This window comes from Mytilus californianus, unplaced genomic scaffold, assembly GCF_021869535.1.
Source record: "Mytilus californianus isolate M0D057914Y unplaced genomic scaffold, xbMytCali1.0.p SCAF_3, whole genome shotgun sequence".
Classification (NCBI taxonomy): domain Eukaryota; kingdom Metazoa; phylum Mollusca; class Bivalvia; order Mytilida; family Mytilidae; genus Mytilus; species Mytilus californianus.
In genome coordinates this window covers 83,785,967-83,846,914 of record NW_026262679.1, presented here as the reverse complement: position 1 = coordinate 83,846,914, position 60,948 = coordinate 83,785,967, and the positions used below count along the sequence as shown (strand labels likewise).

General features: G+C 32.6%; 4 protein-coding genes and 1 long non-coding RNA gene across 7 annotated transcripts; 2 read left to right on the top strand and 3 right to left on the bottom strand.

The window, feature by feature from the left end:
* Positions 1-977: 977 nt before the first annotated feature.
* LOC127735234 (uncharacterized) lies at positions 978-12,615 on the bottom strand. Of its 3 annotated transcripts, none has more exons than XR_007998204.1 (5): positions 12,561-12,615; positions 10,426-10,602; positions 8,736-8,903; positions 2,681-6,607; positions 978-2,513 (listed from the first exon to the last, which is right to left on the bottom strand). XR_007998204.1 is itself a non-coding variant. In XM_052245351.1 (4 exons), exons 2-4 carry the CDS (start codon positions 10,589-10,591, stop codon positions 4,392-4,394), a joined length of 2,550 nt encoding a protein of 849 aa, XP_052101311.1. In that variant the 5' UTR covers positions 10,592-10,602; positions 12,561-12,615; the 3' UTR covers positions 978-4,391. The 3 variants fall into 3 exon arrangements, 1 of the variants encoding a protein (XP_052101311.1); XR_007998205.1 differs by having other exon boundaries at positions 978-2,680; positions 2,847-6,607; XM_052245351.1 differs by having other exon boundaries at positions 978-6,607.
* A 383-nt stretch (positions 12,616-12,998) lies between these two features.
* On the top strand, positions 12,999-21,529 carry LOC127735251 (frataxin, mitochondrial-like). The gene is made up of 5 exons (XM_052245369.1): positions 12,999-13,107; positions 17,913-18,043; positions 18,419-18,551; positions 19,710-19,807; positions 21,262-21,529. Exons 1-5 carry the CDS (start codon positions 13,039-13,041, stop codon positions 21,404-21,406), a joined length of 576 nt encoding a protein of 191 aa, XP_052101329.1. The 5' UTR covers positions 12,999-13,038; the 3' UTR covers positions 21,407-21,529.
* Positions 21,530-29,119: 7,590 nt separating this feature from the next.
* LOC127733666 (nucleotide triphosphate diphosphatase NUDT15-like) lies at positions 29,120-32,340 on the bottom strand. The gene is made up of 3 exons (XM_052242981.1): positions 32,300-32,340; positions 31,198-31,394; positions 29,120-29,685 (listed from the first exon to the last, which is right to left on the bottom strand). Exons 1-3 carry the CDS (start codon positions 32,338-32,340, stop codon positions 29,576-29,578), a joined length of 348 nt encoding a protein of 115 aa, XP_052098941.1. The 3' UTR covers positions 29,120-29,575.
* Positions 32,341-33,415: 1,075 nt separating this feature from the next.
* LOC127735262 (uncharacterized) lies at positions 33,416-34,850 on the bottom strand. The gene is made up of 2 exons (XR_007998208.1): positions 34,805-34,850; positions 33,416-33,793 (listed from the first exon to the last, which is right to left on the bottom strand). It is a non-coding gene; the product is annotated as an uncharacterized LOC127735262 (long non-coding RNA).
* A 2,159-nt stretch (positions 34,851-37,009) lies between these two features.
* On the top strand, positions 37,010-41,815 carry LOC127735245 (cholesterol 25-hydroxylase-like protein 1, member 2). The gene has a single exon (XM_052245362.1). It carries the CDS (start codon positions 37,363-37,365, stop codon positions 38,290-38,292), a length of 930 nt encoding a protein of 309 aa, XP_052101322.1. The 5' UTR covers positions 37,010-37,362; the 3' UTR covers positions 38,293-41,815.
* The last annotated feature ends 19,133 nt before the right edge of the window (positions 41,816-60,948 follow it).

Sequence of the window (60,948 nt, the reverse complement as noted above, 5' to 3'; positions counted from 1 at the left end):
TACTTAGTAAATCTGTTGTCAGACTATAAACAAATAAAGTATAATTAATTCTCAATGTCATATTAGAAATTTATGAAAATATAAAGGGATCTTACATCAATAGATATAAACAATTCACCAAAGTTTCATGAGAATTGGTGACAGCATTTTTGAGTTATTGTCAGAAAACTGGAAAATCACCCCTTTTTAATGAATAAAACCCCATAACTCAGAAATGTAAAATGTAAAATTTATAAAATTCTAAAGGGAGCTTACATCAATACATACAAACAATTCACCAAAGTTTCATAAGAATTGCTGAAAGCATTTGTGAGTTTTTGTCTGATAACTGGAAAGTCCCCCCTTTTTTTATGAATAAAACCCCGTAACTCGGAAACGTAAAATCTAAAATTTATAAAAATCAAAAGGGAGCTCATGTCAATAGATATAAACAATTCACCACAATTTCTTGCAAGTTGGTGAAAGCATTCTTGACTTATTGTCCGAAAACTGGAAAATCCCCCTTTTTTTAATGAATAAAACCCCATAACTCAGAAACGTAAAATCTAAATTTTATAAAAAACGAAAGGGAGCTCACGTCAATAGATATAAACAATTCACCAAAGTTTTATGCAAATTGGTTTAAGCAATTTTGAGTTAATGTCCGACATGTTGACGACGGACAGACGGACGGACAGACGGACAGACGGACGGACGGACAGACGGACAACGGTATACCATAATACGTCCCGTAAACGGGCGTATAAAAATCACATATGGGTTAAGCTCATTGTTGAAGGCCGTACAATGACTTATATTTGCTAACTTCTACATCATTTGGTCTCTGGTGGTAAGTTGTCTTATTGGCAATCATACCACATCACCTTATTTTTATACTTATCAGAAAAGTTTGAACATTAGGTGTTGACACTACAACGAATGTACCACATATTTAAAACCGTCCATGACATTCATTGCAGGAAAGACAGAAAAGGAAATACAAATAACAACATATTTAATCTTTATATATAACAATACTAAATATAATGTAAAAGTTCACAACATAAATATGAGAAATATACACAAAAAAAATGGAATGTTTACAAATATATAAATAACAAATGGAATCATTACACAAAAATCGACATGGAGAATCAAAGAATAACATGAAACATCTAAAATAATAATAAAAAAAAAAAAATGGATTCATAAAGATTTGTTGACCAAATGGAATCAAATAAAATAAATCTTCAGTAAATTTCATTTAATAAGTATGACATACAATATATGAATATATCGTTCATCAATCTGGCGCGATTAAGTGACACATGACACTCATGGGAGTTTTAAGTATCCTTCATCAATCATAAGTACAGGGAATATCAGATATACTGGTATGTTGAAATAAAAACTTCAATGTCCATTTATCATGCCCACATTTGGGCAAAATCTGAAGAGAGGCTTGAAATTTGGTACACCACATGACAATAAATGGCAAGTTTTTTGTTAAAGAAATGTTACTGACAAACTTTTTACTGTTACGATGACGGTAGCTCAAATATAGGAAATTTGGAATAGGAATCACTTGAACGGTCAAGGTGAAACTTATATAGCTGACACTCAGGTATTGTTCCAAATGATGATCAGATAAAGAGATTTTTTCTCATGAAGTTGAAAATTGGAATAAAAAAAAAAAAGACATCAGGAAAAACTAAGGTCATTTGTCACCCTCTAAACCAAAATCTTTGATTGACCCCTGAACAATGTAATGAACATATATATAAAGAAATGTTCAATAGAATCTGTATGCTGGTTTATACATATAAGAAAATGAATAAAAGAAATAATGGTTTCATTTCATCCCTTTACTAGTGCTTTCACTGCTATTACAGATCTTCAGGTACAGTGTGACTTGTATTCATAAGTGTTTTAGAACAATTGATCGACGCTTACATATGAATACATGTACATGTATCATGTAAATTTTTACTAAACATAAACTGTTATCACAGAGATATGTCTCGCCTATTTGTTATTTTGATAATGCAAATGTTGAAATTAAAATAGCAATACTTTAACATGTAAGTTATGCAAATATTCAAAGTCAATGAACCATGACTGAAGGTACAGGGCTAAACAATCTCCATGGAAATGAGATGTGTCCATGCTAATACCATTGCATACCAAATACCATTGACTTTTCATAAGTCGTTCCCTTTAAACAAACCTAAACACAAACATTAACTTGTAAGCTATGTAAAAGTTTCAAAGTCAATGAACCATAATTAGGGGGTGGGGTTATATAATCTCCATGGAAATGAAACTTGCAAATGCCAATACATTTGCATACAAAATATCATTGACTTAACATTAGTGGTTCATCTTAAACAGACCTAATCACAAACTAATACATATGTAAACTAAGCAAACGTTTCAAAGTCAATAGACCATGACTGAGGGGGGCGGGGCCAAATATTCTCCATGGAAATAAGATGTGCCAATGCTTATACAACTGCATACTAATTAACATTGGCCTACCACTAACAGTCCCCCTTAAACTGACCTAATCATAAACTAATACAAGTAAAATAAGCAAAAGTTTCAAAGTCAATAAACCATGACTGAGGGGGCGGGGCCAAATAATATCCATGGAAATGAGATATGCCAATGCTTATACAACTGCATACCAAATATCATTGACCTACCACTAGTGGTTCCCCATAAACTGACCTAATCACAAACTAATACATGTAAACTAAGTAAAGTTTAGAAGTCACTAGACCATGACTGAGGGCGCAGGGCCAAATAATCTGCATGGTAATGAGATTTGCCAATGCTAATACAACTGCATACCAAATTTCATTGACCTACCACTAGTGTTTCACCACTAAACTAGACCTAATCACAAACTAATACATTGTTGACCCTGACGCCGCCGCCTATACCTAAAGCATACCTATGTCTCGCTTTTTGACTTTGTCAAGGCGAGACAATATATATTAATGGCTTTGTTCAGCAATTTAAAAAAAAAATCAACATTTAACCTCTCTTTCCTCAAACTTCAAAGAAACATCACAACAGTTCACAATATTATTGTGCAAGTTTCAAAAAAACAAAATTAAACACAACCCACATAGATCTCCTTTTATTCATATACATGTATTACCTTAAAAGATTAGAAAAATGTCAACACTGCAGTGATTATATTTTTGTGTACTGTGTGCTGTGTTACTGTCTGTTAGCTAGGTCAAACAGTTAAACAAGTCACCCAAAACAGTGTCAAAATAACAACATAAAGATTAATAGTGTCTTATAAATTTCTTCCATGATTTTCATGGAACTTTCACATTAAAAACAAAGAAAAATTTAAACTTTCAGTTTTTATTCTAACTTTAATAATCTCACTGCTATCAATTGAACTACTCATGTGTTCAGTAAGCCAAAATAAAAAAATTGAAAATAAACTTGACATTTTTCAAAATTTGCAGTTTTAAAAGGTTATTTACATGTAGCATTATCAGTGTCTACCTGTCTTTTACCTCACGGGAGTATAATTTAAGTTGAATAAGACAATGTCAGATAACTTTCCTTCTCCTGAGTTTTGCCTGACAAAATTTCATTTTGACAGACGATTATTTTAAAGAAAGGTCATGCAAAAGCCAGAAAAGATTTTATTTTTTTCTAAAAATAACATGAGTTTTTCATGTTAAATGCTATATTTAATGAAAATATATTTATATTCAAGAAAATAAAGATAAATGGATTTATTGATGTTGAACACGTATAAGCCTCATAATGATTCTATACTTCATGTTCCAAGATAAACTGTCCATGTTGGATTTCATTTTACACACAAAAGTCATGTAATAACGTCAGAAATCAGGTTTGGGATCAAAACAACGTCTCTGCATGGAAACATCAACGTATGGGTGGTGTCGACTAAAGATAAGTTTTGAACAGAGTGAGGAGGTCAAAATAGAAGAGTGTGGTCAAATTTCAAAGTGGAAATCTATTTAAATCATTCCATTTGCTAAATTGGCCTGTGTGAAATACTAGTATTAGGAGGATGCATAGAAAAATGTAACACAACATTACTTTTCAACCTTCAAATTAAAACAACTATCCTGGACTTTTCTATCGTGTAATTATCAGTTTGTTTGTGAAAAACTTTGTGACTTATGAAGGTAGAACTAGGATAAGAAACATAAATCTTAAAAATCAAAGTATGTTTGTGTCAGAGCTATTTTCTTAATACCTTCTACACTTCAAAGTAGCACAGTTTATAATTAATTCTCAGTCATACAAATGCTACATTTGTTTTAATAAAGCACTGAATAGCCTTTCTTTTACAAACATATTTCTGATTCAGAGTTATCTCCTATGACCATGGTTTACTCCCTCAACATAAAAAACTAAGCTGTTTCATTAAGATTTCTTTGATCGGGATGTGTATTCTTTATATGTCTTGTAAGATTATCTTTTCTTGTGAACTTAGATTTACAATATTGACATGAAAACATGACACCAAAATGCAACTGGCAATGACGGTAAAGAGAATCATACCCACTGAGCTTTGTAAAACAGACGACACATGTAGCTGCATCTAACTGGCCAGGGTGTTGTTGTGTTCCATGTTGGACAACTTGTGCCCCTGAGTCAAGATACATACCACATAGTCGACATACAGTCAATTCACTATGTAGGGCAATCCTACGTTTCTTTGGTTTACTTTCTGTCTCTTTTTGTTTTGGCCTTTGAACAACATGATTGTGTTTGTTCTGACTAATCCCGGGTTCATATAAATGTTTTGCAAATAAAGCATCTGTTTCTGGTAAGGTTAAAGAACTTGGCTGTGACTGATTTTGGTATATCTGAGTACCACAAGTCCCTGTTTCTGGTTTAATTTCAATAAAATTTTCATTTTCTTCCTTCTCAGAACTATCATATAGGGACTGACACTTGATCCAGCTTTCTAAATCTATTTCAGATTCTTGTTTGATTTGTGATGGATTCAACAGTAGTTCAGTATTTGATGGCATCTGAACTTCAGATGTTCTTTTTGAAGTGTCACTATCATATTTCATACTTTCAATTCTTCCAATATCAAACACATTGGAATTAAAAAATTCATCCACTTGTTGTCCTTCAAATGTTTGATCTTCTTTAATTACAATTTCAGGGCACGCATCATAGTCACTTATACCTTGTTCTTTTTCATTCAAAGATCTACCCTGGAGATCTGTGTTTTCAAATTCATCAATCTGGTCTTTAGAATCATCTTCAGATGATATTTGGTCATTAGCTACATCTTCTCCATGTGTTCTTACTATATGCGCTTTCATCTCTGCAAGGGAATGGAAACCAATATTACATGCACTACACATGTAATTCACTCCAGCATTTTTCTCAAAATTACTCTCTTCTAAATCAATTTCCAAATTTTCAGTGCTTAAAGGATCAACATGTTTTAGTTGTTTAGATATTTGTGTTCCAATAGGTCCCTTATGGTTCATGGTCAATATGGATCTTAACACAGGCAGTTTCTTCTTGCAATGCAGATTATCAACAATGGAATTTAACTTAGAAGTTTTATCATTAAATGATGTTGCAGTGGTTACACTTGAACCTTTCGTAGGTTGTTCAAATGTTGGGAAAACAGGTGAAAAGCTAGATGGTTTATCACCTAAAAATACACCAGACATTTCATCTTGTTCAGTTAAATTTTTAGAACCACTTTGTACCGTTTCTTCCAAGTTCTGTGTATCTACTGGTTTCCAATCTGTATTCTTATGGGTAACGTTAAAGTGACGCTTTAAATTATCTTTCCGTGTAAAACAAGCATAACAACATGGACATGGAAAACTGCGCTTTTGCATATGAGCAATGCTGTGTCTGATAAAACTACCTCTTGTGGTGAAAAACCTATTACAAACAGGACAGACACTGGATTTACCGTGAACAGTGTTATGATTTATAAGTTCCTTGTATGTACCAAGCCGTACATTGCAAGTCAAGCACCTTGGAATATTTTTAGCATTTTGCTGACTTCTTTGTTGGTTTCTAACTTTTGACATAAAATCATGTACTTTGTGTGATGGTTCATGAATTTTCTCTGGAATTATCTGCTTTAAAGACTTATTGTTTTGTTTAATGGAATGTTCAGCCCCTAAATCTGACAACATGCCCTGTGCAGGCACACTCTCACTTGCTGACTTGTTGGAATCTTGAACATCATAAACACTAACAGTACTTGGTAGAGTTGAATCAAAACCATTATTTACAGGAGCTATCAAACTGTTCAACTGATTACTCCTGGAATCTAAATCTTTCTCATTTACAGATATATCTATTTTTGGTTCAAGTCTTATATACTTTTCAGTCTGATTTCGGTTTTCATGATGATTTTTTGGTGACATATTTGAAACATTTTTTGAGATATGATTTGTATGATGTTTATCTGATGATTCTGAAAATTTCTGGTAAGAGTAAGGGCTTGTTATTGCTTCATTTGCAGAGCCAAAACCTTCGAGAGTAGACCTTGACAAGCCAGATGAGAATTTAGGAACAGCTGCTGTCTCAGAATTTGTTCTGTGATGTTGTATACCAGATGATGATGTCTCTAGTATATCTGTATAGAAGAAAACAAAATAAGTTATTGCAACTAAAACCATGTATACATATGAGGGTAGAAATGGTCTTAATGGTCAAGTGTTAGCATCAAATGAGACTAAAATATTTATCACTATAACACATTTTTTTCGCTACCATTATCGTAGAATTGTATAAATATAGATTCTACCACTGCATCTAGTGTGATATGATATTTCTCCAACAGAGATAGTTAAATTTTCAAATTTAAAACATGAGGCTCGTCAAGCATTTTAAATATTTAAAATTTAACTGTCGAGAGTTGAGAAATATCGTATTGAACAAGATTTGGTGGTAGAATCTGTTTCTTTAATGACATTTAGACGATAAGCAGACAAACTTAATTCTTCTTTTCCAATGATCTGCAAAAAGATAAGTTCTTTCTATGTAACGTCATCAGACATGGTTGCCTTTTTTCATGAATTTTGATAGGAAATTAAGAGGATCACAAGAAAACTTGATGTTAAAATTGATTTTTTACCAATGAAGAACTGAGATCAAACAAACCACACAAGGTCAGGAAAAGGATAAATCTGCTTAGAAGTAGAGAAATACTTATTTTCAATATGTTTTAAGCAAAATCTTATCTTAAATCATCTTATAGGGTACCCCATGTACACTCTTATATATTATAATGTCACCCGTAGTGAAGATTGAGTTATTTTGGAATGATGGAAGGACAGACACAGGTTACACTATATGTACAGCAATTTGTTGACAGGGACTTAATTCTTTTAATGTCTGCTTTTTAAAATAGTAATCACTTTCTATTCAATTTCATCTGTACAATAAAATTTAAACAATGTATCTTGTCTGTCATATTTGTTTTTTTCGTAAATTGTTTTATTATATATCAAGCTGTTAGTTTTCTTGCTTGAATTGTCTCACATTTTTCATCATGGTGCCTTTTATAGTGGACTATACGGCATGGTTTTTTTGTCTCGCCTTGACAGAGTCAAAGAACGAGACATACATGTAGGTATGCTGTTTCCTGTGTTGGCGGCGTCAACAATGTATAAGTTTGTTATTAGGTCTAGTTTATAGTGAACCCCAAGTGGTAGGTCAATGATATTTGGTATGCAGTTGTATTAGCATTGGCACATCTCATTTCCATGGAGATTATTTAGCCCTGCCCCCTCAGTCATGGTCTATTGACTTTGAAACTTTTGCTTAGTTTACATGTATTAGTTTGTGATTAGGTCAGTTTAAGGGGGAACCACTAGTGGTAGGTCAATGATATTTGGTATACAGTTGTATAAGCATTGGCATATCTCATTTCCATGGAGATTATTTGGGTCCGCCCCCTTAGTCATGGTCTATTGACTTTAAAATTTATCTTAGTTCACATGTATTAGTTTGTGATTAGGTCAGTTCAAGGGGAACCTTAAGTGGTAGGCCAATGTTAATTGGTATTCAGTTGTAAAAGCATTAGCATATATCTCATTTCCATGGAGAATATTGGGCTCCGCCCCCTCAGTCATGGTCTAATGACTTTGAAACTTTTGCTTAGTTTACATGTATTGGTTTGTGATTAGATCAGTTTAAGATGAACTGCTAATGTTAAGTCAATGATATTTGGTATGCAAATTTATTGGCATTTGCATGTATAGTTTCCATGGAGATTATATAGCCCCACCCCCTCATCATGGTTCATTGACTTTGAAACTTTTACATAGTTTACAAGTTAATGTTAGTGTTTAAGTTTGTTTAAAGGGAACCCATTATAATAAGTCAATGGTATTAGGTATGCAGTTGTATTAGCATTGGCACATCTCATTTCCATGGAGATTGTTTAGCCATGTACCTTCAGTCATGGTTCATCCACTTTGAATATTTGCATAACTTACATGTTAAAGTACTGCTATTTTAATTTCAACATTTGCATTATCAAAATTACAAAAAGGCGAGACATATCTCTGTGATAACAGTTTATTTCATTATTGAAGGCTGTACGGTGGCTTATAATTGCTTACTACCACTACATTTTCACTCTGGTGGATTGTTGTTTCATTGGCTGGCAATTATACCATATCTCCTCAGTTTTATTTACATGTGTACTGCAAATTTTTTTCTTGTCCTATTCTAAACAATCACTATATATTACTTACCAGAAGGAATATTTGGCTTCAAATGTCCTCCAAATACAGATGGCATAGGAACAAACGATAGTGAAGCTGGTATTGTAAACTTTGGATTATGTGATGATCCTGTTTCATCTTCTACACCACTTAAATCAATAACAGAGCCACCAGATCTTGTAAACTGTGGTATTACACCTACAAAATCCAAACAAAATGTTTTCAGGTGAGTTAAGTTGCTAAGTGTTTATCATCTTGAGTTTTGTATGTTGTGTTTTGTGAACTGTTGTTTTTTCATTTATTTTTTGGCCATGATGTTGTTATTTGACTTATTATTTTTGATTCCCTCCCCCCCCCTGGTATCTTTTCACTCTTTATCAATCATAATTGCACTGATTGTTTTAAACCTTTATTATTGTATACTTTGAAATTGTCTTTATATCTACTGTACAGTTTAATTAAGATTTGTTTGGTGTTAGTCCATTAGAACTTATTTCCTTTGTTTACACTGTGATACCTCACTTTGTGAGAAATACTTTTGTAACCTATGAAACACTGTCAATTTCATTGAGATATATGCCTGTAATGATGTACTGGTATTCATGAGCAATACACATGAATTAAATGCTAGGGTTCCAAATGCAAGAAAGGTGTTTTTTTTAAAAATAAAAAATGTTTGAATTAAAAATTATAAGGATTTACCACTTTTTTTTCTAGCTGTTATTGATGTGGGAACTTAGACAATGCACTAAAAGCCTTTAAATAAGTGAGTGGATCAGCCAAGTTTTCACACCTATATTCTTTAAAAAAAATGTGACAATCCTATTATAAAATCCATATTGATTTTCAACAATGGAACATGTAACATTTATTATGTTTAGATAATCATTTCAAGTACAAATAAATAAAAGACAGTTTAGTTTTGATTAGTTATGTTTGTACATAATGGGATTTTCTAGCTGCCTTGAAGATCCATTTGTGGCATTGGGTTGTTTTCTGCTCTTTGGACAGGTTGTTGTCTCTTTGACACATTCCCCGTTTCCATTCTCAATTCTATCGTTTGACGCTTGAGATAAGACAAAACACAAAAGCTTCTAAGACTAATTCATCATAATAAGGAAAATTAATTAATAAGATCATATTAGTTACATTAGAACTAATAAAGGTTGGATCAATTAAGTTAACACTTTATTAATTGAAGTGTTGTTACAATAATTATATGATCTGGTAATCAAGTAAAGTATAATCCAACCGTATCATCATGATCATTGCTACTTTTTTTACTTATGTTAGTTAAAATCTTTCTTATGGTAGCTATATTTTAGTTTGTTTAATTTTGGTACTTTTATTTTAGGAACCAAATACTGGTTAAAACCAAAATACCCAGAAATATGGTATTCTCAATATATTAGTTCATAAAACGGCAATGTTCCAGTTTGATTTTTTTATCCTGTACAGAGATTAAAATTACTGGAAATTTATATGTAACAGGACAGTTTTAGAACAAAAATATATATACATTGTACCAGTATTTTTTTTTTATGATTATTTTTGTAAGGAATGGAGATTACTGGATTTTTTTTTTTATATCTTTCAGTTAACTACTTGTTTCTAAAACATATTCAAGGAAGAAAAGATTTAATATTGTCTTCAATTCGGAGGCATACATCACTGTATGTATAAGCATGTATGTGCATGTTTCCCAATGCAAATTAATAACCTGCTAAGGTTGGTTCTACTGTGTCTCCATCTTGGATCAACAATATAGACACAGCGCCAACAATCTTTGGAATCTTTTTATTTATTGTGAAAGGATGTCTGCTGTGTAATATCAGTTCTCCATCTTCTGTATTAAACACAGCTTCTGTAGAATTCCAAACCACCATTGTAATGATGTCTAAAATTGAAATTAGAACATTTGTCAATAAAACAGCAATAACAGGAAATGGAACCAAATAAAGTGTAAGAAGGTTTAAGTTAGGAATAAAATTTATTAAATCCCCCTTTTCAAAATGGCATGATCCGCATCTGATGCATGTCATGGTCATATAAGTTCGTAAAAAAGGTTTTTTTTGTTCATTTACAAACGGGACATAAATGTCATTTCATAATGAACGAAAAATAGGTTTATGTTGCTTTCTATCAATTTTTACAAAACACAGTGAATAATGAGCTTCATGCAGGAAAGCATGTGAACAAAATTTACAAACACGAAATACATGAAGTAGTTAACCACTCGGGAAGGAGACATATTGTCGTTTGTTGATGTGGTTCATAAGTGTTTCTCGTTTTTTATATAGATTAGACTGTTGGCTTTCCTGTTTTAATGGTTTTACACTAGTCATTTTTGGGGCCCTTTATAGCTTGCTGTTTGGTGTGAGCCAAGGCTCCGTGTTGAAGGCCTTACTTTGACCTATAATGGTTTACTTTTACAAATTGTGACTTGGATGGAGAGTTGTCTCATTGGCACTCATACCACATCTTCTTATATCTATATACCCATCCAACATGCCCAATGGGACAGATGGTTATTGGTTCTGTCCTTAGTTTTTGTCATTTAACCCTGCTTTTGATATCCAAGTGAGAGAAAAAGTTTTGTACAACCTATGAAACAAGAAAATTCCAAATTGTTTGTGTTCATCTTCTGTCACTTTTAACTTAAAATGTGTTTCCCATTTGAACGGGTCCATTAATTTCATAAACAAGGATGAAACAGCTTCAAAATAAAATCTTACCGAATTATGACATAAAAGGAAACAAACTTTGCATAAAGGGATATTAACATAGGATTTCATTTCCAGATCTGTTCGATTGCCTATTTTTAGGATTCACCAACAAAACGGATCATTACTGTTTATTACAATATATAATGCACATTATATTTGAGGTGAATGTTAGTATGTACTACGAAGAATAATTCTTATGTATATTTCAGGGATAACGAATTTGGCAGAGTCAGTGAGAATATTAAAAAAGCATGAAATTTCATTTTTCCATATACATTGTAAATCGTAAAAAAATGGGTCAGCGGATCCGTTAACCAACAACTTAAAAAACCCTCTCCTTATCAATCAAACTAACAATTACATGAGGATTGAGGAATTTTACTATTATTGAAATTTTATGGAATAAGAAATCTAAGTGTCAATGAGTGCCTGTAAAACAGATCTACATTATTTGGTCTCTGGTAGATACATTTGTGTAGTCTCATTGGCATTATACCACATCTCCTTATCTCATACTGTCGGACATGTACATTTGTACATGCAGTTTGTTAGCTAGTTAATGATGCTTTAATAGCTCTTAGGTCCTTCTGGTCTGCAAATTGTCAAAAAATATTAACCTAAGAGCTACGATTCCACAGCTACATTTGTACATGTAGTATTACACAGGTAACATCACAGCTGAGCAGGTGTTAATTGGCCACTGACAACTGTTGGACATCTTGTCAAATTAGGACATTTAAAGAAATATCCCTCTACGAATGTACCTATACTGTACAAGTAATCAGTCTTTCAGTTTCAAGTCAATTATTTCCTGTATAAATGACTTTGTTCTTTATCTGTTACCTTAAGGTAAGCTTTGTCAAAAGTATACATATACTCTTTTACTTAACATGAAAATAAGAAAATGCCATAAAGTGTCATTTTAAGAAAAATGCAGGTGAGAACCTGAGTTGAGATTTTTTTACAGAGACAACACTTGTGTCTGTGACTGTGTTTGACAAATGAAATGTACAAATGATATGCGACTTAAATCCTATATTACTTCCGACTATATAATAAAGAATATCTAAATGTGTCATTATGAATTGTCCTATTGACTAGAAATAATAATATTGCGAATAAACATTACCAGTATAAGGTTTTTTCTGTTTACTATGTCCTGTTTGGCAACATTGTCACCTGAACTGTTTACCGGAAGTGATAATTTATTTTGGGAGACTTAGTTGTATAGTTCCTGCAAATTCAACAATTTACTTAACAATGGCCAATCAAAAATTGCAACAAGCAAAAAGTAAAATCACAAAAATACTGAACTCCGAGGAAAATTCAAAAAGGAAAGTCCCCAATCAAATGGCAAAATCAAAAAAACAAACACACCAAACGAATGGATAACAACTGTCATATTCCTGACTTGGTACAGGCATTTTCTTATGTAGAATATACAATAGAGTGTGATATAAAATATAAATCTAATTACATGTAAATATATTTAGTTTACAGTTCAAGTTTATTTTTTTGGGCTGTTAAATAAAATCTATCCTTTGTTCTAAGAGCGAGCAGACTTCGACTTCCGGTTTAACAGGTGCTTGCAGCTCTGTACAGCAAATATGTCAAAGCTGTTAAAACTAGGGGTTTTAAAGTATTTTAAGCCTTCCAGTGTTTTTATAGAAAATTTAGTACGTCCATGAATTATTGACATTGAAGAAATACATCTCATTTCCTTTATAAAATACCAATAAAACATGAAAAAAATTATGTATATTGTAACTTAAGTTGCACTTGTTTATAAATAACTGGGACATGATATATTAGTATATAGTCCCAGGTGTATACTAATATAAGTCTTCAAGACAACAATATTGTGAAAACCCCATGATGCGCTGCAAATGAATGAAAACGCATGATAAAGGACTATGCAGTCTTTTCACTTATGAAATTGGCTAAAACTTAAAAGTTAGCTCAAAAGTCTGCAACAATAATGCCCAAAAGTTAACTTCACTCCCTTTCATGTTCACACTCTTTTTTAAGGTTTTGTGTTGAATAATTTTGAAATTGTGTTTTATTGTATCGCTATGAAATAAAAGACAAGTTTTTTTATTGTTTTTAAATAAAGTTTTTACTCGTATCAATCTAGCTAACTACATATATTTTACTTTACACCAAAGCTAGTTATAACAGAGACATATGTTACAATGTATTATACATGTATGTCTCTGGTTATAGCAACAATCATAATTGTTCGATGCCAAATTACCTTAAGTTGTAAATACTAATTAACAAGAATCATAAATTAACAATTGATAATTAATCAACTAAAAAATAGGGGTGTGAAGTGGTAAGGAAGTGAATGGACCTGATACCAACAATAAATGACATTTTACACACAAATTTATATGTATTTACATGTATATACAGGAACCATAACTGTTTCTTTTGTGTTGTAACAGGATGTTATTTTTATACGACCGCAAAAATTAAAAATTTTTTGGTCGTATATTGGTATGACGTTGGCGTCGTCGTCGTCGTCGTTGTCGTCGTCGTCGTCGTCCGGCGTCGTCCGGCGTCGTCCGGCGTCGTCCGAAGACACATTGGTTTTCGCACTCTAACTTTAGTTTAAGTGAATGGATCTCCATGAAATTTCACCATAAGGTTCAATACCACGAAAGGAAGGTTGGGATTGATTTTGGGGGTTATGGTACCAACAGTTAAGGAATTAGGGGCCAAAAAGGGGCCAAAAATAAGCATTTTTGTAACTTTCAGACAATAACTTGTGTGTAAGTGTATGGATCTCTCTGACATTGTACCACAAGGTTCCATATCACAAAGGGAAGGCTGTAATTGATTTTGGGGGTAATTGCCTCAAAATTTTAGGAATTAGGGGCCAAAAAAGGGGCAAAAAACAAGCATGTTTCTAGTTTCATGACAATAACTTGTGTGTAAGTGTTTGGATATTTCTGAAATTGTACTACAAGGTTCCATATCACAAAGGGAAAGCTGGAATTGAGTTTGGGGGTAATTGCCCGAAACGTTTAGGAATTGGGGGCCAAAAAGGGGCCAAAAATAAGCATTTTTCTAGTTTCATGACAATAACTTGTGTTCAAGTGTATGGATCTCTCTGAAATTGTACTGCAAGGTACCATACCACAAAGGGAAGGCTGGGATTGAGTTTGGGGGTGATGAATCATAAGGGGGTTCAAAAAATTTGGGGGGGGGATTTTTTTTTTTTTTTTTTTTCTTTTTTTCCTTTTTTTTTCTTTTAAAATTTTCCATTTTAAGTTGGTTATTTCTGATTTATATTTAAAATCAAATAATAATGATATGGTAGGAGATACACACCAAACAGGATGTGTAAATTATTATATAATAAGTATTGTGCAATAGCAAGAAATTTTCAATTGCACAGTATTGCACAATAGCAAGAAATCTTCAATTGCACAGTATTGCGCAATAGCAAGAAATCTTCAATTGCACAGTATTGCGCAATAGCAAGAAATATCCAATAGCACAATATTGCGCAATAGCAAGAAATTGTCAATTGTACAGTATTGCGCAATAGCAAGAAATATTCAATTGCACAGTATTGTGCAAAAGAAGATACTTCGTATAAATTGCTTATTTCTTAATCAATTTCAATGGGGTTTTATTCTTGAATTCTTGGGGTTCTTTAATATGCTGAAGCTAACCGTGTATAAAGTTTTTGGATTTTGGGCCCCGTTTTTAAATTGGTCCACATTGAGGTCCAAAGGGTCCAAAATTTAACTTTGTTTGATTTCATCAAAAATTGAATTATTGGGGTTCTTTGATATGCCGAATCTAACCGTGTATTTAGATTTTTAATTTTGGGTCCCGTTTTTTAAATTGGTCTACATTAAGGTCCAAAGGGTCCAAAATTAAACTTAGTTTGATTTTAACAAAAATTGAATTCTTGGGGTTCTTTGATATGCTGAATCTAAACATGTGTTTAGATTTTTGATTATGGGCCCAGTTTTCAAGTTGGTCCAAGTTGGGTCCAAAATTAAACTTTGTTTGATTTCAACAAAAATTGAATATATGGGGTTCTTTGATATGCTGAATCTAAACATGTATTTAGATTTTAGATTTTTGGCCCAGTTTTCAAGTTGGTCCAAATTGGGGTCCAAAATTAAACTTTGTTTGATTTCAACAAAAATTGAATATATGGGGTTCTTTGATATGCTGAATCTTACCATGTATTTAGATTTTTTATTTGTGGGCCCGCTATCAAATTGGTTCATATTGAGGTCAAAAGGGTCCAAAATTAAACTTTGTTTGATTTCATCAAAAATTGAATTATTGGGGTTCTTTGATATGCCAAATCTAACCGTGTATTTAGATTTTTAATTTTGGGTCCTGTTTTTTAAATTGGTCTACATTAAGGTCCAAAGGGTCCAAAATTAAACTTAGTTTGATTTTAACAAAAATTGAATTTTTGGGGTTCTTTGATATGCTGAATCTAAACATGTATTTAGATTTTTGATTATGGGACCAGTTTTCAAGTTGGTCCAAGTTGGGGTCCAAAATTAAACTTTGTTTGATTTCAACAAAAATTGAATATATGGGGTTCTTTGATATGCTGAATCTAAACATGTATTTAGATTTTAGATTTTTGGCCCAGTTTTCAAGTTGATCCAAATTGGGGTCCAAAATTAAACTTTGTTTGATTTCAACAAAAATTGAATATATGGGGTTCTTTGATATGCTGAATCTTACCATGTATTTAGATTTTTTATTTGTGGGCCCGCTATCAAATTGGTTTCATATTGAGGTCAAAAGGGTCCAAAATTAAACTTTGTTTGATTTCATCAAAAATTTAATTATTGGGGTTCTTTGATATGCCAAATCTAACCGTGTTTTTAGATTTTTAATTTTGGGTCCCGTTTTTCAAATTTGTCTACATTAAGGTCCAAAGGGTCCAAAATTAAACTTAGTTTGATTTTAACAAAAATTGAATTCTTCGGGTACTTTGATATGCTGAATCTAAACATGTGTTTAGATTTTTGATTATTGGACCAGTTTTCAAGTTTGTCCAAGTTGGGGTCCAAAATTAAACTTTGTTTGATTTCAACAAAAATTGAATATATGGGGTTCTTTGATATGCTGAATCTAACCATGTATTTTGATTTTGGACATTGGACCATAATAGGTAAATTAAAAAAATTGAAGTTCTTAGACCACATTCTTTCTGTGTCAGAAACCTATGCTGTGTCAAATATTTAATCACAATCCAAATTCAGAGCTGTATCAAGCTTGAATGTTGTGTCCATACTTGCCCCAACTGTTCAGGGTTCGACCTCTGCGGTCGTATCAAGCTGCGCCCAGCGAAGCATTTTATTCTGTTTTGAATTGTGTCACATTTTGTTACCCAGACCTTTATAGCTTACTACATGTACCTGTATACGGTATGGGTTTTTCTCATAGTTGAAGGTGGTATGGTGACCATGTAGCTGTTCACATCCTAATCCTTTGGTCTTTGGTGGATACTGTTGTCTCATTGGCAATCATACCTCTCTTTATTTTACATAAGTACAAGTACACTTGTAGCTACTGCCTTTTTTTATTTAGCATACATTTTTGTATTGTTTTTTTTTCAAAATACAGAATGAACATACATTATACACAGTACTTCATGCAGTTCATGTACTTGTTGTCATTTACAATATATCATAAAAATAAGGAGATGTGGTATGACTAGTTTATTTAGCTATGTGAACAAATGTATTTTCATTTCTAGTTTATTTTTTGTACAGCCAAAATGACAATTCACTTTGCAAAAAAATTAAATGGTAAGGTAAACACCAACTGATTCTGGGGAAGGTTTTATTTCCTTTGCAATAATTAATTTGGTTGTTCCATCTTCTGTTAACTTATTCTTTAAAATTGGGAGATACAAGTTCAGTCAGTCAATTAAAGGAAGAAAATATCCACTGTCAGTGTTCAGTATATTTAGGATTTGCCAAAATATATGGTGGTATTGGATGATGATGTGTATTGGCTGTTTATATTTATTATAGTCAAACGTCTGGTTTGTTCCATCAGGATATTTTTACCTGCCCTTAAAATTGTCATGGCCTGGCTCCATGGCCTCATTGGAAAGCATTGAATTACAGGAAAAGCTGAAGTCCACTATTTTAGTCATTTATTAAACTGTTACAATGCAGCTGCATGTACATGAATATTCCAAATCAAATCAAAACAAAAACAAAATTATAGAAGCCAGTTTGACTGGCCTTTAAAATTGACGAATTGGTACATAATTTTTACTGTTTATAGAAGCAGGAGAGCCATGAGAACATACAAAGCAATGGCAGTTTTAATACAACTATTAAAAAAATGTTTTATCTATAGGTATGTCTGTTCTGTGGTAGCAGTATCTGGTGTCATTAATGTACAATCATTCCAGTGATCAAGCATTATTTTAAAATCCTGTTATATGTTTTTGTTATAATTATGTTCTATTTAATAGGCCAGAACTTCATCCACAGCCACAAGAGTCTGTTCATGTGGTTCATATGTACAAAACATTAAAAGAAGACAGAAAGAACAACAGACATACAGACAAAACACTCAATTGTATAGTTCAACAACAACTGACAGGTTAGATTAGTCAATTATTTGTTAACCAGATGTCAACCTCTCAGGCTCTGATAAGTATAGTTATAAAGTTAACCAAAAAATTCATGACTTTTGGGAGTAGAAAAATGACTTAAAAATTAATTTTCATGACTATGTGAAACTTGGATCTTCTCTTATGTATAAAAAATAAATCAATGTGAAGTCAGCTACAAAAAAGACTAAACAGGAAAAAAGAATTCACAAAAGTATAAATAAGGTTTAAAGTGTTAAAAAAAACATATATCAATATGAAGAACATAGTTACACTTTTCTATAACTTATCCTCAAGTGTGGCAATGCCAGCTCTTAAACAGAATATGCATCATTTAGTAATAGAACAATTCATTTTCTTTTTAGTTTGAACAACTCTGAATTATCAGTAAATAAGTATGAAGAAATATCAGAAGAAACATTACAGTCCTTGTCTGACAAATTTGACCTATTAGCAGAAACTAAGGACTGTGATCCTGAATATGATGTAACATATGCGGTAAGTAACAAAAATTTTAGTCAAAGGAATGTAACATGTTTAGTGTTAACACTGTGATTGCAGATATCATACACTAACTCACAAACAGGGTATTATATAGTTCTAGATTGTTTTGACGTCAGTCCTTGTAAGTTCTAAAAAGCAGACACCAGAGCAATCTCAGTGTAAGTATCATAGTACAAATTGAGTACAATAACTGTTTGTTACTTTCTTGTTACTTACTAAGTTTTGTATGAAGATTGATTTAATATTTGTTCTAGGACTTTATAATGTTAAATTGTATATGATGTACCTTAAAGTTTTTACCGAATCCAATTAGCATGCAATATTTTTTCTATGTTGAAAAACAAGTATAAAGTACATAGATATAGACAAAATATACCATTTCAAAATATTTCGGAAGTGCAAGAAACCACAAGGAACATCATGTTACTAATCATACAAGAAAAGTACATGCACTTTAATTAAGCTGACTTTTATTGATATCATTGATTGTGATGCACAGGGGAGGACTTAGTGAAGTACATTTGAATGTTAGAAGAAATTTGGTCTGTGATTCAAATTATAATGAATCATATGGGGTATGTGCATCTTTTATAATATATACATGATATTGTAGAGGAAACCAATACACCATATAATTTTTTTGGAATATTAAAAAATATTGTTGAAAGCAAAAACACAATACTGTAAATTTCAAAAATCATTGCATTGTTTTTATTAACACTAAAATGCAACAGTATTAGGATCGCAATAATAAAAACTTGCATTCATAATTTCCGTAGAGATTTTCCTTCACAAAGTTTTTGCAATCGCATCAATTAGATCTTACATTTTTACCTGTAATCAGAGATCTGCAATAATAAATGCACACATTAATTACTAAATTTCCAGTATATGAATATTTCCAGATACTGAAATTATAGATCTTTCATCTGCTTGTTAACAAAGGTCCTTCCAATCTCCTCCTCAGATCTGCTTCCCTATAACAACACAATGTAGTCTGAAATTTATTGTGATAGGTAATATAAACTGTATGATTAAGGAAATATTGGAATCCAAGGCTGTTTGATTTAATTTTATGGAGATAGGCAATATACATTGTATGTTTAGAGAAATATTGGAATTCCTAGCTGTATGACTTTATTTTTTAAACAGGATGGTGTGTTAACAGTGAAGATCAGTGATAAATGGGGAACGTATGTGATCAACAAACAGTCACCTAATAAACAGATCTGGTTATCATCTCCTATTAGGTAATTAAACAGTTGTCATTTACTGAAAACAAGCAACCAATACACTATGGAATATATAAATATATGAGACATATATTTCAGGACTGCCTTGGTGGTCTTGTGGTAGTGTGTTCGCCTGGAGTGTGGGAGGTCTTGGGTCCCTGCCGGATCAAACCAAAGACTAAGATTGGTATTTGCCGCTTCTTCACTAAGCACGCAGCATTAAGGAGTAAGAGCAAAGACTGGTCAGCTCGGAGTCAGAATAATGTGTCTGGATAAGTGACATATCTTCATGCGGACTGTTACCTTGTGAACTAGCATGTTAAAAATTCAGCTCAGCATGTCGGTCTAGTACAAAGTATGGTTAATATTCATATCACATTAACATGCTCTCGTCCTGAATATGCATATTAATTTGCACTGGACGTTAAGCAGCCATCCATCATCATCATATAGTTCAGGGATAACTTTCATCAACTAAAATCGAAATGACATTTTGAGGAGTTTGGGAAAATTAACAAAAAAGGATCCAAATTGAACATTCAAAATAGAGTAAGGGGAGAAGATGCCAAGGAGAAATTAATAAAGAGCTGCACCATAAGCGCATGATACGCCCATCACATTTTCAAATAAAGTTCCATAACTCCTCAATGTCATATCAGAAATTTATAAAAAAAAAAAGTAAAGGGAGTTTATTTTAATAAATATAAACCAGTCACTGAAGTTTCATGAAAACTGCTCAAGGCATTTTGAGTTGTTGTCCGAAAACTGGAAAATCCCCCTTTTTTTATGAATAAAATCCCATAACCAAGAAACGTAATTTCAAAAATTTATTAAAATCGAAAGGGAGCTTATGTTAATAGATGTAAACAATTCATCAAAGTTTCATAAATATTTGTTACAGCATTTTTGAGTAATTGTTCGACATGTTGACGACAGACGGACGGATGGACAGACAAAAAAAAACACAAAAAAACAAGGACAACACCACAAAGAAAAGAAAAAGGATGAAAAGACAAATATGTCCACATAACAAAACACAGAAGAGCCATAATTGGGCAAAATGAACCCCTCAAAGATCTAGGGATGGACAAGGGTGCAAATTGGCATAAATAACACAGCTTTAACCTTTAGTAAAATTACATAGTTGCTATTCTTAAAGATATGAAAAAAATACAAGTAAATATTCCAGTACAGTTGCACTTGTCACTTAGTGAATATTACCCCCAGGGACTAACCATCTACCTGCTACCTGAGGACTGGATGACTTCTATTGATTTTCAAGATTAGTGGTCAAAGTTCAAGCTAGTCATTGGTCCTTGTATAAAGGTTCAAAACCTTGTCAACACAAAACTTAGTACTGTGTCCCTCAGTATCAAATGAGCATACATCATCATCGACGGTAGGAGATCTTCTATTTAAAGATCCAGACCAAAGTCCAATAATCAGATTTATATTTTATTCTCTGTTTACAGCGGTCCAAAAAGATATGATTTTACAAATGGTACTTGGATTTATTCTCACGATGGAGGAGCGTTACACCAGTTATTAACAGAAGAAATATCCCAAGCTCTGTCTAGTAACATTGATTTCAGTGACTGTGAATACTCAAATCGTTAAAAGGTGGTATAGATTGTTATGTTTTCATTTATATGTTTGTTATTGCATGCAGGTGTGATATCATGTTATTTTGTTATTTTTTACATCCGAATGATATGAAATAAAATCTACTAATTTAAAATTATGTATTTTATTTAGAATTGAAGTCATAATGTTGCAAGTAAATTTAAGTTCACCTGACTCGTAGTGCCATTATTAGCTTTTAACATTACTGGTACTTAGTGTCTGTTGTACGGAAAAATTGTATTCTATGTTCTTGCCAATCAAACAACATTGCTACAGATATTACACATTGAACATGTAGTCAGTTAATTGTGGCAAAAGTAGTTTTCTCAGTTACTGATAATTTTTAACTCAACTGGTCGAAAGGGCCATGTGAAATTTTCCCTTCCATTGCATCCTTCGTCCATAGACTATTCTTAAAAAATCTTATCCTTTGAAACTGCTCAGTGGATTGAAATGAAAAATTGTGTGCTTCATTCTAAGGATTTCTGCTATGGTCAGACTACAGTTTTGGCTAATATCTCAAAAATTATAGCAACTAGAGAAATACAATCAGCTCTATCAACTATCAAAATGTAGAAAAAACAAAAATTTAAACCTGTTTTTGAGTAATTGCCCCTGAAATATTGATTATTAAGTATTTTTGCCCTTCTTGGCTATTGTTTGGAAAACTAAAGGGGTTAGGTTAAAAGTGCAAATTGCAAAAAATATCAGCATTGCAAGTTCTGTCTCTACATGGAAGGTTTGAGAAAAATCTGGAGACCCCAAATGGAGTTATGGCCCATGAAACGGTAAGTTTTTGGCTGTTATCTATTGTAACTGTAAAATGCAAAAATGATCAACACAGTAAAATGTATCTACCCTTGAAAATTGGAGAAAAATCAAAATTCCAGTCATGGGAGTAATTGCCCCTGAAAAATCCAGTTTTTATACGACCGTAAAGGTCGTATATTGGTATGACGTTGGCGTCGTCGTAGTCCGAAGACACATTGGTTTTCGCACAATAACTTTAGTTTAAGTGAATGGATCTCTATGAAATTTTACCATAAGGTTCAATACCACAAAAGAAAGGTTGGGATTGATTTTGGGGGTTATGGTACCAACAGTTAAGGAATTAGGGGCCAAAAATAAGCATTTTTCTAGTTTCCAGACAATAACTTGTGGAACGGTGTCTGTATCTCTCTGAAATTATACCACAAGTTTCCATACCACAAAGGGATGGTTAGGATTTGCTTAGGGGGGTTATGGCTCAAACCCTTTAGGAATTAGGGGCAAAAAAGGGGGAAAAACAAGGGTGTCCTGGTTAATGGACAAATACTTTAGTACAAAACATAATTTAAAGCAGTGTAAAGGAGGTAATTCAAAATACATCATTTGAATTACCTCCCTTACACTGCTTTTAAATTATGTATAAAGTAATGGTTATGAACAATTAAGACAATTTAAAAGCAGTGTAAGGGAGGTAATCCAAATACAACGTTTTGATTACCTCCCTTACACTGCTTTTATTTTATGTTTAAAGGGGTAAATTCAGTAAAAAAATCTCCCATTGACTTTAATGCTAATCTATGTCTTGAATTAAATTTATACCAGATTTACCTTTAGAAATTGGAAGCTTTCATATATCATTCATGAAAGTACAAATGTAGCCCTATCTTTTGCAACAATAAAAACATAGGGTCATGCGGCATTTTTGGGCATTCACATGGCCTTGTTTACAAACACTGTAGATTCGCACTTAATTCCTTTACTGACCCCCATTACTTTTCAACCCTGTAGTAAAAAAATTTAGTACATTCAGCATTCATTTTTTAATTTTTTTTAACTCTAGTTTTGATCCATCTATCAAAAAATATTTATTACAAACATTATCTACCAATCAGAAGAGCACAGGACTTCAGTTTTGTACAGAAAGCTCTCCCCCAAATGGGCGGTCCCTGATGACGTATATTTATTTACTGAATTTACCCCTATAAGGGACTTTTTAACTTCTTTTCCTATTTTTGTTGTATTAATCATGTAATGTATCCAATTTTCAAGTTCCAGTTTCAATACAACATTCATAAATGCTGAACTTGTAAAGAGGGAGGAAAATTTATACTAAAGCCCATACTGCGGCCAATGTATATTTGGTATATAAAGTTGCACATTGACTGTTTTTAAAAGAATGGTGTAAAATACTATGCTTAATAAATATGAATTGTTTTCTGTGTTTGCTTTGATCAGTATTGCAAGTACATCTAGGAACTAAAGTCTTGATGTACTCTTAGTTAAATTTTGCCTTATATGGAAGATTTTAATTAAATACCCTGAAAAAGACCACAAAAAGACTTTTCAAAGGTTTTTAAAGCAGTTTCATACCATAAAAAACAACAATTATGTTTCATTTTACTAAATCTGTGTTTAAATTACTTGTAAATTTCACAAAATGTCATTGATAACCACTCTGCAGAAATTCCTGTTACCCCAACATCAGGATGGTTTCTTCGCCAAAACTAGACGGACAAAACTGAAGTAGAAAAAAGTGCCAAATATGAAAAAAATAAGAATGGGTATGACCAAACTTTGCATTTGGAACATAAAAGTAACAATTTAGAATATTAAAAAGCAATTATTTAACATAGCAATCCAATTACAAACATTTCAACACTAGTTTTATAGATGAAGGGTATATAATAATGAAAAGTTGTCTAGTATTTTTTTTTACTTAAAGAAACGCAATGAATTATGTAAATATAAATGAATATCTTCATACGGTCAGATTATTCGAGTGTTAAAATACTTGAAAAGTGCTTATTTACAACATGATCTACAACTTAACATGGGGAACACTGCTGAAAAAAATACACTATGTCAAAGGGAGGTAATTCTGATTTTCCATATGATTTTACACATTATTAGGAGAAATATGTTCAAATGTGATTTAAAATGGGGAAAATATTCATGCCTTTTAATAATATCATAACTCTCATGTGTAATTTCTATTGTTTCTTTCAATCTGGACACAAAACTGATTTTTTACCATATACCCCATGCTTCCTCCCACAGTACACTCAGAGCATCCTGGAAAGCCGCGGTTAAACATAGAAATTTGTATAAAAACAACTTTAACTGGTTCCAAAAGGCTTCCATTGCATTAATATTTACAGGAAATGAGTTTTGTGATTATTGTGTGGCCTTGAACAAGTACAGTGACAGAGTGCATATTTTCCTATAGGGGTAAATTCAGTAAAAAATCTCCCATTGACTTTAATGCTAATCTATGTCTTGAATTAAATTTATACCAGATTTACCTTTAGAAATTGGAAGCTTTCATATATCATTCATGAAAGTACAAATGTAGCCCTATCTTTTGCAACAATAAAAACATAGGGTCATGCGGCATTTTTGGGCATTCACATGGCCTTGTTTACAAACACTGTAGATTCGCACTTAATTCCTTTACTGACCCCCATTACTTTTCAACCCTGTAGTAAAAAAATTTAGTACATTCAGCATTCATTTTTTAATTTTTTTTAACTCTAGTTTTGATCCATCTATCAAAAAATATTTATTACAAACATTATCTACCAATCAGAAGAGCACAGGACTTCAGTTTTGTACAGAAAGCTCTCCCCCAAATGGCCCGAGAACACAGTTATTTCGTAGTGCATTTCTTTTAGACAATAAATTCAAATTAAAAAAATCGCACCTGCTCTATCTCAAAAAGATTTTTACAGTGTAGTGTACTACTATTGATACAAATAATATCAAAATTATAGAAACTTCTACCAGCTCTAACTCAAAATATTGACAATTCTGTGTTAAGGGGGGCTAAAATTCAGTTTGACAGCTTCAGACATTCTAATTTTTGACCTTTTTTAACTGGACCAAATCACTACTTAACATAAAGATTCAGCACCCAAATTTTTTTAACATGTAATTTCATCCCCTTACTTAATATTTCAAGCATAAAATATCAAGAAATAAATTGGGAAAGTGTATCCAAAAAAAATGCAAGTTATACACTGTTCACACTAGGGACTATATTCGTAGACAACGAAAACCAAAGGACGATAACTGTGTCCTTGGACCTAATAGGATAGAAAGACTTGACCAATTTTAATAAAACTTTGCATGACCTAAGCTTATGCAATTATAAGATAGTTGGCCAAGTTTCATGGCCATAGGATATATATTATAGAAACTAGGGCCATTTTAATATTGAAATTTGGTGGTTTATTTTTGACGTTTAAATCAAATATTTTCAACTGTCAAGATTTTGGCCTAAAAGAATTAAATATTGCAAAAATTTGCTTTTTAAATACTCTTGAATTTAATATAATAAGTATTAAAAGCAACGGAACACTCATTTGATTTATCAGATTTATTACAGTTATTCAAAAGTCAAATTTATATGAGCCTGTGCCTGAAAATAGAGATTTTCGAATTAAGGGAAGCCTTACATAAACATGCATTTTTTTCAACCAATTTGAAGTTTTTGAAGTTTTTTAACCATACATTATTCTTCCATATATATTAAATGTACTTTAAATGTAAAGAAAAGTTACAAAAAGCATACCACATGAGTATAAAATGGTCTTAGGCCATGTAAGACTGAGAATTATTTAGAGTTGATTTAGGCCGTAGCCCATATTTACATATAAAAATGCACACAGAGGCTATAAGAAATTGAAATTTGTTACTTTTTGCTCATTTCTATGCTAAGATGTCATGATACAAGAAGTCTAATTGCAAAAGGACTCTTGAATTCAACTTTTTTTTGCAGACAGTATGGTCTAATGACCAGTTTTTCACTTTTCAATGGAAAACTTGCATGTAGTTTTAGTCTCATTTGGCATATATTTGAACCACTTACTATCCTAAAGAAGAAAATTATGGTAGCATATCAAATGAATAGAGTGTACTGATCATTGTAAAGTGTTTTTTTTTACAGATTTAGTGAAATATTTGTGATGGATTACAGATTTTATGTACAAAGCTCTTCACATTTCACATACATCAAACAGGCCGTTTAACCAGGAACATAAATACAAATATTCTGCACATTTTTTCTGTGATAATCTACTTTTCTCTAGATTCCGAGTTCACAAATGGTTAATTAAATTTGATTTAAGCATAGAAACACAAATATCAGGAACATAAAAAGCTGTCAGATAGAAAGTCAGCATGGCTCTTAGGCATAAAATGGAAACTGCTTTAAAATGCTTATTTTAGCCGTATAATGCCAAAATGGGACATTTTAACAGAATTTCTGTCAAACAAAGATGTAAATCCTTTACTTTTATTGAGTTTGACAAATTGAAACCAGCAAACCATTCAGGAAAGTTGCCAAAGTACAGAATCTATATTTACAGAATTCATCTCTTAGGCCCGAGAACACAGTTATTTCGTAGTGCATTTCTTTTAGACAATAAATTCAAATTAAAAAAATCGCACCTGCTCTATCTCAAAAAGATTTTTACAGTGTAGTGTACTACTATTGATACAAATAATATCAAAATTATAGAAACTTCTACCAGCTCTAACTTAAAATATTGACAATTCTGTGTTAAGGGGGGCTAAAATTCAGTTTGACAGCTTCAGACATTCTAATTTTTGACCTTTTTTAACTGGACCAAATCACTACTTAACATAAAGATTTAGCACCCAAATTTTTTTAACATGTAATGTCATCCCCTTACTTAATATTTCATGCATAAAATATCAAGAAATAAATTGGGAAAGTGTATCAAAAAAAAATGCAAGTTATACACTGTTCACACTAGGGACTATATTCGTAGACAACGAAAACCAAAGGACGATAACTGTGTCCTTGGACCAAATGGGCGGTCCCTGATGACGTATATTTATTTACTGAATTTACCCCTAAAGAAATGCATATTTATAAAGGAAGACCAGTAAAAATATCTGCAAATGTTGCATCTTTTTTATTTTACAAAAAAATCCATATGAAAGATTTGACACCATATTTCAAATTCTATTATAAAATAGATTAAGTTAGCACTATGGTAAATTCAAATGGGTAATTATGGTTGCAAACTCCATTGGAAATTTGAATTGAGATTATGACCATATCTTGAGGGAAAGAATTTTTTTGGGGGAAAAAGGGGGGGGGGGGGTAAAAAGAAATTGTGGGGTGTCAATTTTTTCTCATTTCAGATTTCAGAAATTAAAAAAAAATTCTTCAAATATTATTTTTTTGGCAAAAAAAAAGTGGGGGGGGGGGGGGATGTTTAATACGCAGCAGCATAGTGTATTGCAAAAAAGCTAAAAAAAAAAGGGGGGGGTAAATTTTTTTTTTTGTGGGGGGGAGGGGGGGTCAATTCGCAACAGCAAAGTGTATTGCACAAAAACAAAAAATTGAATATAAATTCAAATCATATAACCAATTCTATGTTCTTTGACTACAGTTATTCTGTCTCAGAAACCTTTTATGTGTCGATTTTTTAATTACAATCCAAATTCAGACCTGTATTAAGCGCGAATATTGCGTCCATTTTTGCCCCAACTGTTCAGGGTTGGACCTCTGCTTTTATCATATAAACTACAGGAGCTAGGTTAAAAGTTATTGCGTAAATGATCAGAATGACAAGATCTTTCTACCCTGAACAATTCAGAAAAATCTTTTAACCTGTTTTGGAGTTATTGACGCTGAAACAAAATTGTTTTCAATTTTCCAATTTTCACATATTAGCAAGGTTAGAAGTTTAAATTGCAAGAATGGTCAGCATGACACTTTATCTGTTCTGAAAATATCAGAAAATCTGAGAACCTGTTTATGAGTTGTTGCCCCTGTTCTACTGTTTTTTGCTGTTTTGTCTGGTATATAAAATCTTGCTCATTGTTGAAGGCAGTACAGTGACCTATAGTTGCTTACTTCTACATCATTTGGTTTCTGGTGGAGAGTTTAATTAGCAATCATACCACATCTTTTTTTTATATAAGAGCTAGCTTAAATTTTTCTCATTAGTTGAGCAATGCAGGCACAGGTGCGCTTCTATTTTCAGTTACTTGTTGTAGAATGATGTTTCCTCTGTAAGTGTTATAAATTTGTCAGGTACTTGTATTACAGTGGAAGAAAGGATTTTCTCAAAATTAAAGTTGTCATTTATTCATGATGAAACAGTGTTTTCGAAATTAGTAATTTAAATTGTTAGGGCCTGGGTGGCTGATTGGTTTAAGTAGTTCATCTACAATGACCACTAGCCTGTCAATAGTGTGATGGTTGTGAGTTGGAAAACTAGCTCGAGGCAAGGTGAGTTAGAGACTCTGATTTTAATTGACTAGGATCGCAGGCTTTCCTGCTGAAGGTCGATGGTTATCATCAGGTAATCCAGTTTCTGACACCAATTAAAACTGGCTGCCACAATGTGGCCAAGTGGCATCACAAAAGACAAATCAATCAAGTTATCAAGAAAGGTCTTTCATCAGTTGGTGTGTTTATATTTGTTAGCAGAGGCGGGTTTATGGGGGGGGGGGGGGGGGGGGGGGCTCGGGCCCCCCCTTTTTGGGGTAAAATTTGGTTGATAATATAGGGAATCACTGAAGCATGACTGAAGTGGGCCCCGTCTTAGGCAGTCAGTGGGCCCCCACTTATGAAAATTTCTGGATCAGCCACTGGTTAGTTATTTGTTTTGAAAAGGTGTTTCTTAGTCAGTGTTATTAGTTTGTCAGTAACTCAATATAAAAAGGTGTTTCCTCAGCATGTGTGTGATAAATATGCCATTTACTTGTAGAAATGTTTTCCTTAAGCAATAAAACTAAACAGTATGAAAGGTATAGATGTAGAAAATATCTTTAAAAACAATAGTATATATAATAAACAAATGCTAGTATAAATGTTTATAAGTTTATCACAGTTTGTATGATGAAGTCCATGTATTTCTCCAAATAATAGTAGCATCTGTTTTTTTTATATAGAATGCCTTGAGATCAAACAAGCTTCTCATAAGGCAATTATTCCATATTCCCATAAATTAGGGTCTGGATGGGCGTCCTTCGTTTCTGTATTCCTCAAATTTTTTTTGGCCATTTTTCTTTATTCTGTATTTTTTGCCTATTTCTTTTCATTATATTTTTGCCCTTTATAATGAAAACTTTTTAACGTTATTCTCTATCTGTATACCCCAACCAGACCCTCATAATGGCAATGTTACTACATATTTAATGTTGTTCAGTCTTGAATGGATTGTAGCCATTTTGTATAAACATCTGAAGTGGTCTGAATAATCGATCTAGAGGTATCTTATCATCCCAATACAACCATTCCCAACCTGGTAAAAAACAAAAAAATAATAATCACATGTGTCTATGTATCCATTTAACAGAGTAATGAAATCTTACTGCTGTTAAATTTGCTTTCTGTAATCGGCAATTTGTAAATTTTTCCTTTGATCTTACTGCCTATTATTTTTCTACATCATGAACAGTACCTGATACTCAAAAATATTAGGCAATGACATCGCGTCAATTTATCAATGAAATGCAGGCGACATAATTTATACAACCGAACAAATATCACAACGTTTTGTACACGTAAAAATAGTTTTACTTTCTATTTCATTTTATTTCACATTTTCAGACAAAAAAACATATTGTTAAGACAAAATTGCCAATAAAAAGAATAATGGTTTTTTATTTTTTGATACGGACTTCTTCAGTTCGAATGCAGGCTTGATTGATATTCTTGCTGATAAAGTCACTTTCAAAAACAAAAATGCCATTATTCTTTAGCTAACTATATGTGAACTTTAGCATTTAAAATATATAAAAGTTTTGATTGCCCATGGATGAAAGTTGCTGTAAAGCATGTGCACATCACTGAATAGTTCTTTGACTCAACAAAGTTTCTATAACTATCATGTCAAAGGTTAGATGTCCTGACTTACAGAGAGTAGAATAAAAAAACTTAAGATGTAATTATATCAGATAGTTTATGGTATTTTGTCATGAAAATAACAAGAAAACTTCGATTTTTATACATTAAGAGTGAACCAATTGAAATTTAAATAATCTTAACAGAGAAGCAAATAAAATCCCTGCCAGATTATCTTTTTTTGAGGCGAGTCTTAAGCCAGAGATATCAAACAACAGCTATGGCTACTCTTCCTGTAGTAGAGAGCACTTTTGAATAAGAATAAAATAATATCATGTGCCTGTTTTATGTCCTAGCCCATTAATGTTAGTTGTCATCATGTTGGTAGCTTGACTTTAACAAATTTTGTCCACATTTGCTAGCAAGTGATTTCCGAATTTTGCAAAAAAAAGCAAAACTGTCAGTATATAAGGTTGTGTGCACATTTTTTCCAATATTAGGTTAATTAGGGAGCTACCATTTGATTTTTATGGGGGGGGGGGGGGGGGGGCTAGGATGAAAAATTTTGTCCTGCATTTATTTTTAGTTGTTATCTCTGTCCTGCCTTTTTATTTTTCACTCTATTCGGTCCTGCTTTTTTTTATTAGTTTATCCTGACTTTTTATACATAAATTGTCATCCTGCCTATTTTTTTACCAAGTTGCTCATCCTGCCTTTTTTTTTTACTCAAAACTCCTGTCCTGCCTTTTTTTCAAATTTCATCCTAGCCCCCTTAGGATTTAAACCTGGTTATCAAAACTTGTGCATGTTACCCAAGACTACTACTCATATGCTACTTATTCTTTAATACACTGTTGTATAATGATTAGAAAATGTTTATAAGGCTAAACAAGTATATTGACACATGTATCTAAAGTATAACATTAACCTTGGACTTAACATTACATATTTAGTACCAGCAGTAACTTACCTTCACATTTTTCAGGCTCCATATTTTTTGGTTCGCGTAAAATAGTTGTATCCACTTCTCCCTGCATAAATATTTCTATATAATGATAGTTTTCCTCTGGTATGATACAGTTCATTACTGTTACAGATTTCATATTTTTCAGTTTGACACCAGTCTCCTCTTCTGTTTCCCTTATGGCACATTCATCCCATTCTTCCCTGTTTGATACAAACACATGTTTAAAACTTAAGTCTTGCTTTTCTTGTTCGGAAGTGAACCTAATAATTTATATCTCTTGACATCGTATATTAATATCCCAGATTTAACGTTAACAAGCACCAGATGGGAATTTCGACAATAAACTGTCTCTTTTGTGATGCTCTAAGCCTAATATTTGAAAATCCAAAATCTCATGAAGAGCTGTCAAAATCACAAAGGACCAAAATGACCAATTAAATCTGAACAAGGAATCAGAGCTGTGCACGAGGGAGATTAATTCCATAATTTAAAATGATTTCCATTTTTTTTTACAATAAATTTCAATAAAACAATATCCATATTTTCATTTCCTGTACCGAAATACGGTAAACATGCAGTCTGTTGTGTCTTGTCTTTTTGGTTTCTTTAATTCACAATATGATTAGGATACAGATCCTGTATCCCTGCTTTGCTTACAAGGGTCTGAAAACGATTTGTTCTTCCAGAGATTTAGGTCTCTGATGTCTCTGATTCTTCTTTCTATTTAAAAGACCTTTTGGGATCCACTGGTGTTGTAATGATTGATACACACTTCACATTACAAAAAAATTAATCAATGTTTTTTTTGTTTTTTTTTTTTTTAGTATTTGCTGTCTATTTGCATTACTTTAACGATGGCATCAATATTTCTTTGTTTTCTAGCAATGTGCAGTTTATTATCCATATCCGTATACTAGGATTTTTCAGTATACGGACATGGATAGTAATATTGAATATTGATGCCATCGTTAAAAACGTTAATAAAGTAATACAAATAGACAGGAAATACTAAAAAAAAATCTGTTTACCGAGTCCCCCCTGTGTTTAAATTTTGGAGACAGAAATTTAATTGGCTGAGTGAATGGTGGGGCATTCGAATGTATACTGCACAGAGGAAAATGTGTATGTTGGATATGGGTCTCTCATAAAGAGTTGTCTGCAAAAATTCTTTAAAATCCCTACACGAGGCATCAGATTTAAATCAGAGTCTGCTTAGACGTGGCTGACTGGTTGCAAATTTATAAATCCTGCACAGCCAAAGTTGGGCATATGTCTAGCATCAGTGTACTGCCGGATTGAAGAGATCATGGTGACCACACTTCTATAAGCTAGTTATTTCCCAGCAACAATAGCATGTAACTATGGTAGTTGAATGAAATTAACTTTAAACATTCAAAACTAAAATTCAGAAATGTGAGCAGTCAGATTATGGTTTTTAGAAAAAAAAATAACTTAAAAGCCACACGTTTTGCCGTAATGAAAAAGATGTTTTTGATGCTTTAAGTTTGACTAAAAACTTATAGCAAATATTTTTGGCTGTCAGACCTTTAAATCTTCGAGGAAGAGCAATTTAGTTAATTTAAAGAGTTAAGTGATTACATGTAGATGAATTGTTATATGCCAACTGACCCCTACACACTGGATGTGTAAACTGTACACAGAAAAAATGTCTCGCAACATGAGATATACGAATTAATCTTGTGACTTAAATCGTCAGTCGACTCCTTAAAGGACCGGGTTCCATTAGAATGTGATTAAACCCAGGCGATATGGGATCTAAGGCAGAGAAAACAGATGGATTTTCAGTTTTCTTTATGTGAGCCAACATTTAGTAATGGTTGAAGGAGAAGGCTCTGGCTTCATTTATGTTGACTCATGTGTACCATAGGGTCAGACCTGGGTCCCGATCTTTTCCTCTACTACATCATTGATATGCCAGAGAGAATGCGATCTAGAATAAGACGGTTTGCTGACCATACTTTCATGTACCTCACTCATAACATCAGATGCAGATACCACATCACTGCAGCAGGACCTGAATAAACTAGCAGACTGGGAATGTGATGGTGTGAGCATTCTTGTTTCGTTTTTGCAAATATCTTGAAAACTATAATAGAAATTAATTGTCTAAAACGAAGTAGATTTTACTTTATTTTCTCTAATAATAAAATCTCATTCGAACTATAAATTAACTTTTATTTTGTCTAATAATAAAATCTAATTCGAACTAGATTAAACATTTTATTTTATCTAATAATACACAAACAAATATGTTTATTCAATTCTATATATAAAAAGAGATGTATTCTGTTATGGTATTATGTATGTTTCTGATATAATAATTTATATTACACTTAGTTTCTCTGTTTTTTTAAGATAATGTTCGTTGTTCTTTGTAACGTAAGTCAACAAGTCTTTCATCATGTTCCGTGGAAGATGCTGTACATTTCTCAAGACTAAGTGTCCTTTCCATCTTCATACCATCATGCAATAGTTCTTGGTGGATGAAAGGGATTGTAACCCTGAGTAATCACCAACTCAAGGGGTCGAAAACATTTGTTAGCGTGCACAAAATTGTCCCAGTCTAGCCATTGCCATCCTGAAATACACATAGGATAACCTAAACATGGCTGAAGATTTTGACATTGATTTCTAATTCTCATTTAATTCAAATCTATAGCCTTAAACTATCACTTCATAATTAAGTAATATACCTAAGAATGCATTGTTGATATTTAATTAGGTACAATAATTTACTCCGTTATGAAGACATCTAGAGTGTCGATGTTCAAAAATAGAACATATCAAAATGCCACATTGCTTACGTTAAATTTAGAGTATTTTATTACGGCCCGGTACCCAGGACCTTTCCATTATCACACCCTATTACCGGCTATAGGTACTTCAGATACAAAAGGATCGGTGTTCCCGATTGTTATTTAATCAATACGAGTGCCTTTGTAATGCAATGGTTTTGCAATCGTGCACAGCAGATTTTAACATGTATTATCTTTCAAATTGGATCTGCCGTCCAATTTGAAAGATAGCCAGTAAAAGGGTATGATAATTGAGTCAAGTTTTCATGATTTTAATTTACCGGCACTTATGATCGGTTAAAATGAACGCGACTGAAGTCAACACGATTTATTCACACCTTCCCGTCCGTTTAACAATTTGTTTGGGTCTATTTTTCATTGATTCCCTCTTGCATCTTTCGATGTATAGCAATATTTAGGTCACTGTGACATAACGATTTATACAGTGTTGTCTCGGTCAACTCAGTAATTATGATTACGGTACCTTCTCCTTTTAATTTACAAAAATGTCATTGACGAATTCTTTAACAATCTATTTTTTTTTTCACTTGATAATTGGGATTATGCGACAGTTTGGGTCTTTTCCTACCAATCTCGATCGTACAATCTTTATAACTGTTTTTTTTTTTTTTTGTGCATTAATGCTTCCTGACCCAATCAATACCTGCTTTGCATCAAAAGACTACTGACTACAAGTAAGCCAATATCCCAGACTAAAATGCTTATGATAATACTAGTGGACGGCTCCGATATATCGATATATCGATAGCTTGTGTTATTTTATTTTATTTTACATTCACATTTTTCAGGTTCTAGATTGACAGGCTCTGATTGAAATGTAAATCTACCCGGGAGCTTGCACCATTGAAGGTAATGGAGGGCGAGCTGGACTCAGTGACAACAAAAAAAAATAAAAATTGAAAATAAGTCACTGAGACCAGGGCTGGACTAAAACCTAGGTATTTGTATTTTGAAACACATTCCACATTTATATTCTCAAATGTGAATATCTGTTCTACATGTCTAAATAAAATTGAGAATGGAAATGGGGAATGTGTCAAAGCGACAACAACCCGACAAAAGAGCAGAAAACAGCCGAAGGCCACCAATGGGTCTTCAACACAGCGAGAAAAAGTCTGCCTGCTTTGTTGAAAATCAGAACCTTTGTCTTATTAGTGACACTGAGACACCAATCTTTGCAAAAATTATCAAGCATTTTCAGCTTTTCTTGTAGTCCTTCAGCTGATGTAGATAATAAAACAATATCATCGGCATACATTTAACTATGCAGATCTTTGTCATTGCTATTAACTGGGTCTCTAGTCTTTGTAAAATGCTGTAACTATTTAACACGGGAGAGCTCAGATTAAAGTTAATTATTCCAATAAATTTTCGCAAATTGTTCGAATTAGTAATTAGTTTTGTTATGACTCACAGATCGAGATTACTTAAAAGGAGGTGGGCTGAGATATCAAAAAGGTAGTTTCCATGTAAGATAAGATAAGATAAGATAAGATAAGATATTTTATTGGTTTAAAATCCAAAATTATAGGATTGTTACCAAGACATATACATAAACATACAAACATATATCTGACCACATTTATAAACATTGTATATATATATTTGTATATCCCCTCCATGTATGAGGATCTGGATTGGGGAGGGGGTGTTGTGTTGGGGGTGATGGTCCTTCATTTCTGTATTCTTTAATTTTTTAGACCATTTTTTCCAAATTTTCCCATTAGTATCTATTCTTTATATTCTAGCACCTCATTATTTTCTTTTCTTTATTTTTTTGGTCCATTTTTCTCTATTCTTTATATTTTTTGCCCGTTATTCTCTATTCTGTAAACCCCCATCCACACCCTCATGTATCTGTCCCATGTCAGTAACCTCGTTAACGGTGGTCGTCTGTCATATCTCAAATCATTTTTTGTCATTTATGTAAATATGGTGACGATGACAGATCTTTGATAGTTATACTCTATGTTCTATTTATTTACAACATTTCAAGAAACAGGGCGATTTAGAAAATAGTTTCTCGGTTAAAGTACAGTGACAAATATTTGTTTGTACTCAAGTCACGAACAAATTGATAATTAAAACAATAGGTAGAATCTGCAAAGGATGTCTACTGAGGTTTAGAGCGGGATTTGAACTACCAAATGGAAATAAGATTGTCAACGTATATTTGTTCCGCCTAACAGAGGTTCCACTATTAGAGGTATGCTGAATAAGAACAGACATTTTGTATTGCAACAGCTAGGTCACCTATAAAGGGAACCCTCAGGAGTGTTGCAATGCATTTTTAGAGTGCAGAGAACATAGTACTCGCCCTGCACGAGGCACGATCGAATTAAACGTCCCAATTCCGATCGGACGTGGCGGAGTCTGCGTATTTATACTTCTCGCACAACCAATCAAATAGATACCCTATTTTAGCAGGTGATTTACTGCCGGGCGTGAGAAGTGCAAGGATGACCATATGTATACCCAATTCAACCTATGTGATTGGGCGATATATAGAGAATATGATATGAGTTGTTTTTCAATCTAATTAAAATTCATATCTATATTAACTCGCGTGCTCGTATCATATGAGGATATCGAAATTAGAGATCCATATTTTAATTAGATCGGTTGTTTTAAATTTTGAATTAAGCATATATATTTGAAAGATCCTGAGCCACTCTGCAAAACCGTACCTCTTTTGTAAATTAAGAATAATCTTTATTGTCGTAAAGCATATAAATGTGAAAAACAAACTACAAATTAAATAAATATATATAATAGTAAATAATACACTGGTCGACACATCTGTTCTCATCTGTCATAAAATCGTTTGGTCAAGGTATTTATAAACAAAAGACATTGTTATAGCCAGATGACCTACATTCTCATGTATCAGTTTTCGTAGCGGGTGTACGAAATATCGAGAAAAAAAATCAATGATTATAGTATTTGTCTATTGTTCATAATTACCTTGACCAAACGATTTGACAGGTACCTTAATTATATATGTTATTGTCCAGAAAAATTGTTAACCGTTTGTTATTAATTGCCCGGAAGGACTTCTTGCGGTAGTGGTTACTTTGTATGATATTCATTTTAAAACTTTTTATTCTTAAGCGATAATTGATATCTTCATCATCCAATCGATTATTTCCTGTGTGTGTGCCTCAAGATGAATAAGCGTGTTGATAACACATTTATAATATAATCCTTCGTTTTGTATAAACGAACTATATATACAATGTTGCTTTGATAGGATTAAAAGCAAAGACCGGGAAAGAGGGAAGTGACATTATTTGTTTCGCTTTTCGTGTGTTAGTTTTTATTGTTAACAAATATGACTGAAGGCATTTTGGAATTTGGAAGAGCATTATATATAAACACTTCTGACGTATTAACCGGTGTTGTGAGAAATAATGCATTATCCAGCGGACGATCTCTTCTGCAAGTTATATGGGATCTTAGACTCGGCAGGGAGGACCTTGTTAGTTCCCCTCTTTTCCCGGTCATTTTGTCAGTAGCATTTTATTTTTCACTCTGTACACCATTTATGATTGCGGATATATACGGAAAAAAATGGAAATGGATTCAAAAATACAAAATTCAAACTGACAAAGAAGTTACACTCGACCAGGTATTTGATACATTAAGCCTAACTTTTTGGAATCATGTGCTTTTTATCCTCCCTGCCGCAGTCGGACAAATGATATGGACACCGCCTACACCACTTCCAGAATTGGCACCAAGCTGGTTTGAATTTATATGGCAACAGATTGCTAGTTTAGTAGTATTCGACTTTCAATACTTTGTTTGGCACTGGACCCACCACAAGGTGAGATTTCTCTATAGACATATCCATTCTGTACATCACAGGTACCATAGTCCATTTGTCTGGGTCACACAGTATCTTCACCCATGGGAACTCGTCACCGTTGGGTTCTTGACAACTACAAATACGTGGTTTTTCAAATGCCATCCAATGACAACATGGTCGTACATGCTTTTGAGCATCGTGGTGAGTGTAGAAGCTCATATTGGTTTTGATCTTCCTTTCTGTTTCAATAACATCCTTCCTTTTGGGATGATTGGTGGAGCTCCTAAACACGACATGCATCATCTGAAGCCGCTAACCAACTTCTCTCCGTTCTTTAATCACTGGGACAAGACGTTTGATACATTTTGTCCACCGATGAAAGCAGGAGGCGTCCGACCAAAAAATCTAGTTGAATACGAGCGTCGAACAAAAGAAATCAAGAAAGTATGCTGATGATATTGAGAAGATTCGTTTGTTTATGTTGTCTTTTTTTAAAAGGGTACTTTTTTCTTTTTATTTCTTTTTACCTATTTAATATTCTATTATGTGTTAGGTTAGTGTGTGATTTTTTGTTGTTGTCAAATATTTTGTTATTAAGAGATAATTTTAATAGGTCAGTATTTTATGAACTATGTAGACTTTAATTGTATACATGATTGTTTACTATAAGATTTAAATATACTCTTTGTATATACAAGGAATTTAAATATACTCTTTGCATTGGGTGGTCAATATTGTTAATCGCCTTTTGTTTTATAAAATTTAAACAAATCAATAATCTTCAGATGGGATAATATTTGGGCCGAAAGATGTGACATAAAAAAAAATCCGGGTGATAATGCAATTTAACAATTACTACAAAACAACATTATCATTTGTCAAAATAAGCAGTAACTGTACATGTTATATTGTATTTTCTTTTAAATATCGAGAATATTAACAATACTCTGCTCACATTCCATAGCTATACAAGGGTGTTTTTTTAATTAAAATAATATTCCAATAATAATTTAATAACTCTCTTCTATTCTGAAATGCCCGCTTGATAATTTCCACAAGGAAAAATATTTGAGCATTTCATGAATCAGTAAATTCTTTCATACGAATAGACGTTGGTATGTATTAGAATATTAGACCCATAGGGATTTACCACTTGTTATGTATTTCCCAAATGTCAATATAAAGAGGTTACATGTTTATATTGAATGAATACATAATATATGTACTTTACAAATGAAGTGTGAACTACGGTTGCCTTCTGTGGAATTCTTTTGTAGCTATGACTTAAACTTTTCATTAATGAATTTAAAGTTAGTCTGATCCTTTTAAATCGGTATATATATATATAAAAATATAATATTGAAATAATAAATATGTATATATATATATTTATTACTTCAATATTATATTTGTCTGAACACATGCATTTTTTATTGTAATTTACGACGCATACGCGTTGGTGTCAGTCATATTCAGTTTCAATAGTAAAAAAAAAAAACGCTAACTTTTTTCAAGTAGAATTACTATCCATGACTGTTTCCTCACACGGGTTTATTTTTATAATTTTTATTAAGTTTGTGATACAAGTATTTGCTATGCTTGAAAGCGTAAACGTTTCTGCGTAAGGGCGTAACTTTTGATTTATTAGTTACTAGATTTTTCATATTTGCCACAAGAGCTTTAATATAGCTTTTTATATATTCTATTTTAAGCATAGAATTGTATACAGTCAACATTTGACAAATAAGGTTTCACTTATTACTTTTATTAATTATATGATTGAATATTCTCAGTTCATTGTTTACGAACTTTTATTTTTAATTTATATATATTATCATGTATTATGAAACTGGTTTCATATTTGTGTTTAAGTATGAATTTTTTCATGACGTTTAAATAATTTACATAGAAGTGTTATCATTCACCACAGCAAACGATGCAGGTTTTGGCAAGTAAATATTCAAAAGATATTATTTAATGAACATTCTTACATGCAGTAATGTTTTTTTTAGAAATCATTTATGATGAATGTGAAATTATAACAGTGAACATTTTCTAAATAGTTTATTAAAACGCACCCAGAGAAAGTGCAACAACTACTGGTTTGTTCGGTATTGAAACAGTTTTGACTTTAAAAAAAAACCGAATGATTATTACTTCTGTGTATAAAATTAAATACATTGGCTTTATCGCCTTAGGAGAACCAATTTATTCTTTAAAAAACTGAGCAAATAAATCTGCTTGACACTTAAATCATGGCTACTTCACATATGACGTTTCTTTTATCGAAAACTGATAAAAGTAGTCTTAGATACTCAGGTATTTTTGTATATTATCATTGTGTATTATGTAATTAACACTTCAGATGACGTTTCTAAGTGGAAACTGATGGAAGTACTATTTAACTTTATGAATTATATGAACTTATTTTGTTGTAACAATACTTCAAATGACGTTTCCTGTCGGAAACTGATAAAGTATTCATTTTGTAACAGGAAGAAAAATTAAGACGTTTGTTGTACAAACTTTAAGGCCTAAATACATTTACATGTTTATGAGGCCCAAACCAATTGATTTAATTTTCATAGAAAATAAACGATAAAAATCACATTTTAACACCCCCCTTTTATGCCATCCACATCCTTGGGCATGTGGTAAGGTTGGTTGCTCAACTTTATATAGATATACACAGTATACAGTATTTGATATCACAGGGGCATTATTTGTCGATCAAATGCAAATGAAATTTAAAAAACCTACAGCTTTGCGTGGTATAAAATGAAAAAGAACATTTACCAAGGGGCAATCATAAATAATGTCATAAGAAGACCAGATAACATAATGACAAAAGATAAAAGGCGCCGACGGGATGTATGACAAACTGCATGGTCTTCCTTCAAAACATGTCACGGAAATGAAATATTGAGAACCACGTAATCAATGCAAGAATCTTTTTTTGTAACTCTATAGAGAAAGGGTATTCTCAATTAGACATAGATTATGTATAGTTGTAATGATATTTCCTTCATTTTCACTCTATCATTTATTTTTAAAAAATTAAAAAAAAAAAAAAGGATTTGGACACAATTTCTACTTTTCCAAAATTTGAACCCTTCTCAACAGTCCGTGAATTTATAACGCATTCATTTTGCATTGCGAAAATAGATCAACGTTTATTCTTATGATATGTTGGTTGTAGTTATTTATGTTTATGTTGTACACATATTTGCTTGATTTTTATTGACTGACCTATTTGCGTTTTATAATTGTATAAATATATATATTTAACATAAGTTATGCCAATAACAAAATTTGATTGTTTATTTTTCTCTCTAGATCCCTGGAATCTGAGTAGACTTCATATAAAGCATTTTCCAATGACGATTCCAGGGAAAAAATAATATACATGTATATGTTGCTGGAATCTGAGCAGAGCATTTCTCATATGAGGCGTTCTGTCATGACGATTCCAGGGAAAATGACATACATACATAGTATGTCCAATAACTATAAAACATTTTGTCATGACGTTTTACTGTTTTAATGTGAACTGAACAAAGTGTATAGCGCCTTTTTTTTTTGTATTTCCATTGTGTTTGATAAAATGATTATGAGCACTTTACACTTGTATGATACATATTTCTCACTTTATATTTGATTGATATAGACTGAGGTATTAAATAAACAACAACGCAAAATTTCTATGATTCATATGTTTTTTACATCAAATAATAGCATCACATTAAGAAGTCCTGGAAATGGACTGAACTTTGATAGCATGTATACAATTAATTAGATGTGTGGTTAATTGTTTATATATCATGACAAAATAATCATACTGTGAAACTAAGCTAGACGTATTATTGTAACATGCTAAATTTAACAACAAGTTTCAAGTTGAAACATATACAATCTATGTGATTTAACTGTTGAGGAGAAATTTTAACTGATAAAAATAAATATGTGATAAAACATCTACAGTTATTTGATTTACATTTTCATTGCATAGCACTTTTTATCCTTTACCATCATTTGCCGCCCGTCGTCCGACTTCAACTAAAAAAATAACAAAACCTCCAGGACTATTGGAACCTACACCAGTACCAGCTTTAATTCTTAAGTGAAGTCCGAGGACCCTGTCATCAAACCAACTCGACCGTGACCAATACCTAACCTTTGCTATGATACTTTTATTCTGTCCATTTAAAGAAATGGTGGATTACCCCTCCACCCATGAAATATGGTCGTCTCTGTTTTTCTACAAGTCAACTGCAAAATGGCAAAAAAAAAAATCGAAAAAAAATCATATGATTAACCAATTGCTACCAAATTAAAGTTACATGATTAATTAATCAAATAATCTTTAAGAGTTGTGGTTGGTGACTTCATAAACATTCAAACCCGCTGCATTTTTATACGGCCGTTTACGGGACGTATTATGGTATACCGTTGTCCGTCTGTCCGTCCGTCGTCAACATGTCGGACATTAACTCAAAAACGCTTTAACCAATTTGCATAAAACTTTGGTGAATTGTTTATATCTATTGACGTGAGCTCCCTTTTGTTTTTTATAAATTTTAGATTTTACGCTTCCGAGTTCTGGGGTTTTATTCATTAAAAAAGGGGGATTTTCCAGTTTTCGGACAATAACTCGAGAATGCTTTCACCAACTTGCAAGAAATTGTGGTGAATTGTTTATATCTATTGACATAAGCCCCCTTTCGATTTTTATATATTTTAGATTTTATGTTTCCGAGTTAATGGGTTTTATTCATAAAAAAAGGGGGACTTTCCAGTTTTCGGACAAAAAATCAAAAATGCTTTCAGCAGTTCATATGAAACTTTGGTGAATTGTTTATATCTATTGATGTAAGCTCCGTTTCGAATTTTATAAATTTTTCATTTATCATTTCTGAATTATGGGGTTTTATTCATTAAAAAAGGGGGGATTTTCCAGTTTTCGGACAATAACTTCAGCAGTTCTTATGAAACTTTGGTGAATTGTTTATATCTATTGATGTAAGCTCCGTTTAGAATTTTATAATTTTTTCATTTATCATTTCTGAGTTATGGGGTTTTATTCATTAAAAAGGGGGGATTTTACAGTTTTCGGACAATAACTCAAAAATGCTGTCAGCAATTCTCATGAAACTTGGCGAACTGTTTATATCTATTGATGTAAGTTCCCTTTACATTTTCATAAATTTCTAATATGACATTGATAATTAATTGAACTTTATTTGTTTATGGTCTGACAACAGATTTACTAAGTATTGCGCAACAGCACATTGTATTGCACAACAGCAAGAAATCTTTAATTGAATATAAATTCAATTCATATAACCAATTTCAAGTTCTTTGACTACATTTATTCAGAAACCTATAATATGTCAAATATTTAATTACAATCCAAATTCAGACCTGTATCAAGCTTGAATTTTGTATCCATTTTTGCCCCAACTGTTCACGGTTGGACCTCTGCGGGCGTATCCAGCTGCGCTCAGCGAAGCAGTTTTTGTGCACCTGTCCTAAGTCAGGAACCTGTTGTTCAGTGGTTGTCGTTTGTTGATGTGATTCATAAGTGTTTCTCGTTACTCGTAGATTAGATTAGACCGTTGGTTTTCCTGTTTGAATTGTTTTACACTAGTCATTTTGGGGCCCTTTATAGCTTGCTGTTCGGTGTGAGCCAAGGCTCCGTGTTGAAGGCCGTACTTTGACCTATAATTGTTTACTTCTTTTTACACATTGTGATTTGGATGGAGAGTTGTCTCATTGGCACTCATACAACATCTTCTTATTTCTATGGCTACATCAATACACATAGTTTGGTTCCAATATTCTTCAAAAGTATAGTCCAAATGTTATCTCATAACTTACTTAAAAATGATACCCTAAACATCTTCACAATGAACTATTTCAGATTTTCTTGTGCTCATCTCCATAGATGAAGATATTCGGGAGCCCGTGAGTAATACATTCATATATTGTTACTCTCATTTGCCATGCACATATTTCACCAGTCAGTGCTTTGTTTTACAAAAGTTTTACTTATACCCTTATCACAAAATATGTAAGTTAATTGAAAAACTATTTGGATCGAGTCAGTGTTCAAAGATCAAGATTACATGTACAAGGTGGTTCCCAAAGAATGCTCATAAACGCTTTTCGAGTTCATCTCTTTTATGCGGTACATAATCAAACTTTTATACAACTTATTCGTAGAAACTGAATGCTTTACAATTTTATGAACAAATGCAGATTCGTTATAAATTGACTGCAACAGTTAGCTCTTCTAAAGATTGATAGAAGAACTACGATTTGTCTAGCTCCAATAAAAGGAAGTCATATCACCAGTTTCCTCAAATGGAGATGGAGAGTTGAGTTGAAGTAGCTTCCAGTGTCATTATGTAAGTAAAGAAAGAAAAAAATCAAGTTTTTCAGGATATAAAATTGAGAATGGAAGTGGGGAATGTGTCAAAGAGACAACAACCCGACCAAAGAGCAGAAAACAGCCGAAGGCCACCAATGGGTCTTCAACACTACAAGAAAATCCAGCACCCGGAGGCGGGCTTCAGCTGGTCCCTAAACAAAATTGTGTACTAGTTCAATGAAAATGGACGTCACACTTAAACTCCAAAACATATAAATGAACTAAAATTAAAAACATACAAGACTAACAAAGGCCAGAGGCTCCTGACTTGGGACAGGCGCAAAAATGCGGCGGGGTTAAACATGTTTTGTTAGATCTCCCCCTATACCCCTAGCTAATGTAGAATAAACAAACATCTACTTATATCTATAAACACACAGCAATACGCACAGTAAAGCTCAGTTTAAAAGAAGTCCAAGTCCGATGTAAGAATAGGTAACAAAAGAAACTAAGCAAAATGACAATGATACATAAATTAACAAAGGACTACTAGCAGTTACTGACATACCAGCTTCAGACCTCAATTAAACTGATTGGAAGAACATAACCCGTATCATGCCAACAACTGGTTTTAGAATAAATGTGTTTATTTCCGATGCAAAGACCCTATGAGTGAATCAATATAAATACCAAAATATGCCATCTTTAGTGACCTGACAACAGTATCGTAACTATATCCCTCTGAATAAGTCTGTTTAAAGTTTGGTTAGCTTTTGAGGTGAATGTCGACATTTTTGTGCTTTGTATAGAATATTACCATAAAAGATTGGATGTTAAATACCTGAACGTATGAGATGTCTGGATGTTGATTTATATTTACGAAGAGTTAGAACATATATATTCGCATTCTGACTTTTTAAATGCCCATTTAATTAGGTGTGTGATTTATTTTCTTAATAAGATTATGAGGCAAAGTGGTACATAGGGTAGAAAAATCAAACTTTGTACAGATTCGAAATCACCAATATAAGCATGCAATTTATCAAGTACTTCCAACGAATTTTTAACACTCCAAAAGTAATTAATTCCACTATTTTCAAAGGCCTTATTTGAACAATGTATTACCAGGTTTTTGATTGTACCAAGTGCACTAGTAAGTAGAATAGACAGTTTTGTTGCGGAACAATGGCTTGAAGACGAAATAAATCTATATTTGTAAGGTGTTTTGTGCAGCTTCGGAAGCCAGTACATAGTTGGAACTTTCAATTTATTTGGTTCTGCTTGTATAGAAGTAGCTAAAAGTTTATGTTTGTTACAGATGTCATTTTCCGAAAATGGAGTCAGTTTGAATGTTGGTGAATTGGTGATTTCCTTTTGTAAAACCTAAATGTAAAATTTACGTCAAACAATAATGATATTATTAGCAGCCTTATCAGCCGGGACAAAACAAATTCCTTGGCGAGTTCTTTAAGCTTATGTTTGATACGAGAAATAGGGCTATTATGGTTGTTGTTAGGAGTAAAATGTTCTTTAAAATGTTTAATACTAATATCAACTATGCTCATTACTGAATTAAAAAAAAATCTAAGGATTTTTTGTCAGCTTTTTCTCGTTTTAATCATTTCGAGCAGTAAGTACGGAGTGAGTCGTGGATGATGTTACGACACTCATTCCAATTACAAAAAAAATATATGCAATAATTGACTGGGGACGGTATTTAGGTCCTTTACTGAGGAATGATTTCAACTTTCGGTCATGAACGATGTTAAGGGCCATAAATGTATTCGGAATTCCTGCAATTTCATGACGTAGGTGTATTGTCACTGATCATCTTTACAAACTTCGCCATAATTTATAATGTCTTTGTTCTCATTCTAAGATTGTTAACTGCTTAGAATATTGACTGACAAAGTTGTAGTTAATATATAGTAACATATCAGTAAGCTCAGACGGTAATATTTATGTCTTTTTTTTTCTCGTTAACCAAAGTACAAGGGTAAAGGGAGAAGGTAGATTGATCGATGTAAACGAGATTCCCATGTCAGTAATGAGGACGCCGAAGATAACACAAATACCCAAATAATATCAATATCAACTAAGCATCTAAACGCATGAAATATTTAAAGGACTTTCGCTACACTTTTTCAAAATAACAAGTTTTTTAGAAGACTTTTATAAATTGATAGTATTTCAATAGTGGAACTAAAATTGCAGAAAAAAACGAAGGGTCCGTGACCTTGTTTCGAGATATAATTAAGCCACTGAAAATTTGACGGGAAATGATTCTCTTTAGATTTATCATACATTTAGCATTGACACCTTTTTCCTTTCAAAGACTGTGAAAAAATAACAAGGATTTTACAAGATTTTCAAATATGGCTTTTTAAACTACATGTAATAAAATTATGAAAAGAAAAGTAGAGGTAAGCGGGCAATTTTTTTTAATGGCACTACATGGATAAAACCAGAGGATTCCGAATATCTGACAAAAATTTTAAAAAAACTACAGAGGAGCGAACATCCTTAAAACGGTGAATATCGTATAGACAAGTTTCATCTTTTGAGAGCAGACCGGACTGTTAACGACAACGTTTTGGTTTATGTCCGTTCTATGTGACACAAAGTGCAATATTGATAATATTATTCAAATTTGTAATCATAATTTGTTGATTTAATTGACAAGTACATATCAACGGAAACAAGAAGTTAAATAGTTTCACATGTTCACTTTATGAATAAATATCTTTGAAGGGCAATTTATGAAAAAATAATTCTCATAACATGTTTTAGAAAATAAGTTATATCAACTGAGAGTTGTAAAGAAAACAGAAATCCTAATACAAAAATTAAAACGAGTTCTATTAAAATATGTTTTATGAAAAAAAAAACTGCTGATAGTCCAAATCAACAACATGTTATTCTACTATTAAACCTATTTATCTAACAAAAGGATTAAATAAAGCAATCACATATTTTTTTTTATGAAAATTTTAACATTGATGCAAAAGAGGTAGAACTTTTCAACATTTTTCATTCATGTTGATGACTGAAAACTTGTAGGCGACAAAACATACAAATAGACAAGAATCACCTAAGCATAATAAAACTTATAATAATGAATTTATGTAACGAATACTGTTACATGTTATGCAGGGCAAGCTCATGTTGATTTGTCACATATATATGTTTTAATGGTATATTTGTCCAATTTCTGTATTGTAACTTCGATATTTGTTCACCTAGATACATGAAATTAACTGAAACTTGAAAATCAATACATTTTCTGAAAAATTAAACATGAGCTTGCCCTGCATTACATGTAACAGTATTCGTCCATACCAATTTTAAGCAAATTAAGTCGTCTCGCAGGCCTCCAGATTTTTTTGAAAATTTAGTGTTCACCCCCAAGAACCGGTTTGGCCACAGCATAACAATTTCAAGTTTATTTACAATTTACACAGTGTGTATATGTTAAGTATGTTTAAATGAACATTTGTTCTCATAGTTTAGGACTTTACTCATTATAGGTTGAAAAATACAGGCAAAGTTTAGATGTTTATGAAGTGTCCTATATTTTGACTTTAGTGGAACCTTAACCAATTTGCATAAAACTATGGTGTATTGTTTATATCTATTGACGTGAGCTCCCTTTCGTTTTTTTATAAATTTTAAATTTTACGTTTCCGAGTTCTGGGGTTTTATTCATTAAAAAAGAGGGATTTTCCAGTTTTCGGGCAATAACTCAAGAATGCTTTCACCAACTTGCAAGAAATTGTGGTGAATTGTTTATATCTATTGACATAAGCTCCCTTTCGATTTTTATATATTTTAGATTTTATGTTTCCGAGTTACAGGGTTTTATTCATAAAAAAGGGTGATTTTCCAGTTTTCGGACAAAAAATCAAAAATGCTTTCAGCAGTTCATATGAAACTTTGGTGAATTGTTTATATCTATTGATGTAAGCTCCGTTTAGAATTTTATAATTTTTTCATTTATCATTTCTGAGTTATGGGGTTTTATTCATTAAAAAGGGGGGATTTTCCAGTTTTCGGACAATAACTCAAAAATGCTGTCAGCAATTCTCATGAAACTTTGGCGAACTGTTTATATCTATTGATGTAAGTTCCCTTTACATTTTCAAAAATTTCTAATATGACATTGAGAATTAATTGAACTTTATTTGTGTATAGTCTGACAACAGATTTACTAAGTATTGCGCAACAGCACAGTGTATTGCACAACAGCAAGAAATCTTTAATTGAATATAAATTCAATTCATATAACCAATTTCAAGTTCTTTGACTACATTTATTCAGAAACCTATAATATGTCAAATATTTAATTACAATCCAAATTCAGACCTGTATCAAGCTTGAATTTTGTGTCCATTTTTGACCCAACTGTTCAGGGTTGGACCTCTGCGGGCGTATCCAGCTGCGCTCAGCGAAGCAGTTTTTGGCACCTGTCCTAAGTCAGGAACCTGTTGTTCAGTGGTTGTCGTTTGTTGATGTGGTTCATAAGTGTTTCTCGTTACTCGTAGATTAGATTAGACCGTTGGTTTTCCTGTTTGAATTGTTTTACACTAGTCATTTTGGGGCCCTTTATAGCTTGCTGTTCGGTGTGAGCCAAGGCTCCGTGTTGAAGGCCGTACTTTGACCTATAATTGTTTACTTCTTTTTACACATTGTGATTTGGATGGAGAGTTGTCTCATTGGCACTCATACAACATCTTCTTATTTCTACGGCTACATCAATACACATAGTTTGGTTCCAATATTCTACAAAAGTATAGTCCAAATGTTATCTCATAACTTACTTATAAATGATACCCTAAACATCTTCACAATGAACTATCTCAGATTTTCTTGTGCTCATCTCCATAGATGAAGGTATTCGGGAGCCCGTGAGTAATACATTCATATATTGTTACTCTCATTTGCCATGCATATATTTCACCAGTCAGTGCTTTGTTTTACAAAAGTTTTACTTATACCCTTATCACAAAATATGTAAGTTAATTGAAAAACTATTTGAATCGAGTCAGTGTTCAAAGATCAAGATTACATGTACAAGATGGTTTCCAAAGAAGGCTCATCAACGCTTTTCGAGTTCATCTCTTTTATGCGGTACATAATCAAACTTGTATACAACTTATTCGTAGAAATTGAATGCTTTACAATTTTAGGAACAAATGCAGATTCGTTATAAATTGACTGCAACAGCTAGCTCTTCTAAAGATTGATGGAAGAACTACGATTTGTCTAGCTCCAATAAAAGGAAATCATATAACCAGTTTCCTCAAATGGAGATGGAGAGTTGAGCTCAAGTAGCTTCCAGTGTCATTGTGTAAGTAAAGAAAGAAAAAAAATCAACTTTTTCAGGATATAAAATTGAGAATGGAAATGGGGAATGTGTCAAAGAGACAACAACCCGACCAAAGAGCAGAAAACAGCCGAAGGCCACCAATGAGTCTTCAACACAACAAGAAAATCCAGCACCCGGAGGCGGGCTTCAGCTGGTCCCTAAACAAAAATGTGTACTAGTTCAATGAAAATGGACGTCACACTTAAACTCCAAACATATAAATGAACTAAAATTAAAAACATACAAGACTAACAAAGGCCAGAGGCTCCTGACTTGGGACAGGCGCAAAAATGCGGCGGGGTTAAACATGTTTTGTTAGATCTCCCCCTATACCTCTAGCCAATGTAGAATAAACAAACATCTACTCATATCTATAAACACACAGCAATACGCACAGTAAAGCTCAGTTAAAAAGAAGTCCAAGTCCGATGTAAGAATAGGTAACAAAAGAAACTAAAAAAAATGCCAAGGATACATAAATTAACAAAGGACTACTAGCAGTTGCTGACATGCCAGCTTCAGACCTCAATTAAACTGATTGGAAGATTATGTCATATGAAAATCAAGCACAATCCCTCCCGTTTGGGGTTTAGTGTCATACCATCATAAAATATATGAGAAGAACATAACCCGTATCATGCCAACAACTGGTTTTAGAATAAATGTGTTTATTTCCGATGCAAAGACCCTATGAGTGAATCAATATAAATACCAAAATATGCCATCTTTAGTGACCTGACAACAGTATCGTAACTATATCCCTCTGAATAAGTCTGTTTAAAGTTTGGTTAGCTTTTGAGGTGAATGTCGACATTTTTGTGCTTTGTATAGAATATTACCATAAAAGATTGGATGTTAAATACCTGAACGTATGAGATGTCTGGATGTTGATTTATATTTACGAAGAGTTAGAACATATATATTCGCATTCTGACTTTTTAAATGCCCATTTAATTAGGTGTGTGATTTATTTTCTTAATAAGATTATGAGGCAAAGTGGTACATAGGGTAGAAAAATCAAACTTTGTACAGATTCGAAATCACCAATATAAGCATGCAATTTATCAAGTACTTCCAACGAATTTTTAACACTCCAAAAGTAATTAATTCCACTATTTTCAAAGGCCTTATTTGAACAATGTATTACCAGGTTTTTGATTGTACCAAGTGCACTAGTAAGTAGAATAGACAGTTTTGTTGCGGAACAATGGCTTGAAGACGAAATAAATCTATATTTGTAAGGTGTTTTGTGCAGCTTCGGAAGCCAGTACATAGTTGGAACTTTCAATTTATTTGGTTCTGCTTGTATAGAAGTAGCTAAAAGTTTATGTTTGTTACAGATGTCATTTTCCGAAAATGGAGTCAGTTTGAATGTTGGTGAATTGGTGATTTCCTTTTGTAAAACCTAAATGTAAAATTTACGTCAAACAATAATGATATTATTAGCAGCCTTATCAGCCGTGACAAAAACAAATTCCTTGGCGAGTTCTTTAAGCTTATGTTTAATACGAGAAATAGGGCTATTATGGTTGTTGTTAGGAGTAAAATGTTCTTTAAAATGTTTAATACTAATACCAACTATGCTCATTACTGAATTAAAAATAATCTAAGGATTTTTTTGTCAGCTTTTTCTCGTTTTAACCATTTCGAGCAGTAAGTACGGAGTGAGTCGTGGATGATGTTACGACACTCATTCCAATTAATAATTGACTGGGGACGGTATTTAGGTCCTTTACTGAGGAATGATTTCAACTTTCGGTCGTGAACGATGTTAAGGTCTCCTGTTATAACATGGGAACTGGGGCCATAAATGTATTCGGAATTCCTGCAATTTCATGACGTAGGTGTGTTGTCACTGATATTAACATCTTTACACACTTCGCCATAATTTATAATGTCTTTGTTCTCATTCTAAGATTGTTAACTGCTTAGAATATTGACTGACAAAGTTGTAGTTGAATATATAGTAACATATCAGTAAGCTCAGACGGTAATATTTATGTCTTTTTTTTCTCGTTAACCAAAGTACAAGGGTAAAGGGAGAAGGTAGATTGATCGATGTAAACGAGATTCCCATGTCAGTAATGAGGACGCCGAAGATAACACAAATACCCAAATAATATCAATATCAACTAAGCATCTAAACGCATGAAATATTTAAAGGACTTTCGCTACACTTTTTCAAAATAACAAGCTTTTTAGAAGACTTTTATAAATTGATAGTATTTCAATAGTGGAACTAAAATTGCAGAAAAAAAACGAAGAGTCCGTGTCCTTGTTTCGAGATATAATTAAGCCATTGAAAATTTGGCGGGAAATGATTCTCTTTAGAATTATCATACATTTAGCATTGACACCTTTTTCCTTTCAAAGACTGTGAAAAAATAACAAGGATTTTACAAGATTTTCAAATATGGCTTTTTAAACTACATGCAATAAAACTATGAAAAGAAAAGTAGAGGTAAGCGGGCAATTTTTTTTTAATGGCACTACATGTATAAAACCAGAGGAATCCGAATATCTGACAAAAATTAAAAAAAAAACAACAGAGGAGCGAACATCCTTAAAACGGTGAATATCGTATAGATAAGTTTCATCTTTTGAGAGCAGACCGGACTGTTAACGACAACGTTTTGGTTTATGTCTGTTCTGTGTGACACAAAGTGCAATATTGATAATATTATTCAAATTTGTAATCATAATTTGTTGATTTAATTGACAAGTACATATCAACGGAAACAAGAAGTTAAATAGTTTCACATGTTCACTTTATGAATAAATATCTTTGAAGGGCAATTTATGAAAAAATAATTTTCATAACATGTTTTAGAAAATAAGTTATGTCAACTGAGAGTTGTAAAGAAAACAGAAATCCTAATACAAAAATTAAAACGAGTTCTATTAAAATATATTTTATGAAAAAAAACTGCTGATAGTCCAAATCAACAACATGTTATTCCACTATTAAACCTATTTATCTAACAAAAGGATTAAATAAAGCAATCACATATTTTTTTTTATGAAAATGATAACATTGATGCAAAAGAGGTAGAACTTTTCAACATTTTTCATTCATGTTGATGACTGAAAACTTGTAGGCGACAAAACATACAAATAGACAAGAATCACCTAAGCATAATACAACTGATAATAATGAATTTATTTTTAAACTTTGAACAGAAGAATTTGTGAGTAAACAAATGAATAGTTTCAGATGAGAAAAGCTACAGGAAATTATACTATACTATAACCAAACATTATAAAAATGGCACAACTAGTAGTTACTGTATATCCTTTTCAAATTTTATTTAACCAATCAAATGAAAGTTCAGTTTCAACTGATAATCTCATCTAAAAGCTTCTCGGTTGTGCCCATTATTTAAGAAGAGTAACTCTCTTGCTTTAAGGAAATTATAGACCTGCAAATGTTTTCCTTGAATATCAAAAATTTATATAAGATCAGTTAATGGAATTCTTAGATAAACATCATCTGCTTTCAAAATTTGCGTCCGTTTTTGGTTGCGAAACAGCAATTTTAGAAGTAATAAAAGTCCAGGAAAAGCTCTGGACGGCAAAAAAAAAACATTGCTGCAATTCAGTCTGATTAAAATCCGATGTTGTGATACGCTACACTCTAAGTTAGGGTGGAGAGTATCGTAGCGAAAACTAATAGCTGATTTTAATGAGATTGTGCTGCAATTTAGATGTATCCTTAATCTAAAGCATTTGATTGTTTAGCGCTTGATGTACTTTTACTAAAATTGGAAGCTTAAATTATGGTATATCAAAATATTCTCTAAAATGTTTACAAAGTTATATAAAAAACAGAAAGCAACGGGATGGGATAAGATAGACTAGTTAAAGGTGTACCACAAGGGTCAACACTAGGTCCAGATCATTTCAATATTTTCATAAATGACATTTTTTTTTGTACAAAAAAAGAATTCTTTATAATCATCTTGATGATAATACTGTATCGGATAGTGATTATGACTTTGATACTATTGTTAATACTTTACAAACTGAGAGTTTAAATATGCCAAACTGGTTTTCTATAAATTTAGTGAAGGCTTATACTGACAAATTCCATGCCATAGCCATTCGAAATAAGGCAAATGATGTTTTTTAACATAATTTGACATTTTACTTAAAATGGATCACAGTTTCTTGTGAAACTATTTGAAGTTACCGTTACTAAAGATTCGGACTTCAACTTTTTAAAATAGTCATATTAGGAAAATATTTAAGATTGTGTTGTTTGAATGATTTTGTATATACTGTTATGTAGTGGATTTGAAAAGCTGTTAAAGCAAGAGCATTAACATTATAACAATAGAGAACCTAAAATGGTCTGGTGGATAGTTGTCTTAATGGCAATCATACACCATCTCCTTATTTCATATTATTATGGAAAGAGTTCACGGGCACTTGTCGCTGGAAAAAAAATTACCTATATACTTATAGGAATATTTTTTTTTGCAGAGACAAGTGCCTGTGAAAGAGTTGTTGAAAATGAACTAATAAACTTCAACAAGAGTGCAATAAGTATCAATAAAGAACAACAATGAAAAGTAAGTATTGAGTCACTATGGAAATAAATCAGTCTAAAAGAGCTAAAAGAAATACCTCTGTACTGAAACAGAACTAAAAAAGCGATACTGAAACGGTACTTAAAGTCAGTACTGAAACACAATTGAAAAAAAAATTACTGAACCGGTAAAGAAGAGAACAGTTATGAAAAAACAGGTTCTGCAAGAGTACTGATAAAATCCATAGAATAAGTAATTTCATACAGATAGAAGTATAGGAATCAACAGTAGTGAATTGACAGAAAGTATAGAATTACATTTGTATGTAGCTGTTCATTACTGATTTACTAGAGGGTCGACAAGTATAAGTAAAGTGTGAGTAAGTTATTGGTAGTGTAGTATTCGGTCACGTAAAGGTTGAAACGTTCACGCCATAGCTGCATGTTTTATGAGTACCTAAACAATGTGTCCACAAATGTCCATATCAATAATATTTACTTTTAGCCTTTCATCGATTTTTTCAACATAAATATTGACCAGGAAGGTCCTCACTCTGGTTTATATACAGATAAGAAGATTTGTGAACGAACTCCAGAGCTACGTACATCTGTACTGATTATTAATGCTGGTTTATAGATATACATAACAATTTATCTTTTAGAAATTTAACGAACCAACTCAAGTCTGCTCATTTGCATAAATCTAAAATGACCTTCCATTTGTAGAAGGGTACCGGTATAGTGCGAAACGAAATAAAAACGGAACGAAACGAAACAGGATAAAACCAAATGAAACGAAATACACAGATTTTTTTCATTTAAAATGAACAATTTTAATATTAAAAGTTCAATGGTCTCTGATATCATTTGATATTACATAATGACCCTCGTTCTATGGGCTTCGTGGCTTTTTCGTTAAAATTTCCAGTGTTGTAGGTTCTGGACTCTTATTTCTAGTGAGGAAAACGTGTTTAGGCATATGTTTACTTTTACAAATTGTGACTGTGATGGAGAGTTGTCTCATTGGCACTTATACCACATCTTCTTATATCTATATATGAGTCGAGGCCCTGTGCAGACAGACGGTTATACAGCTTAGGAGTTGATGGTTCAAAGGGCAAAACGGGCGTCACAATATAGTTTTCAATCGAATTTTAATGATATTTGCTTGGTTAATTATTGTTTGCTCAACGTCCTGTGACCAATATTCCAGGTATATTCTGGACTAGAATAAGAATTATCACATAGACATTTTCTTCAGAGTGTTAGACTTGACAGGGACAGAAATTTTATCTTACAGCAGGCCACTAAGTCTTTCGGACCATAAGATTCTCTTACGTGCAGAAAGCGTTCAACTGTCTGTCTTTACGAGGCATCGGATTTATCGTCCCCATTCTGAACGGACGCGGCTACGTATTTATACATCCCTATGCCATGAAATTGGCTCCGTTGAAAGTTTGCAAACATCTCATAGAGCAAATTACACGGATGATTAGTATTAACCATTTGGTACATGGCCGTGTTCTAAGCGGCATGTACATGCAGGTCATAAATTAATTTGTTGAATGAATCAAATCTTTACCTACTAATGGGTGCCGTAGCAGGTCCACCGGAGTTTTGAGCCAGGATTTCTTGGCATGTATTAAACAGATAGAAAACTCTGGGTTAAAATTCATAAAACAGACAAGGCGCAGTGGCAAATATTTCATGTATATTTTGAACACAGAGAGGGTACCCCCGGCACCCTTTGCCAAAAAAAAATATCTTCATTTTCTTCTATGTGCCTTCGGACTTTATGTTTTGAATTGTAGTTTCACATTCTATATTCGGTATTTATTCTATTGTTAGCCCCACGTGGTAAAAATCACGTAATGCAGGAATATATTATCTTTCTTTAGATTTCTGTAGATTTTCTTTTTAAATAAAGGGAGTTGCAGGTTCTGCGTGTACATAAATAGATCGGTTAGAAAGCAAGGTTTTAATTTTAATTAGATTGGAAAGCCTCATTCAAGGGGTGAAAATGGAGGGAGCAAAAGGAGTAGTTTCACGGGGAATATTTTTATCTTATGAACTCTATATTTGAAAGGTTCATTTTTTTTTTTTTAATTAAAAAAAAAAATGTTAGACAAATTGTGAATAGTCTTTCTTCCTTTCTCCGGCGCACAGCTAAACTGATAAACCCATGGTTTTAAGGTTTTACTGCACATCAGACGTAGTCCGGGATGAGTAGATTTCTATATCCAAGTAAACCTTTTGAGTTTATTCAAAATTATAATACATCAACATAAGTTTTATAACTTGACCAAATACATAAACGTTTTGCACTAAAACTAAAAACATTGTATGGGCAGTTTTGCCTGTTTGAGTTACAATTTCATTTAAGAACAGCTCGTGTAGGAACTAAACGATGGTTTAGTCTGGGCCAAATAAAACGTTTAGTAGTAGCAAGAGGACATTTGCCGCATAGCATTACCCCCCCCCCCCCCCTTAAAAAAATATAAATTCTGCGGAAATCTTTCCTAGCCTTGAACTTAATTTTCGTATAGCTCCTGTCATAATCAAAGTTAAACATAATCAAAATCGGTGTAATAACAGAACGGTCGTATACAAATTATTTTTAAGCACAGTTGCTCCACCTTTTGTCACTTTTGTTTGCAATCAGGGGCGGATCCAGGATTTTAGTTTTAGGGGGGGGGGTGCAAACCTCAAATTTTTTTTAGCTAAAATTATCGAAATATTCTTTATTAAGCTGAGGACAATCCATGGTTTGCAAATTTTAGGGGGGGCGCACGCCCGCAACGCCCCCGCCTGAATACGCCCCTGGCATTGTCAATATATTATTAATTATAAAAATGCACCTAAATAAGTACAAATGTACTATTATTAAAATTGTGTCCTTTTGTCCACATCGTACGATTTATTTGTAAACATTACATGTAAACAACTATGTATACGTTTAATTGGTTTGTGGACTTTATACTACGAAGTTAACATATATTTGGTGTCTGAGTTAAAAATATGTTACCTATTTAAAGTTTTATATGCGTAAAACAGGATTTGCCCTTACCCCACGTTCATTATAATAATACTACAAAATTGTTGTAACTGGCACCGATTACCATGATTGCCATAGCGGTTTTATTTGTTGGGGAAAATTTGCATTAAACTTTCTGAAAAGCCTTTGTTGACAAAAGTTGAAACCCATAAGATTGCAATTATGGTAATAAACCGGTTAAATAAATGAAATAACTAATATCGTTGTTGGTTGATTGCAATCATAATTTATACAGTTACCAATTTTAGGATCGTTCTCTTTAATTTAGATAAGAAGTCTCATTGATAAAGTTATATAATTGTACTGTTGTTTTTCATTCACTGCAACTGAATTTTTTGGGGATAAACATCGATTCGCTAATTTATAGTTTGAAACGATACAAAAATGTTTTTTTTAATTGAAATTCTCAGTATACTGTTTGTTCTGGTCTCCCAGTCTTACTTTGCAAGTCCACCACTAGAGATTAAAAAGGGTTAATAATAATAAAAAAAAAAGTGTTAACCGCGCCACATATTCTTCTTCCTGTCTCAATCCGCATTGTCAGTGGTTGTCTTATGTCATACGTATAAGTAGAATTCGGTGTTGGTTTTCATTTTTACTTTTTACACTTCGGTACGCCCTCTACGCCCCCTGCAGAACCGAATTTCTGTTACTGATTGGATGTATCAAGAGATCCGTCAACCGATAATTTCCATTAAATTCGTCGTATTTCAAGCTGTCCTGATCTTGACCTTAGATATGTGACCTATCAGAAATCGGATTGTTAATAGATCTGTCAATATAGGGAATTATCAAACATTGATGCTTCATTCATCATTTCAAAAGTCGCTTTCTACAAAGCCATACTGATTACTTTATTTATTCAAATTTTGGTTTCATGCTGAACTTGATATACAAAGAATGTGTCCTATATAGATAGAATGGGTTAGTGAGTGAATGGGGGTCAAATAATGAAATTAAAGTTCTTTACTGACTGTCATCAGTAAACACAAGATGTATATAGTGTATATATATATTCAACCTGAATAACACTGAAATTGTCAACAAATAATGTCGTTTATTGAAAATAGAGTAAAACTTATAGAATATGGTAAAAAGATATTCTATATACAGCTATGTCACCTTTTTCGCACCTTGACCTAAAAACCATACTACAATGGTTGACAACAATTTTTTTAAAGAAAGGCTTTATGCACGTTAAAATTGATTGGTGAACTAAGGACTAGAACATCTTGATGTGGTATGAATATGCACCCCAATTGGTGCAAGACCGATATTTCGAGCCAGATCTTGTTATGCTAGTCCACAGAAAGACACCTATCCCGGTCACATTATTCCGACTCCGAGCCGGCCAGTCTTTGTTTATACCCAGGGGCGGATCCAGCCATTTATAAAAGGGGGAGTTCCTTACCCAGGATAAAGGGGGGGGGGAGTTTTCCAACTATATGTCCCCATTCAAATGCATTGATCGTCCAAAAAAGGGGGGTTCCAACCCCCGGACCCCCCCCCCCCTAATTGATACCCCTCAATATTACAAATGATAATCGGGAATACTTATGTATTGTTTGACCCGACCTGGGATCCTCGATCGTTAGTATCTAAGAAAATACTATAGTTAAATAACGCATTTGCAGACAATATATTAACAAATGTGCTCATGCTGAATTGTCTCACCTGCTTTACTAATCTTGATTGAACTTTATGGAAAAGTCTTTAAAATCGAGGTTTACTATGTCTACAGGTATTACATCATCTTAACATCGTCAAGACCGATGAAAATGAGTTAATGGTCAGACGAACCCTACCAGACGGACTTACACACCTCGCAATCATTCCATACACCAACTATATCACTAAAACTTTATGTTGAACAATGAACTATGACAATGATGTCAAGGTCAGATGAACCCTACTAAACGAACTTGTAAGCCTAAAACTCATTCTATAGTTTACCTTTTGCTTATAGCATCTGATAAACGAACATCACTACAAAACCTGAGCCTCCTCATGGGGTTTTTGATTATGTGATTACTTGGCCGTTTTTATAGCGATGATTTGATTACCAGGCCAAATATTTCATGATTATTTGATTATTTGATAATCTAGGACTGTATTTTTGATTATTTGATTATCTTGTTTAAAAAGATAATTAATGATTATGTGATTATATTGGTACAAAATTTGTGATTATGTGATTACTTAGACACCCCCATGAGGGGCCTCAAACCTTAATATTGATCAATAAATCATGGACATGGGGTCAATGTTAGATGAACCCTACCAGACGAACATAGATTTAGGAAGATGTGGTATGAGTGCCAATGAGACAACTCTCCATCCAAGTTACAATTTATAAAAGTGAACCATTATAGGTCAAGGTACGGCCTTCAACACGGAGCATTGGCTCACACCGAACAGTAAGCTTTAAAGGGCCCCAAAAAAATACTAGTGTAAAACCATTCAAACGGAAAAACCAACGGTCTAATCTATATAAAAACGAGAAACGAGAAACACGTATGAACTACATAAACAGACGACAACTACTGTACACTACATACATCATTGGTCTAACGTTTTGCTATACGTATCCGAGAAACGGGCCTATATTGCTACATATATATATATATATATATATATATATATATATATAATAAAATAAACGTTGATCACTATCTCTTGATTGTATTTTTACAGCAGTTTCTTTAAATATCTGACCAGTTGAACACTTTGGATTGAAAAAACAAATTGCAATTTGGTCAAAATTTTGAATAAACTGCAATAGACAGAGAGCACCACTTACAGGCAAGTCACAGTTATAAATGTTTTTAACTCCGAAAACTATCAATATAGTACATATATGTTTATATGTAAACCATTAAGAATATTTGCCTGTTAATATTATATATAACTGTTATGCTTTTTACTTATATGCTTATGGCTCTGGTCTGGCTGTGGTTTAAGATCTTAGAATTGAGATGATTATATTCATATTTATATTTGATCACAATTATTTTGTCAATTATTAAAATCGTTGTAATAAATTACTTTGCTCTTCATGGGCCCTTTAATTGGAATAAAATATCTTATCAGACTGAAATAAAATAGTGGTGAACGTTGAGAAAGAGAAAACTTATAAATATCAGGGTTAAATTTATTTTATATCTTTTTTTTTATTTCAGTTTTGTTCAAGGTTCTTAAAATCGATGATATTAAGGAGATCTCGAATTCATATTATTATGTCTCGGACAGTTTTCCAGGGTTCGAAACATTGACAATACGTACACAAAATATAAATATTTTGAAACCTTGGACTACACTGATATAAAGATGAGGAGATGTGGTTATGATTAAGATAGTTTATTTTAATATGAACGGTCGTGATGCTGTCCTTATACTAGGATGTTTTAGCCTTGGGGTTGGATAAGTTTTCATACTGCTAGTTGTCATCTTTGCTAGACAAGAGTTACGACCCGGTCCCACTCCTCTTCAATGAGAAGAAAGGTGGGACCGAATCGTAATCCTTGGCTAGCGAAGATTGCTAGTTGTAAACTGTATCAATTTTTAACAAATTGCAAGCAAGCATAGGAAACTAAAATACTGTCAAAAAATGGGATCAAAGGAACATCACCGTCCAATAAAGGATGATGGATTGGTGTTTAACGACTTTTACGTCCAGTGGGAAAATTATAATTTTAACTAAATACATATTCAGGACCCGAACATATAAATGTGATATCATTATTTTGTACTAGTAAGTACGACTGGCTTAGCCCGATGCTTATAGTGCTACC

Coding starts and splice junctions, on each gene's coding strand:
- LOC127733666 (XM_052242981.1), bottom strand. CDS start 32,340: ATGAGAGACCCATATCCAACATACACATTTTCCTCTGTGCA. Junction 31,395..32,299: donor TACACATTTTCCTCTGTGCA/GTATACATTCGA, acceptor TGTATCAAACAG/GGAAGAATGGGATGAATGTG. Junction 29,686..31,197: donor GGAGCCTGAAAAATGTGAAG/GTAAGTTACTGC, acceptor GTTTTTTACCAG/GTTGGGAATGGTTGTATTGG.
- LOC127735245 (XM_052245362.1), top strand. CDS start 37,363: ATGACTGAAGGCATTTTGGAATTTGGAAGAGCATTATATATAAACACT.
- LOC127735251 (XM_052245369.1), top strand. CDS start 13,039: ATGTCAAAGCTGTTAAAACTAGGGGTTTTAAAGTATTTTAAGCCTTCC. Junction 18,044..18,418: donor AGTTCAACAACAACTGACAG/GTTAGATTAGTC, acceptor TTTTCTTTTTAG/TTTGAACAACTCTGAATTAT. Junction 18,552..19,709: donor AATATGATGTAACATATGCG/GTAAGTAACAAA, acceptor TTTTTTAAACAG/GATGGTGTGTTAACAGTGAA.
- LOC127735234 (XM_052245351.1), bottom strand. CDS start 10,591: ATGGTGGTTTGGAATTCTACAGAAGCTGTGTTTAATACAGAAGATGGA. Junction 8,904..10,425: donor AGTAGAACCAACCTTAGCAG/GTTATTAATTTG, acceptor TGGATTTTGTAG/GTGTAATACCACAGTTTACA. Junction 6,608..8,735: donor GAAGCCAAATATTCCTTCTG/GTAAGTAATATA, acceptor TCTTCTATACAG/ATATACTAGAGACATCATCA.